Source organism: Drosophila takahashii, chromosome 2L (genome assembly GCF_030179915.1).
Source record: "Drosophila takahashii strain IR98-3 E-12201 chromosome 2L, DtakHiC1v2, whole genome shotgun sequence".
In the NCBI taxonomy this organism is placed as follows: Eukaryota; Metazoa; Arthropoda; class Insecta; order Diptera; family Drosophilidae; genus Drosophila; species Drosophila takahashii.
The window spans coordinates 37,956,231-38,028,145 of NC_091678.1; the positions used below are offsets into that span (position 1 = coordinate 37,956,231).

The 71,915-nt window shown below is 43.2% G+C and overlaps 4 protein-coding genes across 4 annotated transcripts; 2 read left to right on the forward strand and 2 right to left on the reverse strand.

Annotated features, from left to right (window-relative positions):
• Positions 1-2,124: 2,124 nt before the first annotated feature.
• On the reverse strand, positions 2,125-4,181 carry LOC138914925 (uncharacterized). The gene is made up of 3 exons (XM_070219631.1): positions 4,006-4,181; positions 2,430-2,853; positions 2,125-2,376 (listed from the first exon to the last, which is right to left on the reverse strand). Exons 1-3 carry the CDS (start codon positions 4,179-4,181, stop codon positions 2,125-2,127), a joined length of 852 nt encoding a protein of 283 aa, XP_070075732.1.
• A 156-nt stretch (positions 4,182-4,337) lies between these two features.
• LOC123002882 (uncharacterized) lies at positions 4,338-12,670 on the forward strand. Its single transcript, XM_070219176.1, has 2 exons — positions 4,338-4,497; positions 11,668-12,670. Exon 2 carries the CDS (start codon positions 11,678-11,680, stop codon positions 12,572-12,574), a length of 897 nt encoding a protein of 298 aa, XP_070075277.1. The 5' UTR covers positions 4,338-4,497; positions 11,668-11,677; the 3' UTR covers positions 12,575-12,670.
• LOC123002820 (uncharacterized) lies at positions 6,378-11,537 on the forward strand. The gene is made up of 4 exons (XM_070219632.1): positions 6,378-6,756; positions 6,928-7,323; positions 8,212-8,359; positions 8,444-11,537. The coding sequence occupies exons 1-4, from the start codon at positions 6,378-6,380 to the stop codon at positions 11,535-11,537; spliced, it is 4,017 nt and encodes a 1,338-aa protein (XP_070075733.1).
• A 3,678-nt stretch (positions 12,671-16,348) lies between the features above and the next one.
• Positions 16,349-17,308, reverse strand: LOC138914926 (uncharacterized). The gene has a single exon (XM_070219633.1). The coding sequence runs from the start codon at positions 17,306-17,308 to the stop codon at positions 16,349-16,351; it is 960 nt and encodes a 319-aa protein (XP_070075734.1).
• Positions 17,309-71,915: the final 54,607 nt, after the last annotated feature.

Sequence of the window (71,915 nt, forward strand, 5' to 3'; positions counted from 1 at the left end):
AAGGTTTCTCCTGGCTGTTGATATCTTGTACGGATTTCATCCTCCAATCGCTGAAAATATCGAGGTGGTAAAAAAAATCAAGGAAAGCTTTCTTAAAGGTAGCCCAAGATTCGCCGAGTAATTGGCTCGTCCTGAACCAATGTTCCGCTGTATCTGTCAAAAGTCCTGGTATCGCCTGTGGCATCGTTTCCACGTTGACTTCGTAGGCCTTGGCCCGCTCCTCGAGATGCTGAATAAAGGTGATGGGATCCGTTGTCCCGCCGAACGTTATTCCCCAGATACGTAATTTTTCGGCCAGAGTAGCGGCGGTCATCTCGGCTTTCCTAAGGGAAAACATCTCGTCTGGCTGAATTATTTTCCTTGTCACGTATTGCTTCTGGAGTACTAGTGGCTCCGATCGGTGGAACGTGTAGTTGTATGGGACCTGGTGATACCGTGCTCGGGGCTCGTTGCTTTTTTCTCACTCATCGCGGCGTTGATTTCGGCCTCACACTCCCGAAGTCTTGCGATAATTTCGAGCTCGTGGTCTTCGCGACTGTTGAACGCTGCTAAGCGGCTTCTCATTTCATCTACGCTTCCTGCCGCTTCCAGAGAAAACTCTTTAAGGATCGCCTTCAGCTCCCGCTTCCGGAGATATGAAATCCAACGTGTTCCCATAATTCCGAGCTACTTGGTGATCCACAAGAAAGTTTTCCAGCGAGTCGAGAGGGAATAACCACCAATTAATTGAGGTTTCGGCAAAAGCTGACAAAGTCGGGCTTTCGGCGAGTAAAGAAATTAAAGTTAAACAAACGTGGCAAGGACCCGCTGGTCAATCGACGGTAGCTAGTCGGGGTCACGAAAGAGGACACAAGAATTATAGAGAAATCGATCAAACTTGGACAAAACTGCGTTGGGACTCGGAGGACGATGATTTCCCGTAGATCAATGTACACTCGGCGGCGGCTAAAGTTAAATTGAAGCTGGTTCTTCCTGTCGAGGGTATTTTTGCTGATCTGGTCGGCTGTCAGCTTCGGGTGCCGGAGAGACGGTCGGCAATCTAAACAAAAGTGGCGGTTGCTGTGAGAGTACAAGTTAAATTCTCCCTGCCTCGTGTTCTTAAGTTTCCCGACTCGAATGGTGTACCGGTAGAGGGTTCGGCCCGCTCTCTCTCCCTACCATGCTATATATCTATGTACTCGTGCTACTATGTTTGTCTCGCTCTGGGGTTTTTTTTTCCCTCTTAGGTATACATGGACCACGTGTTCTCTGGTACCGTGTTCATACGTTTCTCGGGACTGTACTTGCTTAAACTTCTAGGTAATACTCGCTGTACTTGCTTGAAATTTGAGATTCGTAGTAGTATTAGTGGCCCTCCTCGATATGTAGGCCTCTTCTTTTGTATCGAAGTAAAACGAATTTTCTCTCCTTGTACCCAAAAATTTTTAAAGTCAAATGGGTCTTTAGGCCATATATTTGTCATCAAAATTCGTAAGCCCCAGGTCCCTGTGCGGGCGCCATCTGTAAAGTAGTTTCTTTGGCTGCCGTCAAGTAGTAACCCCGGATTCGAGCCTTATTCTGGGGTCAGTCTAAAAGGAGGTTATTTTCCGGTCGGCTTGGCCGACCCCGGGCAATAAAATAGACATGCAATAATTTATACTCCGTCTTCCAGCCAACAACTCAGGTTTTTATTTAAGAATTTTTCTTCATGTTCTTAGTTGAATCTCTCCGCTTATAATATTTTCCAGTTTTCTTTACATATTTACAAAGTCTCTATATCTAGCCCTTGAGCACCGAATACTAGGGAAGGGAGGCGTCTCTAACCTACCCAAACCGTGCAACACCGCATCGAGATCGGGAAAACCTTTGCAAACACGTTGAAAATTTAATATTATTTTGTATTACAACGCGAATACTTGTGATTGCAGGGAAATTTGATATTTTATTTTTGGCGACGACGAAAGGGAGTTTGCGCAATGAGATTCATATAACAACTGACTCTTTAATTTCAATATATAAACGCTTAAGCGAGCGAGCGCGATTAAAGCTTTATTGCGCTCCCGCTCCCGCCTTACACTATTCAACAAAGTTCATTATAAAAGCGCAAAGTGCGCAAACACCGCCCCCTCTGAAGGACCAACGTCTTCAGCACGCCACAGGCAGCACCGCCAGCCTATGGACCGCTCGCCGATACGTCGTATCCTTTGTTTTGACGTCCGCCACTCGGACCTTGCCGACGTGCACCGCCACGATCCGACCGATCATCCACTGCTGCGGAGGAAGATTGTCCTCGGCGACGACGACGAGAGCTCCCACGGCGACGTTTGGAACCTCCTGGTGCCACTTGTTTTTCGCCTGGAGGCTCGAGACGTACTCCAGGGCCATCGCTGCCAAAACCTGTGCCTGAGACACGAGACACTGCGCCATCGTCGCAAGCAGGTTGGGCTGACTTGGTCCGGGAGCGCTGCTGAGGGTGGAGCTAGTAGGGGCCCGCCGATCAGGAGATGGCATGGACTTAGTGCTTCGCCGCCGTTGGGATCCGTGCTGATCGCTCCAAGGGGCCTGGAGTTGAGAACGGCCTCCACGCTGGCGAGGAGAGTTCCGAGCTCCTCCGCGGTCAGGATGTCTTCGCCGACCGTCCGAAGGAACAGGTGCTTTGCAGACTTCACACCTGCCTCCCAAAGTCCGCCGAAGTGAGGCGCTCTGGGCGGTATGAACGCAAACTCGCATCCTCTTCTTGATGCGAATGTTGCGATACCGCCCCCCTGCTCCTCAAGACGGGCCCGGAACTCTCTCATGTGGCGATCGGCTCCGACGAAGTTCGTCGCGTTGTCGCACCACACCTTCTCCGGAATCCCGCGTCGACTCACGAACCTTTGGAATGCCAACAAAAACGCATCAGTGGTGAGGTCGGACACTAACTCTGAGTGTACCGCTTTGGACGCAAAACATACAAACAATGCCACGTATGATTTGTACGGCGGCTTACCACGGATACGTTACGTTGTGTTAAATGGGCCACAAAAATCAACACCACAGATATTAAAGGGGCGGAGAGCTCGAAGTCTGTCTAATGGCAAGTTCCCCATGATTTGCGTCAAAAGTTGAAGCTTGCACCGAAAGCAACGAATGCAAGACCGAACTGTTCTGCGGCAAACTTCCTGCGCATTAACCAACCATATCTTTTCTCGCAACAGACTTACAAGAGCTCGAGGGCCAGCATGACAATTTGTGACGTGCAGGTAGGACACGTAGACTTTAACAAACTGTGAGCCTTTCGACAACAACAACGGGAATTTGGCATCGTACGGGATAGGAGCATTCAATAACCGACCCCCAACTCGCAGCAATGTCGAGGAACACCAATCTAGTTTTTTCTCCTGGAGAAAAGGGCTTAGTTTTTGAATATTCGTTGCAACCGGTTTATTTTTCCGAATTTTGCCTATGTCGTCACTGAACTCGTGAGATTGAATCACTTCCACTATTTTCTCGAACGCAAAATTCAGTTCTCTTGGAGTAATACTTTTTTCAAAAGGCTGCGACACTTTTTTGCACCTTTGAACCCTTAGAAGCCTTATGTGCGACGAAAAGGATTCTATTTTCTGAAGCACACAATTAGGCTCAGGGATAACCACAAGCGCCAAAGCTGATTTGAGTAATTCCATCGACACGACATCAGCAGGTACTTCGAAGTGTCGATTCACAGGCCAATCTTTTTCTGCATCGAGCAAAAACGACGGCCCAGCGAACCAAATGGAAGCTGTGAGTTCCGAGTCGAGTAAACAGCTGATACTCCGGTTGTAGATTCTCATAAATCCTCTCCAATTCCTGGGTGGCGTCGTATCCTGCTCTATGCATCATCAGTCGGATCTGAACTAGATATTGTTTAAAGGTTTCTCCTGGCTGTTGATATCTTGTACGGATTTCATCCTCCAATCGCTGAAAATATCGAGGTGGTAAAAAAAATCAAGGAAAGCTTTCTTAAAGGTAGCCCAAGATTCGCCGAGTAATTGGCTCGTCCTGAACCAATGTTCCGCTGTATCTGTCAAAAGTCCTGGTATCGCCTGTGGCATCGTTTCCACGTTGACTTCGTAGGCCTTGGCCCGCTCCTCGAGATGCTGAATAAAGGTGATGGGATCCGTTGTCCCGCCGAACGTTATTCCCCAGATACGTAATTTTTCGGCCAGAGTAGCGGCGGTCATCTCGGCTTTCCGAGGGAAAACATCCCGTCTGGCTGAATTATTTTCCTTGTTGTTCATGTCGAACGAGGTTCGCATCGCTGGTTCGGCATCACTGGGAGCCGAACCGGTTAAAAACCATGTAGGCTAAGCTTGCGCCTTTGTAATTTAGTACCGAATAAAAAGTGAAACCGAACAGAAGTGAAGAAACCAACCCCCGTCTTTTTTTGGAATTCAGTTTTCTTTGGGAGACCACACATTTGGAGTTACCTTTGGCAAGGACCCGCCCCAACATTTGATCCATTCGAAGCCGGATATATTTTCATCGTTCTCCAGCTAAGTAATTCCAAAGGGTTTTTCCCATTATCATATATACATATATATATTTTCCGCACAACCCCGCTCCACCGCTAAGGTCTCGTTTCCGTGCGGAAATATTTATATTTATATATCTCCCTTGATCTCCACAACTCTTTGCACTTTCCGTGCAATTCCACAAAAATTAAAACACAAAAATTGAACAACATCACACATACCCATACACATACACACATATACATCCATCATCCATTTTTCACATTGGGTTTTTTAAACTAAAACACTTTGCCAGCGCCCACCCGCCAAAAATCCATCAATTATCAACTTTCTTTGTAAATTAAAACACACAAAACAATAACAAACCAAAAATTAAAAGACAAAAATTGAACAAAATCACACATATCCATGCACATACACACATATACATCCATCATCCATTTTTTACATTGGGCTTTAAACTGAAACACTTTGTCAGCACCCATCCGCCAAAAATCCATTACCTTTCAACTTTCTTTGTAAATTAAAACACACAAAACAATAACCAACCAAAAATTAAAACCCAAAAATTGAACAAAATCACACATATGTATCCATACACATAAACACACATATATCCATCCATTTTTGGTTCACATTGGGCTTTAGATTGAAACACTTTGCCAGCACCCATCCGCCAACAATCCATTGTTTTTCAGATTTCTTGTAAACATAACCAGCACACAAATAATAAAAAAAAGAACCCGGCATACGAACATTGCTGCAGAACCACCTGCTTGGCATACTTGTCGGACCGGCGAGTCTAAGGGTGGCGGCAACCGTTTTTTGAGTCTTTCTCCGCGGCATCCCGAGTGGAAAACAACCCAATAATCATTTAGCTGATATTTTATTAATTTTAATTATCGTTTGGTTGTTTTTTTTGTTTTGCACATTGGTGTGTGTGTGGCACACCGGGTGTCCCGGGCATTCCGTACCGCAACACATCGTACAGAGTTTATAACAGGCCGTTCACACTACAGTGCATCTGGGACGCAACAAGAAATTCGATAAACTTTTCAAACTTAGAAATAAAAATAAATATAAATAAAATAAAAAACAAAATAAAGAATAAAATAAATCCTTCAACAGCGATTCGATTCAGTTCAGTTCACATATTTTTACAAATATATTTATTTCACATTCCATCCAAGTTACATATCGTACCCACTTACATTTTTGGGATATATTGATTCGTGGTAAGGTTTTCTGACCAGCATCCAAATCGTTAAGCAGAAACACATTAAACAGCGACCGCGTCCACGTCTCCACTTAACTCGATTCACTTTCCAAACTTAGGAAGAAAAATACATAATTATGTTGAAGCGATTTGTCCAAAAATAAAATAAAGCCTCAAGCAGCGTTCCGTTTCCACGCGTTCCGCCTCAATTCCTTCTGGTGCAGTCATATATGCGCCAAGACATACATCCAGTTCACATTCCATCCAATTTATATATCGTACCCACTTACACTTTTGGGATATATTGATTCGTGGTAAGGTTTTTTGACCAGCATCCAAATCGTTAAGCCGAGACGCATTAAACAGCGACAGCATCCACGTCCCTGTTCCTTTTCCGTCAGTGTAAGTGCAGGCTCCTACTCGAGCCTACTATGCCGATTGGTGAAGGTGAGGAACATAAAGTTCAGTTAACCGTCCCATTAGCCAGAACGCCCAGCCGGGCCAGAGCCAAAAGCGAGTCGTCACTACCCACCAAAAAGACAGCCCCTAGTAAAAGCTTAACTCCATCCATATAGATCAACCGTCCGTCCAGGACAACAAGCGAAAAGTCCTTAACCCCTTCAAAACCAGTGAAAACAGCTGCGTCACAGCTAGTTTTGTCCTCGCAAGTTACTAGATCAACTGCGAAAATGGCGGAAGCTGAAGCTAAGGCTGCCTTGACCAAGTTTGTGGCTGTGACCGATAGGGTCAGTCAGTTCGAAGCTAGGGTCAATACCCCAACAGACCCACCTCCGTCTGTTCACACGAATAAGGTCAGGCTTCAGCAGATACAGGCTCTTTGGGACAAAGTAGAGAAAGAATACGAGACGTGCTCTGAGGTTATTTCCGTATTAAATTGTCCCGACACGATGGAAGTCATGCAAGCCAAGTATGACTACTGCTACTCTGTCTTTGAGCGATGCGCTGCAACACTAAACGAAACGATTGAAAGGGCTTGCGTTCAACCGATTCATGAACCGTCCACGCCGGTGTCTCAGCCTAGTGGATGCCGCGTACCTCCAATAGACTGTGAGATTTTCAGTGGCGACTATGTTCATTGGCCGACGTTCCGAGACCTTTTTTCCGCCATCTATGTTTAAAATCCGAGGCTTTCCGGCGTTGAAAAGTTGTTCCACCTCAACTCGAAAACGAGCGGAGAAGCAAAGTCTATTGTGGCGTTATCACCATTGACTAACGAAGGGTTTGAGTCCGCATGGGGAAATCTGCAGACTCATTTTGAAAACAAGCGACTGCTCGTCAACAGCCAGCTAAAGATCCTGTTTAATCTTCCCACTGTTTCCCAAGAGTGTGGCAATTCCCTAAAGCACCTGGAGAGCACTGTCCAAGGTTGCTTGACAGCCTTAAAAATAGCTAAAGTAGACACAACAAATTGGGACTGCCTTCTCGTCTACCTGTGCTCCTCAAAGCTGCCGAAGCTGACATTGGCTCTGTGGGAACAGTCCCTCCTCAACCCATCCGAGATTCCAGGGTGGGAAGAGTTCAAGAACTTCTTAAAAGGTCGTCATCGAACCCTGGAGGCAATTGAAGAATTTAAGCCTACCTTGAACACTCAATCCAGAGCTCCACGTTCTGAAGGTGGGCCCCGGATTATCCATAACTTTGAAAATAGGGTCACCGTAAATCCACAGTCGTGTAAACTTTGTCCAAGAGAGAACCATCCTATCCTTCTGTGTCCCCAGTTCCTAAATATGTCGGTTGCCGACAGGGAACAGTGTATTAAACAACAGAAACTTTGTCTGAACTGTTTTGCAAGAACCCACATGTTGAGAGACTGCACAAGTTCTCACAATTGCTATACGTGCAAAGGTCGCCACAATACTCTCCTCCATCGTAGCGGCCCTTCACAGCTCCAGTCCGCGTCAGTACCTGACCTCCAGCCAGAAATACAGTCCACTCCGTCGAACGTTCAAACGTACCTCGCCGTGAATACGCAAGGAGTCCTCCTGAGTACGGCGGTCATAGAGATCTGCCACTTGGGCATCAGGTACTCAGCTCGTGCCTTAATTGACTCCGGATCCGAGGCGACGTTTATTTCAGAACGGTTATTCAACCTAATTAAGCTCCCCTATGAATCCATACAAGCTCAAGTTTCGGGAGTAAATCAAACTGTTGCTGCTCAACCTCGTAAGCGCTGCCAATTCCATATAGGCTCCCCCATTAAGCCACAAATCCAAATCGAAACGTCTGCATATGTGCTACCACTTTTAGCCGGAAATCTTCCATCCTATACGATACCCGAAGGGTCGTTAAGGGACGTCCCTCCCGTACAGTTAGCAGACCCGAATTTCTACCAGAGTTCGCAAATTGACGTGCTTATAGGCGCCGATATCCTTCCGTCGATTATTTTGGGCGGCCTCCAGTCAAATGTTTGCGGAACACTCCTTGGCCAAGAGACCATATTCGGGTGGATTCTTTGCGGCCCAATCGCGAAGAATCCCACTAACCGAATATCTTCCTTCTCAGCACGGTTGTCTGTCACCGAATCTCAACTAGACGGCATCCTTACCAAGTTCTGGGAGGTGGAGGATGTTCCAGTGAAGCCGGGCAAGGAATCCAGCTCGGTGTGTGAAAATAACTTCCAGCAAACCACCACAAGGGATAAAGATGGGAGGTATGTTGTTTCTTTGCCCTTTAAAGAGCCTAACAAAATAAACCTGGGGCATGCACGGTCCATCGCACTGGCGCAATTCCTTAGGAACGAAGCACGGTTGAATAAAAACGTTTCTTTGAGAGAGCAGTATGACTCAGTTATTCAGGAATATTTAGATTTAGGTCATATGCACCTAGTCTCTCCAAAAGACGACTCCAGCAATTTTTACTTGCCGCACCACGCGGTTTTCAAGCCAGACAGCACCACCACAAAGGTTCACGTGGTGTTTAATGCCTCCAATAAATCGTCAAACGGGTACAGCCTAAATGATATCCTTCATACAAGTCCGGTACTGCAATCTGATTTGACAACCCAGATCCTCAAATGGCGTTTCTTTAGATACGTCTTCAATGCTGACATCACCAAGATGTATCGGCAGATTCTCGTCCATCCTGATCATACACGGTTCCAAAGAATCCTATGCCGCGATAAAGAGGGAAAACTGTGTGATTATGAGCTCAACACGGTCACTTTTGGCGTTAACTGTGCCCCCTTTCTGGCCATACGCGTGCTCCAACAACTGTCCCAGGATGTACGTGACCAATATCCTTTGGCAAGTGACATAATTTCGAACTTTATGTACGTCGATGATGTTTTAGCTGGCGCCCACACGCAGCAGTCCGCTGTTTCAGCCATCAAAGAGCTCTGCGGTGCCCTCGAGAGTGCGGGTTTTCCACTGCGCAAGTGGACCTCGAACGAGAAGAAACTTTTACAAGGTATTCCAAAGGAGGACTTGATCAGGGCCGACTTTCTGGAGCTGGAAGACGCCAGTATGGCAAAAACTCTGGGAATCCGTTGGCACGCGACATCGGATAGTTTCTTTTTTTTGCCGATGGATATTTCTCTCCAAACAACCTACACCAAACGAGAGGTTTTATCCCAGATAGCCAAACTGTTTGACCCAGCAGGTTGGTTATCGCCAGTTATTGTTCGGGCAAAAATTTTCATGCAAGAAATTTGGCTGCGGGAGTTAAGCTGGGACCAGCCTCTTCCGGTTGATCTTGTCACAAAGTGGCGTGACTTTCTTAAGGGATATCCAACATTAAAAGAAGTTCGCATTCCAAGATGGGTAAAATTTCATCCAGACGCAAAGCTGCAGTACCACGGGTTTTGCGATGCATCGCAGAGCGCCTATGGTGCTGCCATCTTCGTTCGCGTCGAAACGAGTGATGGCTGTTTTACCCAATTGCTTGTATCCAAAACCCGAGTAGCTCCAGTAAAGTCCCTTTCCATACCGCGATTAGAGCTGTGCGGTGCGGTGCTTCTCTCCGAACTCGCTGCAGCAGTTCTCTCCGAAATGCCTCCTACTCAGTATGAGACATATTATTGGACAGACTCCACGATAGTGCTTGCATGGCTAAGCAAGCCAGCATGCACTTGGACTACGTTCGTTGCCAACAGAGTCGCGAAAGTTCACCAGCTCACCAACAGAGAACAGTGGTTTCATGTGATATCGGAAGATAACCCAGCTGACCTGGCGAGCAGGGGCGTCTCAGTCCATGAGCTCAGGGACAGCAACCTCTGGTGGCACGGTCCTGAGTGGCTGCGTCACAACCGGGAGCAGTGGCCACTCAATTCGTCGGTTCCGCTTGAAACAGAGCTCGAACAACGCCCGATAAGATGTAACGTCGCCAAAGCGCCTCCGAAAACTGACCCTTTGGAGCGGTTTTCAGCATTCGAGAGGGCTTTACGCGTTCTCGCGTACGTATTCCGGTTTGCAAGACTGTGTCGCAAACAAGATGTCAACGTAAAGTCGGAACTCACAGCTGCAGAGCTGTCTAACGTCCAAGAGAGGCTGATTGTGCTCACCCAACGCAATGAGTATCCAACAGAATGCAAGGCATTAGGCAAAAAGCAGAATATTCCAGTCTCCAGCACGATCTCCAATTTAAACCCCTTTGTCGACAGCCATGGTGTCTTAAGAGCAAGCGGTCGTCTACGAGCATCTGAGATGCTAAGCTATGATGAGAAACATCCAATCATCATTCCGGCAAGGTGCACTTTTGCCAAACTTTTGGTCCTCTTTACCCATCGCATATCCTTGCATGGGGGTAATCAATTGATGATCCGACTTATTCGCTCCAAGTATTGGATACCCCAGCTGAGAAATCTGGTAAAAGTCACCATTCATGCCTGTCGGGTGTGCACCATTCACAAACAGAAGCTGCAAACTCAGCTGATGGGGGACTTGCCCTGCGCAAGATCTACATTTTCCAGAGCTTTTACCCACACGGGCGTTGACTTTGCGGGACCATTTGATATTAAAAACTATGTCGGTCGAGGGTGCAAGATAACAAAAGGGTATGTTTGCGTTTTTGTGTGTTTCAGTACCCGAGCCATCCACCTAGAAGCTACATCAGACTTGACGACTGAAAAGTTTCTGGCGGCCTTCTCGCGTTTCTCCGCACGACGTGGCTGTCCGCAACACATACATTCTGACAACGGGAAGACGTTTGTGGGAGCCTCCACGTCCCTATCCAAGGACTTCATTGAAGCCACGAGGTCTTTGATCTTATCCAATTACAGCCTTCAAAATGTGACCTGGCACTTTAACCCTCCTGCCGCCCCTCATATGGGAGGGCTATGGGAGGCCGGTGTCAAAAGCTTTAAGGCACACTTCTACAAGCATACGGCGGGCGGGAAGTACACATTTGAAGAGTTAGCCACCCTCCTATCGAAAATTGAGGCCTGTTTAAATTCGAGGCCTATTTCTCCAATGTCCGAAGACCCCACGGACCTCGTAGCTCTCAGCCCCGGACATTTCCTAGTCGGTGGGCCACTCCTTTCCGTGGCGGAACCCGAGATTAAGGAAAACCCCATTTCCATTTTAAACCGATGGCGGCGGCTAAAGGCCCTGCATCAGCAATTTTGCTTACGTTGGAAAGAAGAGTACCTAAAGGAGCTCCATAAAAGGACTAAATGGCAATTTCCAACGCGAAATATTCAGACAGGGGACATGGTTGTGCTAAAAGAGGAGAATTTACCGCCAAATGAATGGCGGCTTGGGCGTATCCAACTGGTGTGCCCAGGCGCGGATGGCAAGACCCGAGTGGCAGAGGTTCTAACCGCACGTGGCATTATCCGACGACCAATCGCAAAGATGATCCGCCTTCCGATGGAGGCCTCCAGCTCCGAGTGATTCTGCCGTTTTCCTTCCTTTTTTTGGGTTAGCGACTGACAGCCAATCATTCTGTATCGTCAGTCCTCATACATGTCACGATCATTCGCATCATACATCACCGCTAACTTTTGTTTACTCGTTTCCCCAGACTGTTCACGATGGCGCCAACCACGATCCAGCACGCTCGGCCACGCACAACCAACGGGTACAGGTGCCGCGTTTGCCGAGGGGTGCACGCACTGAGGAAGTGCCAACGGTTCCTCCGGCTCCCGGCGGTGAAGCGGCTCCGCGCGGTCCTGATCAACCAGTACTGTGCGAACTGCCTTGCTCACGAGCATTCCGGACAATCCTGCCGCAGTAAGGCCAAGTGCCACGTATGCAGTGGGAATCACCACACCCTCTTGCACTTCCAAGAGTCCACAACGCCACGCTCGTCACGACCCCAAGGCCGACAGCAGTCACGACCCCAAGGACAACAGCAGCAGAGAGCGGCGTCGACGACGTCGGTGCGCTCATCATCGCCGAAGGTGGTCTCCCCGACTCGAAGCCCTGCTACGGGCCCATCGTGCGCCGCTATCCTGCAGCGCACGAGTGTGAGCATCTTGCCAACTGCATCCATTTTGGTGGGGTCTGAGGAGAAACGGTTTGACGTCCGAGCTTTGGTGGATCCTTGCTGGCCCGTGAGTCGCATTCACGCATCTTTGGCAAAGGCTCTCAACCTTTCCGTCACCCGCGTAGGCGATGAGCGGGTGTGCACCACCGAAATCCGCTCAAAGTCGTCAAAAATGACCCGACAGCTGCTAATGCTCGTTGATGACCAGATGCAGACCCGAACTCCGGCCAAGCCCCTGGATCCGAAGGTCCGGGATGGCTTTCAAGACATCACTTTGGCTGACGACAGATGGTTCCACCCTTCCCTAGTGTCTGCTGTTTTGGGAGCCGACGTATACGCGGAGTTAATTCTGCCAGGTATCCGCCCGAGTCAAAATGGGCTGCCCATGGCGCAAAGTTCAGCCTTGGGCTGGCTCCTTTCGGGCACTTGCTCCCTGGCTTGATTCGCCACTCTCCCCATTGCGAGGGGGGGAGAATGTTCATGTCGAACGAGGTTCGCATCGCTGGTTCGGCATCACTGGGATGCTAAGGCTAAGCTTGCGCCTTTGTAATTTAGTACCGAATAAAAAGTGAAACCGAACAGAAGTGAAGAAACCAACCCCCGTCTTTTTTTGGAATTCAGTTTTCTTTGGGAGACCACACATTTGGAGTTACCTTTGGCAAGGACCCGCCCCAACACTTGTCACGTATTGCTTCTGGAGTACTAGTGGCTCCGATCGGTGGAACGTGTAGTTGTATGGGACCTGGTGATACCGGGCTCGGGGCTCGTTGCTTTTTTCTAACTCATCGCGGCGTTGATTTCGGCCTCACACTCCCGAAGTCTTGCGATAATTTCGAGCTCGTGGTCTTCGCGACTGTTGAACGCTGCTAAGCGGCTTCTCATTTCATCTACGCTTCCTGCCGCTTCCAGAGAAAACTCTTTAAGGATCGCCTTCAGCTCCCGCTTCCGGAGATATGAAATCCAACGTGTTCCCATAATTCCGAGCTACTTGGTGATCCACAAGAAAGTTTTCCAGCGAGTCGAGAGGGAATAACCACCAATTAATTGAGGTTTCGGCAAAAGCTGACAAAGTCGGGCTTTCGGCGAGTAAAGAAATTAAAGTTAAACAAACGTGGCAAGGACCCGCTGGTCAATCGACGGTAGCTAGTCGGGGTCACGAAAGAGGACACAAGAATTATAGAGAAATCGATCAAACTTGGACAAAACTGCGTTGGGACTCGGAGGACGATGATTTCCCGTAGATCGATGTACACTCGGCGGCGGCTAAAGTTAAATTGAAGCTGGTTCTTCCTGTCGAGGGTATTTTTGCTGATCTGGTCGGCTGTCAGCTTCGGGTGCCGGAGAGACGGTCGGCAATCTAAACAAAAGTGGCGGTTGCTGTGAGAGTACAAGTTAAATTCTCCCTGCCTCGTGTTCTTAAGTTTCCCGACTCGAATGGTGTACCGGTAGAGGGTTCGGCCCGCTCTCTCTCCCTACCATGCTATATATCTATGTACTCGTGCTACTATGTTTGTCTCGCTCTGGGGTTTTTTTTTTCCCTCTTAGGTATACATGGACCACGTGTTCTCTGGTACCGTGTTCATACGTTTCTCGGGACTGTACTTGCTTAAACTTCTAGGTAATACTCGCTGTACTTGCTTGAAATTTGAGATTCGTAGTAGTATTAGTGGCCCTCCTCGATATGTAGGCCTCTTCTTTTGTATCGAAGTAAAACGAATTTTCTCTCCTTGTACCCAAAAATTTTTAAAGTCAAATGGGTCTTTAGGCCATATATTTGTCATCAAAATTCGTAAGCCCCAGGTCCCTGTGCGGGCGCCATCTGTAAAGTAGTTTCTTTGGCTGGGATGCCGTCAAGTAGTAACCCCGGATTCGAGCCTTATTCTGGGGTCAGTCTAAAAGGAGGTTATTTTCCGGTCGGCTTGGCCGACCCCGGGCAATAAAATAGACATGCAATAATTTATACTCCGTCTTCCAGCCAACAACTCAGGTTTTTATTTAAGAATTTTTCTTCATGTTCTTAGTTGAATCTCTCCGCTTATAATATTTTCCAGTTTTCTTTACATATTTACAAAGTCTCTATATCTAGCCCTTGAGCACCGAATACTAGGGAAGGGAGGCGTCTCTAACCTACCCAAACCGTGCAACACCGCATCGAGATCGGGAAAACCTTTGCAAACACGTTGAAAATTTAATATTATTTTGTATTACAACGCGAATACTTGTGATTGCAGGGAAATTTGATATTTTATTTTTGGCGACGACGAAAGGGAGTTTGCGCAATGAGATTCATATAACAACTGACTCTTTAATTTCAATATATAAACGCTTAAGCGAGCGAGCGCGATTAAAGCTTTATTGCGCTCCCGCTCCCGCCTTACACTATTCAACAAAGTTCATTATAAAAGCGCAAAGTGCGCAAACACCGCCCCCTCTGAAGGACCAACGTCTTCAGCACGCCACAGGCAGCACCGCCAGCCTATGGACCGCTCGCCGATACGTCGTATCCTTTGTTTTGACGTCCGCCACTCGGACCTTGCCGACGTGCACCGCCACGATCCGACCGATCATCCACTGCTGCGGAGGAAGATTGTCCTCGGCGACGACGACGAGAGCTCCCACGGCGACGTTTGGAACCTCCTGGTGCCACTTGTTTTTCGCCTGGAGGCTCGAGACGTACTCCAGGGCCATCGCTGCCAAAACCTGTGCCTGAGACACGAGACACTGCGCCATCGTCGCAAGCAGGTTGGGCTGACTTGGTCCGGGAGCGCTGCTGAGGGTGGAGCTAGTAGGGGCCCGCCGATCAGGAGATGGCATGGGCTTAGTGCTTCGCCGCCGTTGGGATCCGTGCTGATCGCTCCAAGGGGCCTGGAGTTGAGAACGGCCTCCACGCTGGCGAGGAGAGTTCCGAGCTCCTCCGCGGTCAGGATGTCTTCGCCGACCGTCCGAAGGAACAGGTGCTTTGCAGACTTCACACCTGCCTCCCAAAGTCCGCCGAAGTGAGGCGCTCTGGGCGGTATGAACGCAAACTCGCATCCTCTTCTTGATGCGAATGTTGCGATACCGCCCCCCTGCTCCTCAAGACGGGCCCGGAACTCTCTCATGTGGCGATCGGCTCCGACGAAGTTCGTCGCGTTGTCGCACCACACCTTCTCCGGAATCCCGCGTCGACTCACGAACCTTTGGAATGCCAACAAAAACGCATCAGTGGTGAGGTCGGACACTAACTCTGAGTGTACCGCTTTGGACGCAAAACATACAAACAATGCCACGTATGATTTGTACGGCGGCTTACCACGGATACGTTACGTTGTGTTAAATGGGCCACAAAAATCAACACCACAGATATTAAAGGGGCGGAGAGCTCGAAGTCTGTCTAATGGCAAGTTCCCCATGATTTGCGTCAAAAGTTGAAGCTTGCACCGAAAGCAACGAATGCAAGACCGAACTGTTCTGCGGCAAACTTCCTGCGCATTAACCAACCATATCTTTTCTCGCAACAGACTTACAAGAGCTCGAGGGCCAGCATGACAATTTGTGACGTGCAGGTAGGACACGTAGACTTTAACAAACTGTGAGCCTTTCGACAACAACAACGGGAATTTGGCATCGTACGGGATAGGAGCATTCAATAACCGACCCCCAACTCGCAGCAATGTCGAGGAACACCAATCTAGTTTTTTCTCCTGGAGAAAAGGGCTTAGTTTTTGAATATTCGTTGCAACCGGTTTATTTTTCCGAATTTTGCCTATGTCGTCACTGAACTCGTGAGATTGAATCACTTCCACTATTTTCTCGAACGCAAAATTCAAATCTCTTGGAGTAATACTTTTTTCAAAAGGCTGCGACACTTTTTTGCACTTTGAACCCTTAGAAGCCTTATGTGCGACGAAAAGGATTCTATTTTCTGAAGCACACAATTAGGCTCAGGGATAAGCACAAGCGCCAAAGCTGATTTGAGTAATTCCATCGACACGACATCAGCAGGTACTTCGAAGTGTCGATTCACAGGCCAATCTTTTTCTGCATCGAGCAAAAACGACGGCCCAGCGAACCAAATGGAAGCTGTGAGTTCCTCAACGTCACATCCCCGTGACACGATGTCCGCTGGGTTTACTTTCGTGGGGACATGTCGCCAAATTGCTTTTTCCGACCACTCTTGGATCTCTGCAACTCGGTTTGAGACGAAAACCGACAACGACGACGGATGCGTTTTAATTCAATGCAGAGTGATCTCCGAGTCCGTCCATAGGAACACCTTTGTGATCGGAAAATTAAGCAATGGTCTTACACGATTGTAAAGATCCGCAAGAAGGTGAGCTGCGCACAACTCAAAGCGGGGCAAAGTTTTCGTCTTGAGGGGAGCTACTTTGGATTTTGCTGTCAATAAAGATACTTTTAAACCTTCAGCGGTACTAGTGCGAACGTAGATGCACGCTCCATGTGCTCGCATGGAAGCGTCAGCGAAACCATGTATTTCTGCCGGGACTTTGGCGTCTGTATGAACGAATCGCGATACCTCGATCTTGGGCAGTTGCAACAGCGTTCCCTTAAAAGCTTCCCAAGATGTCTGCAGTTGCATCGGTAGCGACTCGTCCCAGTCTAACTTTCGAAGCCACAGTTCCTGCAACAACATTTTTGCCCTAGTCACTAGAGGGCACAACAGGCCAAGCGGATCGAAAAGTCGGGCAGTCACCGACAGTATGTTTCGTTTTGTCGCACGAAGATCCAGAAAAGAGTCATCCAACCCAAATTGAAAGTAATCTTTACCCGGCAACCAAACCACGCCAAGGGTCTTAGTTACGTCTGAGTCTGCCGTTAGCGGCACGACAGCGCTTTCAGATGCGGATAACTCTGGGCAGTTAGAAAACCACTTTGCCAATTCAAATCCTGCCTCTTGCAATACCTGAGAAACTTCGTCTCGAAGGCTTAGCAGGTCCTCAACGCTTCTGGCGCCAGTCAACAAATCGTCAACATAAAAGTCATTCTGAATGACCTTGGCGGCTTTTGGACACGAATCCTGCGCGATCTCTCCAAGCCGGTTTAAACACCGAATCGCCAGATAGGGGGCTGGCGAAGTACCATAAGTCACGGTGTTCAGCTTGAAGATTTTTAGAGACTCAGATGGATCTCGTCTCCACACTATGAGCTGAAAGTTTCGGTCAGCTTCGTCAACCATTACTTGCTCTTTTTTACGTCTGCTGCAAGCGCAAACTTGTGCAGTCTGAACCGAAGCAGGGTCGAATACAGCTCCTCTTGAATGGTGCGGCCAACCATCAAGATGTCATTCAACGCGACCTGCGTCGATGTACGGCTCGAGGCGTCGAATACCACTCTCAACTCTACGTTTCGCAACTTCATTTGATGAACCAAGAGTTGCTGGGTCAGATTTGAACGGCAGACGAACCGAAAATCTCCCGGACGACAATCTTTGAGTGTTTTTCTCAAAGTGTTGCTCACAAAGTTGCAGCTCAGGAGTATGGACCTTGGCCTTGGGCGGCAAGTCCTCCACAGACCAAAATTTCTGCAGGGTTGTGTCGATTGACTCCAACACTTCTTCCTGGCAGCTGAGATGTACCAACTTTTCCGAATTTCTTATTTTTTCTGAGGCACATCTCCCTGACACTATCCAGCCGAGAACTGTTTTTTGCAAAATGGGAAACTCAGGCCCTTGCTTTATCTGGCCGACTGACAATAGTTCAAAGAACGAGTCTGCGCCTATAAGCATATCTATTTTTTGGGGCTTGAAGAAGAATGGATCTGCCAATTGAATATTTTCAGGCACCCTCCAGCCGCTGGTGTTCACCGTTTGATCCGGATGATAACCAGAAATATTTTTTAGTATGTAAAATTAGGACGACAATTGACTGCTACCCACTCGCGACTTAACTATCGTGTGAATTTTCTTGGTTGCTTGAGCATTAGTTCCACCAATGCCCCGCAAGCTCAAACACACGTCCTCTCTCTTAATCTGAAGTCTCTGAGCGAGCTCATCGGTCACAAAATTTACTTGTGAACCAGAATCGAGCAACGCTCGAGCCAAAACTAATTCGCCACTTTTTGTTTGGACGCTCACGATGGCTGTGGCAAGAATAACTTTATCCGATGCAGTCGCATGCATAACATGCGAAGTGGATGGAGTATTCTGCAAGAGCGTGGGCTGAGGAGGAGCTGGCAACGCGAGATTTGATGGCGAGTAAATGTGCAGCAATGTGTGGTGTGAGGACTTACACACCCTGCATCTTTTCGATTTGCACCTTTTTACCGTGTGGCCCTTTCGGAGGCAGTTAATTCATAAAGGAGCCTTTTTTGCAAAATCGAATCTTTGCTGAACTGTTAGGGCAGCAAAAGCAGTGCAACTTCCTACTTGATGTTCTGCTGAGTTGCAAAACACACATACTTCGGGGTCGTCTATGGCAGCAACAAACGAAAAACTCCTATTTCCATTCTTCTTAGGATAAGCCTGGCTCTGCTGAACAATTTTTGGCTTACACGCTTCTTCGGCAACCATATACTGATAGCGCTTGTTCAGGGCCGACTCACACTCGCTCCAAAGAGGAAGCGAAGTATAATCTAACTGTTCTTCCCATTTTCTTTTAGTTCCTGCATCGACTTTGCCCATTACTAGATGGATGAGGATGGCATTCGTAATACGTTTGTCATCCCCAAAGGACAAAAGAGAATCGTATAGCGCTGTAACTGTGTCGATCAGGTTTCTCAAGGCTGTAGCTGATGGCTGGGAAATCTTTGGCAGATTAAACAGTGTCGATATATTGTAAAAAAAAATTAAACAATCATTATCGTACACCCGCCTTAGGCTAGCCAGGGCTTTTGGGTAATTATTCGCTGTAACTTGGAATTCGCCTGACTGTTCCTAGCGCGTCTCCAGCCAAACACGATATTAGATGGTTAAATTTTTCGATATCGTGCAGCGTGTCATCTTTGTCAACAAAAGTTTCGAAAAGGCTTATAAAATTTTTAAATTCGGAATGTTTTCCGCTAAAGGTTGGAAGAGCGACGCTCGGCAAACGGCATTGGGGTGTGCGCGTTGCCGGCGGAGCGGAATTGTCAACGCTCTTAAGCTTTGTTTCCGCGATTAGGGAAATTAGCAACGATTTTGCTATTATCGCAGTCTCTTCTAACTCTTCGCGGTACTCATCATCTCCATCTTTCGCTTCAATTTTATTCTGTATAAGCGAAGCATTTTCAATGTGCGTATTTAGGATTTCTAATCGACATTGTAACTCAACCGTATTTAAGGAGTATCGACCCTCCTTTAAATATTTTTGCGTTCGCTCTATACTCTTCATATATCCATCTCGTTGGTTTTTCAACCCTTCGATGTCCTTGTTGTTACTTTCTGATTTTGGCACCATTTTTTTTTTTTTTGGTATCGAAGAGTTTATAATTTAATTTATATTAGTTTTTTTTTTTTTTAAATTCTATTTATGTAAATGTACACAAAAATTTGTTTTTAAATTTATTAAATTTAAAAATAATAACCAACGAGAGGAATAAGCTGAACGCAAGCAGTGTACGGGAGATATTTAAATGAATTGAGGAATTAATTTAAGGAATCCTAATTTATTATAATAATTCAATAATTATAATATGCCGAGAGCACGTCGTGTAGGGGAGCACACGCCAAGCTCAAACACCAAAAAACGAACAAGCGTTTAGGCAACGGCAACGCTTGCACCGTTTGTAACGATCCCTGATCGCCCCGAGTTTACTGAGCTAGCTCAGGGGATTGGATTGGATTCGGTCCACGAATTTATACACGTGGCAGTACCCCGAATAAGAACACAAGAAGATCCAATTCACGATAATGTCTTTATTTATGTTTATTTCTTGCCCGTGACACAACTTTCCGCTCCTCGCCGTTCCCGTCACTCCGCTCTTCCTCCAGGGGTCCACTCCGGTGTCGCCGTCCCCGTGCGTTCGCTCTGACCGGTCCGCTAGGACACCGTCCTAAGCTCCGATTGAGCTGCCTTGACCAACTCGATCGTCAGTGCCTCCGCTGGCTGGGACACTCGCCGGCCTTCGTCGGCGGATACGCTCGACTGGGCAGCTAGCGCGCACAGCTTGGTCACTGTCCGATCCCGCGGTTCGCCGGTTCCCCGACTCGGCTTGGGTGAGGCCTTCGGTGGCCGGACTGGGCTGACAGGGGTCCTCCGGGCAGGACCTGTTGGCTCCGTTGAATCACTCGTCTCCTGGGCTGTTCCGCCTACTCCGTGGACGCGTCTTCGACTACGCCGTACCGCACTTGATCTCCTTGCTGCCGCTGGGTTTCAGAACTCCTCGCCATGATGATTTCCACTTCACTTCACCGACCATACACTGACTCGCGCTTGCGCACTAAGAGACTCTCCCGCCGCCGCGGCCCTCCTTATATACCCGGCCCGCCGCCATCTTCTGCCGGGTAACTTTCCATCACGTGATCCTCCACCAATGGTATCGCTGCTGGTCCCGATTAACGGGTCGCAATCGTCTTTGGCTTTTTCATGACCAAATGAGGTAACAAACTTGGGTCCGCCGCGCTTGGGCCCTTTTCATGCCCTTATAAGGTTACAAATCTTGCTGATTCTCGACGCTGTTCGGCTCGACGCTACTCGGCTCTCCGCTCCTTCACCATTCCTCGTAGTCCGTCATCCCACTTGACTCTCCTTTTCCCCAGCGTCTTCTAACGGCCTTTCCCTCCATCCTCGGACTGGAACAATCAAGCGGTCCCCCGTCTAGAGGTACCGCCTCGTTCCCTTAGGTACTGTTCCCTGTATTTAGGTACCGTTCCCCGTATTTAGGTACTGTTCCCGGTCTTTATTCTTTTGCGGTATTCCAATACCTCACACTCCCCCCATTCTTTCCAGGGAAAATCCTATTAATTTTTCCTTTACCATTCCTGATCATTTAAACTTCGGCAACGCCGCCGTTTAAATATCGCGCCTTTCCGCTCGAGTGGCCAGATCACCACGGATGCTCCTCGATCTCAGTTCGTGTCTTCGCTCGATATTTTATGCGAGTTCTCCACCATTTGGTATTTTAGTATTGTGCCTGGTGTGACCCTCCTACGGTATCGTTCACCTATCGGCGTTTCTCCGAACTCCAGTTCCATCTTTAGCATTTTCCTGGCCTCGTGCTTCCCTGCTCCTGGTAAGTTTTGCTATCTTCCCCACTTTCCCAATCCGAAAAGTTTAAATTTTTGGTGTCTTTTCCTTCCAGCTTCCGTTGAACTTTATTACGCCTGCTCCTTCAGGAGCCGGACCCATTGGACGCGGTAGCGCTGCCCCGCTGCCCACACCAGCTGCGCCCACCGGCGCTTCGCCCTGCCCCGCTGGCGTTGGACCGCCGCGGCCAATCCTCCAGCTGCACCTCCGGTCGACTCGTCGCCGCTCGCTCCGCCGTCTGCGTCGCCATCTCCCGTGTCGTCCTCGTCCGACCACGGTCCCTTGGCCCACCCCGTGATGCACGACACCGGCCCCGGGCCGCCTGTCGGATCGTACGTTTTCGGGCAGCCTGCAGCCCAGTCGGAGAAATTGCTGCCGCTGTCGCCGCTATCCCACCCCACCGACGGACTATCCGGGTACATCCACCGTCGACTGTCGTCCGACTCGGGCCCAGTCCTGGTTGCTTGGGGTGAGACTAGCGGCGAAGCCAGCAGTTGCAGTACCGGGCTGCGGTGCCTGCGCGGTGGTGCCCTTCGGCGGGATATAGGAACGGCAGCCGCGTTCCTACACGTGGTCCTCGACCACGTGCTGCTCGCTGCCGTCTCCCGCTGGTTGTCGCTGCTTCTCGATGCCTGTTCAAATTCAAGTGAATGAGTTGGAAGCTCAGCGACGGCATTGAAGCTGTTGGTCGCCTCCTTCGTATGATCCCGTTACACGTAAGTTCGGCTTTTGTCTCATATTTTAACTTTGCGTACTTATCTTTGTTCTTTTCCCCACCCGCTCTCCCATGTAGGTTCGTTTACATGCAGGCTTCGTTCCCCTGCATCTGTGTGGTGGCCAGTGATGCTCGCTGCCAATCTGTTCCTGCTTCGGTACTATCCACTTCCTCCCAGTATTTCGACTCGGTACTAATTTTGACTTTGTTTTTCTTCCAGGATAGGCTCGATGTTTCTTTCGTTTTGGATCTGGCCCGGGTCCCCTTTCCCTTTTGGATATCATTGCTTATAATATTATACATGTATTCTCCGATGGTATTAATACATTCTGTATATGCCGGTGCTATGCGTCGTTCCTTGTGTTATTATTCTTTCCACTTTCCCTCCCGCAGGGCTATCCTTTTAGATCTCCTGCTTCCGTTTCCCGTTCCTCCGGCTAGGATTATGGATTCCTTCGACTGGTCCCGCTGGTCTGCGACAATTGATGCCCCCGCCTCTTCATTTCTTGTATTATTTTGGACCTTGCTGCTCATCTGCTCCTCGGAGCCTTCCCCTTCCTTGATGTTGTTGTTGTTTTGGGTTGGCTGTTCCTTGGTGATGGGCACCTGCTCCTCCGATCTTCCGATTGGCTGCTTTCCGGCGTTGGCCACCTGCTCCCCCGCTGGTTCCCTGTGGTATTCTTCCTGGTCATCTGCGTTCCACACTTTCATTTCGTTGATGTGGGCCCTTTTCTTTCGTTTGTTTCCTTCCTCTTGTAACTCGCAGATCACAGGGGATATGAACCCGGTGATTCTGTAGGGGCCCCCATACCGTGGTGCTAGTTTTGCCGCGAATCCCTCCACCGCTTTGGACAACTGGTGCTCTTTGATCAGAACCCAGTCTCCCACGTTAGGCTTCCATAGTCTTCTTCACAGGTTGTAATGTCTTGCTTGCTTCTGTGCGGCTTGCTCCATGTTTCTTCTTGCCAGTGTGTATATCTCCTTTAGTTTTGTCGCGTTTTCCGTTGGCGTTTCCACCTCTTGCTCTCAATGCTTTAGGTAGCGAGTACCCCGTGGATCCGGATGTGCTAGAGTTAATCGCAAGCATTACCTCCGGTAAGCACTCGTCCCATCTACGTTGGTCCTTTCCCGTGTATTGAGCGATCATGGTTTTCGCTGTGCGATTCACTCTTTCCGTTGGGTTTTCCTGTGGCGTATATGGTGCAGTTAGCTGATGTCGCACCCCTAATTCATCCAGAAATTTCTTGAATCCTTTGCTTGTAAATTGTGTACCATTATCCGTTATCATTATTTTCGGTACCCCGAACCTGGATAGTATCCTTTCTCTAACTGCCTTCTGTACAGCTGCCGTTGTTGCCGGTCGTAGAGCTATTAACTCTGTCCATTTTGAGAATCTGTCCATCATTACTAGTAGCATCGTGTTGCCATGGATTGATCATGGTAGTGGCCCGACAAAGTCTGCACAGACCGTTGCCCAGGGTTCCTCTGGGACTTGCGAGAGCATCTTGCCCGCTGCTTTTAGCTGACTCTGCTTATATTTCTGACAGGTTTCGCATTTCGAGACATAGAAATATCTCGCGGAGATTCGGGCTATCGTTCTCCGTGCTCCAGTGTGGCCCGCTGTCACTGCGTCATGGTTTTCCTGTAGCACCCTGCTTCTCAATGCCGTCGGTACGCACTTTCTCCATGCTATTTCATCTTCTTTTCCAGCTCGCTGGGGAATATGTCTGTAAATGTTTTCCGCATCTTCTAGAAAATCCGGATATTTTGTCGGGTTACCGTGGATCCGTTCCTTCAGGGATCGTATCCAAGGGCATGTCCTTGAGTCCTCTTCTCCATTCCGCTTGGTCTCTTTCACCAGTAAGCATGCTTCTTCCTGTACCGGTTGGCGCGAGAGGGCGTCTGCTACTATGTTCAACTGTCCCTTCCTGTATACGATATTAAAGTCGTATTGTTCCAGCTCGAGGGCCCATCTCGCAATTCTGCCTGTCGGACTCTCGATGGAGTTTAGCCATTTGAGTGCCATGTGGTCCGTTATGACCGTGAACTTGTATCCTTCTATGTACGGCCTCATTTTCCTGATTGCCCATACGATGGCTAAGCACTCCTTCTCCGTGGCGGAGTAGTTCTTCTCAGCTGCGTTCAATGTCCTGCTTGCATATGATATGACCCGTTCCCCTTTCTCGGCTGATTGTGTGAGGATCGCTCCTTTTCCCACATCGCTCGCATCTGTTTGAAGTACGAACTTTCGGTTAAAGTCTGGGCATGCTAGTACTGGATCGGATATTAGTTTTTCTTTGACTGTTTCAAATGCCTCCTGGTGTTCTTTGGACCACTCCCACTTTGCTCCTTTCTTTAGCAGGGTCGTTAAAGCGTGTACTGTTGTTGCGAATTCTGGCACGATCCGTCTGTACCATGAGGCCACCCCAAGATACTGCCTCAACTCTTTCGTGTTTGCTAGCGGTTTTAATTCGGCGATCGCTGCTACTTTTTCGGGGTCCGTCCGAATGCCCTGATCGGTTACCCTGTGCTACCCTAAATACTTCAGGTCTTTCTTAAAGAAATCGCATTTCTCTGGGTTTATTTTCAAATAAGCCTATCGTAGTCGCCGGAAAACTTCCTTCAAGTTCGCCATATGCTCCTCCAATGTTCTCCCTATTACGATTATATCGTCTAGGTATGCAAACGCGTGTGGCATCATTTCGGGTCCTATAACTTGATCCAATGCTCGTTGGAACGTTGCCGGCGCCGAATGTAACCCAAAAGGCATTACCCTCGACTGAAACAGCCCCCTTCCAGGTACCGTGAATGCCGTTAGTGGTCTACTTTCTGACTCCATCGGAATCTGCCAGTACCCGTCTTTCAGGTCAAGGCTGCTTATATATGTCGCCTCCCGTAGCTGTTCGAGAATGTGGTTCATTCTTGGTAGTGGGTAGGCGTCTTTTTCCGATCTGCTATTCAGCTGCCTAAAGACTACACATAGACGCCATTTTTCCGTCTTCTTTTTACTGAACGCTTCCAGTTCCTCGTTCAAGAACTGTTTTATTGCTGGGTCGTCTGTTAGTGGATTCTCGTGTATGACTGCCACCGATAGTCGTTCCTCCAACCACCTCTCATTCCTCGACCGTGGTACCATTTTTACTCCCAGACCTGCACATTCAAACCACAGTCCCATTGTTCTCAGAAAATCCCATCCCAACACCAAATCGTCGATTATTCCTGGTAGGATTAGCAGGTGATTTTTGTTTCGATTTGTTCCTGTATTTTTCCCGTCTGCCAGACGTACTTGCCGTTTTATTCCTTTCCTTTTTGCCACCGTGCCGATTAGTTTCGCCAGGCTCTCGCTTATAAAGCTCCCAGTTGCTCCCGTATCCACCGTTGCTTTATACGCTGTCCCACCGATTTCCACCGTAGCTGACAGGTGGGTGCCTTCGTCTTTCAAGCTTCCAATCAGTTTTGAGGGTGTTCTTGTTCCGACCGCCGCTGCTCCCTCAATGGACGGGGTCGGAATGCGTTTCCCCTCGCCTTGCAGCAACGCCATGTACTCACGTCGATTCTTCCGCACTGCCAGCTGTATTCTAGCCAAGCGTTTTGGCATTCGCGGGCGAAATGTCCGTCTTGCCCACAGCGTCGGCAAGCCATCATCGGGTTGTTTACGAATCCGTTACAGGCCCTCGGTGCCGGTTGTGGGCCTTGTGAGTAACTTTCTTGGAGCCGCCAGCACTCTTCTGGTGTTGGCTGGTATTGTACCTCCGCTGCCATGATTCTCGGGCGAGTCCTTGCTTCCTGCCGTATTTTCTCCCTCTCCCTTTAGAGCTCTTCGAATTCGTCAGCTAATTTCATTAGCTGTAATAGGTTATCGCATTGGTATGGCCTGGCATATGCCCTAAAATCCGGAAGGCTTTTCTCTAATATGGTCTTGAGCTGATCCTCTGTTGAATAACGAAGGGGTCGCATTAATGTCTGCATCTCCACCATATAAACTTTAAATCGTTCGCCCACTCTCTGCCTTCTTCGATTTACCTCCTCCCTGAGTTTTTGAAAATAGTCCCTCGGATGGAAATAAACTTGGAAGCTGTCTATAAACTCCGTCCATCGATCCCAGTGTTCATTATTTGCTACATACCATTTTAATGCCATCCCTGACAAAAGTTCTGGCATTGCTCGAGGGATTAGGTCTTTGTCCAGTCCATAAGTGTCCGCCGACCATTCTACCTGTTCTAGGAACTCGAGGGCCTTTCCTGTTCCGTCGAATTTGAATCCCCACTCCCTTACTTGTTTTGCTACTTTTGAGTAATCTCTGGGAGTTTCGGGCAGCCGATAGTTTGGTTTGGGTGGAACTTGTATAGTTAAGGGGTCTGTAGCTGCTGTCTCACCTTTTGGTTCTGCGTTTTTCCCTGGGGATGTTCGCTGGTGCAGTTTTGCTAGTTCGTTTAATCGTTCTATGTGTTTCGGATCTTTACTGTGTGTTTCCACCCACTCGCCGAACTGTTTCCTCATCTCGTCCACGAGTCCAGTTAGCTTGACTGTGAATTCTTCTCCGTATTTTTGGAGATCTTCCTTTCTTAGTCCCCAGACCCATCCTGGAGCCATTTTTGCGGGTTGACTTTATTGGTTTCTCTTGTTATTGGAACTATTCGGGTGTACTCTCCACGTTGGGCGCCAGTGTAACGATCCCTGATCGCCCCGAGTTGACTGAGCTAGCTCATGGGATTGGATTGGATTCTGTCCACGAATTTATACACGTGGCAGTACCCCGAATAAGAACACAAGAAGATCCAATTCACGATAATGTCTTTATTTCTGCTTATTTCTTGCCCGTGACACAACTTTCCGCTCCTCGCCGTTCCCGTCACTCCGCCTTTATGCCTTTATAAGGTTACAAATCTTGCTGATTCTCGACGCTGTTCGGCTCGACGCTACTCGGCTCTCCGCTCCTTCACCATTCCTCGTAGTCCGGTCTTTATTCTTGTGCGGTATTCCAATACCTCACACGTTCCTGCGATCGAAAACGAAAACGAAAACGACGAAAGAGAACTCGAAAGAACGGGCTGCGCTGTCTGTGCGTGTGTGTGTATGTGTACGGGTAGCGGTGCTCAACGCAATGCTAACGGAGAATGATGCACTGACCGATAACTAAGGGCAACGAATATATAAACCTGACGCCTAAAAGCGCGGGAAATGGCGAAAAGCGAGGGAAATTTGAGGAAAATGCGCGGCCGAAAATTTGCCGGGAATTTAATTCTCGAATTAGAAATTTTCACACTTCCCAACTTTTACCCTTTTAATTTTTGCAAAGCTATAATTGGTGTTCACTACGACGAGAAATGGGGCAATTTTATTCTTTGAACAACCAGGATGCCGACAAATATTTGTTTGATTTTGGTCCAAAGCGATTCACTTATGTATTTATAATTTGAAATATGTATATTTGTATGGAATTATCAGAATTATAATCGTTAGTGCATGCAAGTTTTATTTATTTCTTGGTTAGAATGCTCGCTATCTACCGAATTTTTCACACGAATGAAAAAAGTTGAAAGATGGGCCAAAAACACAATTTACAAAACACCACAGATTAACTTTCAACTTTTAGCACTCTATACCTGGTGGGACGATTCACATCCGTCGGTAACTTCCCTCTTCGAATCCATATGCCTTTCTTCCTGTGCGTAGGGGATTAAAGCGGTGAATTTGGCGATAACGGCGGTTGAGAACTGCAGCGGCCAAAATTTTCCAGCCGTAGCAAAGGCGTATTTCAGTAGGCAGCAACTGACGAATTTCAGCGGCAACAAAAATTTACTGGCCCAGAAATTAAATTGTCGGCAGCAACCACGAAGTAAATCGGCAGCAACAGGCGACAAGCAGCGACAACAACAACTACACAGGTCCAGCTAACGGCGATGGCAGCGGCAATGGAAATCGAAGAAACTGCAGCTTCCAAACTTCCAACAATTTTATTTGGCGGCAACAATTTTATTTGGCGGCAGCAACGACGAATTAAATCGGCAGCAACGACGAATTAAATCGGCAGCAACAAATCACTTTAATGTTTACAAAAGGGGCCGGCGCGATTTATTTGATTAATTTGTTTTGTTTCACTAAAAAAAATAACAACTCAAGTTCCACTGCTAATCACGTCGGGGTCACCATGAAAATTTAATACTATTTTGTATTACAACGCGAATACTTGTGATTGCAGGGAAATTTGATATTTTATTTTTGGCGACGACGAAAGGGAGTTTGCGCAATGAGATTCATATAACAACTGACTCTTTAATTTCAATATATAAACGCTTTAGCCTAACTTAACGAAAGGGGCGAGAGACGGGGCGAATTCGCGAGCGCGATTAAAGCTTTATTGCGCTCCCGCTCCCGCCTTACACTATTCAACATATTTCATTATAAAAGCGCAAAGTGCGCAAACACACGTGGCTGCTGGCCAGTTTGGGGTTTTCGTGGCCACTCGGTGCGGGTCTTGCGTCTCACTCACCCATCCTTTTACACACGCGCGTCGGGTGTGTGTGTGCGTATTTTTCCTGCGCAGGTCTCCTCGCCGCTGGTCCTGGGCCGGGAGATCTACGCCACGTCCTCGTCCTGCTGCTTCTGCCTCTTGCTGTCCAGCGTCAAACGACCGCTAGGGTTTTCTTCAGCTTCTTGGTTTTGCGACGTTTTCTTGAAAAACTTCCAAGATCCTATCTTCCTCTCGTTCGCACATAAGCGGGCCCTTGGCGCGTGCCAGAATTCGCTAGTGTGCGAATTCCAGTGTGTGTCGCGATCCTATTCTCCTCTCACTCACTCCTAGGGATAAAGTTGGCGCGTGCCAGTTTTCGTGGTGAGTTCTCGCGCTTTGTGTGTGTGGGTGAGGTGAGCTTTGGTTCGCTAGCGGGGAGCGTTCCGCTTGACTATCGTGTGTGGGGGTTCGTGCCTAATCTTAGCCTACGATTAATACTAGTCTTATCTACTAATACTTATCTAAATACTTAATTACTTATTTAAATTATTAAATTATTAAATTTATGGTTCCTTACATTCCCCTCTTACTTCGGGGGGCGTTGTGAAATGGTGATCTCGTCCCGCTTGTTGATGTGGATCCGGAATTCCTCTCCCCCGGCTCGGAAGAGAAATTTCCGGTCCCCACGGCGTCCGCTGCGTTCTTGCGGCATGATATGCTCCACCAGGGATCGCGGCAGGCGATTCCCTTCCATCCGAATGCGCCAATGTGGTGTGGTTTGTGCCTCGCTATGCGTGGGTACCTAGTGTCGGTCCACGATGGCCAGTTCTAGGGATCGTTGCTGCTGGTCAACCCAATCCATTTCTTCCGCCCAGCTCGCGAAAGCGGGAGGTTGGGCGCCTTCATCTTTCTCGTCCGGCTCTGTGGATGGAGTCTGGGCGTCAGGCTGCTCGAATGCCTCCAGGGCCGGCATCTCCTCGTCGGTGTCGCCTCCGGTGGGTAGGGGTAATGCCTCCAGCCAGTCTCGGGGGGCTCGGCGCAGTTTCCTATGGCTGACCCTCGGTGCTGATGGGTGTAGGGGTGTGTGTACCCACGGCTGCTTAACACTACCGTCTCTCTCGAGGGATGTAGGGCTCTCGCGATCGGGTTCCTCCAGGTCCTGGGTCTGAAGTGGGCTTTCAGTCCCGGTGCTGCTCGTGCCTGAGTCGACCGTGCTCTCTAGGGTGATGACCTCCCATTCACCCGCGCTCTCTCTCCGGAAGGGGATGGTGGCGGCGGGACGGCTATCTTCGTCGTCGGTGATGTCCACGACTTCTGGGGTCGGGCTGACCAATGCGCTAGGCGTGTTGGTTAGTGCGCTTGCCGCGTTGTTTGGGGCGGTGGTGTCCGTCTCCTCCTCGTTCTTTTCCCACGGGTACTCCAGCAAGACGCCATTCGGGCTCAGGGTTTCTGCTGCAACCGCCGTACCAGCCGTCTCCAGCCGCCATAGGTGGGGTTCGTCGGGCACACTTCGGTCTAGCGCGGCTTCCGTGGCCTCTGATCCGAGGCAGGGTCCGATGGCCTCCTCCACGCACTTGATCAGGTGCCACCAATCAGGGGAATTCCCCGTCCCTTTCGGATCTGTGAAGAGACAATGGATTAGTTCTGGGTTTTTCAAGGTGGCCTACCTAGCGTTTGTACGCAGTTAGACGGGTCGTGATGAACTAAGACGGGTCGATTAGTAGTTAGTTCTCCGGAGAGTAAGTAAGTGCGGCACTGGGAGCATGGAGTTTTTCCCCCGTAGGGGAGTGAGGACGTTGGGAAGGCGCACCTCCCATCAAGTGGCCCTCACTGACTTCGCGTTGGCTCCTTTCTCAGTGGCCTCCCTCGTAAATTGCTCATAGCTTACTCTACTGTATCCCCGGGATCTTCGTGGTGGTCAGGCTTCGGTGGTGCTAATTCCTGGGTTCCTCTGGGATAGGTCGCCTCTTTCAGGTCGGCCAGCGCTGCGGTTCTGCGTTGTCTTCCGTGTATTTGCTGAAGTCGTAAACTCGCGATAAACTTGACGACTTCGTACATGGGCGCGAGCTTTGCGGCGAAGTTGTCCGCTGCCTTGGACAAGTGATGTTGTCTGAGAAATACCAAAGATCCTCGCGTGGGTTTCCAGGCGCGGCGGCGGAGATCATAATGTCTCCTCTGTTCTTGAGAAGCTCTCTGCGTATTATCCCGTACTGCCTCAAACACTTCTCGAATCTTTTCTGCCTTGTCAAGGGGCAGTCGAGCGACGTTTGTGTCTCCTGGCGTGACTTCGTCGTACAGGGCTCCTGGGAGGCGTGGCTCCATGCCGTGAACGATGAAGGCTGGACTGAATCTAGTAGAGTCTGAGACGCTGCTGTTTATAGCCAGATTTAGTTCTGGCAAGAGCTCGTCCCAGGTTGTATGTTTCTCTTCGATGTATTGGGCGATCATAGTCTTAATGGTTCTATTTGCCCTCTCCGTCGGGTTCTGCTGCGGAGTGTAGGGCGCGGTATATTGGATCTCCATTCCAGCTTGTTTGCAGAACGCCTTGAAGGACTGGTAAATTGGGTCCCGTTGTCGCACACGAAAACGGGAGGAACCCCGAAGTGGTTCAAGATCCGCTCTAGAAAGGATTTCTTGAGGTGAGCTGAGGTGGCTTTTCTCAAAGGAACCAACTCTATCCACTTCGAAAACTCGTCGAAGAAAACCAATAGCATACTATTTCCACTCTTGGATCGCGGGAGGGGACCAATAAAATCTGCACAAACCGTGTCAAACGGCTCTTTTATCTGTCTGGTGCACATTTTACCGGCCGGCTTGTTCTGGCTTACCTTATAGCGCTGACACGTATCGCACTTACGGACGTATCTAGCCACATCACGGAAGAGCCCTGGCCAGTAGTAACGTTGGGCAACCCGTGTGGTTGTCTTTCTAATACCGAGATGTCCCGCCGTCGGCTGGTCATGGCACTCCAACAGCACCCGCGGTCGATGTTCTTTGGCCACACACAGCTTCAATGGCACGGATTCCTCATCATCGGGCCGTGATCCTATATGTCGATATAGCTGTTCGTTCTCATAAACATAGTCTGGGAAATCTTTTGGGTTCTCCTGTACTAGTTTTAGCATCCGCTGGTACCAAGTGTTTTCGGTGGCGTTTTCCTGAATCCTATGTATTACATCCAAAGGCTGGCGGGACAAAGCATCCGCGACTAGGTTTTGGTCTCCGCGTCTGTATTGGACATCGAACTGATACTGTTGCAGTTCTAGCGCCCAGCGCGCTATTCGGCCGGTGGGGTTATCGATTGAGTTAAGCCACTTCAGCGCGAGGTGGTCGGTGATTACCTCAAATCGATACCCTTCCAAGTAACAGCGTAATTTCCTGGTGGCCTGAGGCCGTCTGAGTTAGGACGGCCCCCAGACCTACGTCACTGGCATCGGTTTGAAGGAAAAATTTCTCGCTGAAATCCGGGCATGCCCACACGGGTGCCTCCGTGAGTTTCCTTTTAAGTTCCTCGAATGCATCTTTTTGCTCCTGCTGCCATTGCCACTTTCTTCCTTTCTTGAGGAGTCCGGACATAGGCTGTACTATGCTCGCGAAATTAGGTACAAATCGCCTATACCAAGAGGCTATTCCGAGACAGCAGCGCCATTTCTTACACGTAGTGGGTGGACTCAGTTGACGCACGGCCGCGATCTTCTCTGGATCCGTGTGGATTCCTTCCTCGCTAATGACATGTCCTAAATATATTAGGCTGCGCTTTAAGAAACTGCATTTCTTCGGGTTGAGACGAAGGTTCGCCTTACGTAGCCGTTGGAATACTTCCCGCAGGTGAAGAACATGCTCCTCGAGTGTCGCTCCTATGACAATAATGTCATCCAAGTACGCAAATGTATGGGGCTCCAATTCGGGCCCTATCACGCTGTCGAGTGCTCGCTGAAACGTGGCCGGTGCGGAATGTAGGCCGAACGGCATAACCTTCCAGTGATAAAGTCCTCTCCCTGGCACCGTAAAGGCTGTGCACTCGCGACTAGCCCTGGCCACCGGGATCTGCCAGTACCCACTCTTTAAATCAAGGCTGGATATGTACTTTGCGTGCCTTAGCCGTTCTAGTATGTGAGTTATCCTAGGTAATGGATTCGCGCCTGGTACTGAACGGGCATTTAGTTGCCGGAAATCGACGCATAATCTCATATCTCCTGATTTCTTGCCTACTAGTACAATTGGGGCGCTATGAGGACTCCGTGAGGGCTCTATGAAATCGTTGCGCAACAGTTCGTCAATCTGTTCATCTATTATCCTTTGCATCGCCGGGTTCTTAGGGAAATATCTCTGTTTGATTGGCTTGTCATCGCGCATTGTAATACTGTGCTCGGCGATATGTGACACACCGGTCAATCCTTCGAACTTAGCTAATTCGTCCTCTAGAAACTGGCTCACCCAGGGTTCTACGGCTTTCGTGGCCGGCTGTTCTGGTGTTTCTATACTGCTAGGGCTTCTCCGGCGTTAGCGGATACTCCCGTCTCCTTTGAGGAATCTAGGCCTCGAGAATCACAAAGTGTGAGTCGTGGCTCCAAAATTGGGTCGCGCCAATTATCGGGTACTCTGGTTGCACAGTGGCCGATTTGGCTGTTTTAGCTTAATAAACGGAATATCATAAAAAATAACGATAATTTTACCAAGTTTGAAATTTTTATGGAATGTCAACCCAAAAAGGTATAAAATTTGGCACTTAAAAAAAATTTTTTTTTTTTTATTTTTTATTTTTAAATAAAAATTTTTTATTTAGTTTTTTTTTTTTAAGTGAGTGTTTATTTTGTTTTTAAAGATGTTATTTAAACCTATTTCAATTTTCCGATTCTGAATCGGAATTTTCTTGTTGTATATTGTAGTCCAAAAGTAAATTTTGACCTTCAATATCAAAAGAAACTTGTTTGCTCGAGTTATTGGCCGAACTTTTGCTTAAACTTGTTATTACTGGATCCGACGTTACTAACAATAAGTGCAAAAGATCCTCCATTGTGTTAGACCGCGAGTTTTTGCGCGTATGTTTCAAGCGAAAATTTCTTAAATCTTTGTTTCGGGCTTCTAATGCTTCTTCTGACAACATCCCGATTGGAAGTGGTACATTTTTGATAATATCCGCTCCGTGAATCAAAATCTTGTGCACTGAGGATGGCATGTAAAACCACGGATATTCTTTAACAAAAATGCGTGCAGTTTCGAAAGCATATTCGCGAAATCTCGGAATGTTAATGGTGTATCCAGAAGCCATACAGCGCAAAATCAGTGAAAACCTTTTTATTAGCTCCTGGTTCACCCCGGTTATTTTTGCAGACAAAATGTAGTTTTCAAAAAATCGCCGAGCCGTATTCCCACTGTTAGTGTTTCCAGAACCTTGCATTGGAATATCAACCAATAATGCCATTTCAACCCTAAATCTTTCTTGAATGGCTGCTTTTCGTAGATTTTCTATGGTTTTATCTGAGCCCCTTACTTGCCACTTTTTAATGGGTAGCCGATAACCAATGTGTAGCATACATTCAAAGCAACGAATCCAACAGTGTAAAGTAGATAGTCCGAATTTGAGTAAATCATTTTGCATTGGCAATTGTTATTGGAGTCTAGGTCATTCATGATTTTAGGAGTAGCCTTACAAATGCCTCATGTTTGTGAAGATGAGTTAGCAATTACGCTAAACACTTTTCCGTCGATCATTGTCAGCTCCAATTTGTGGCTAACTTGAAACCGGCTCAATCTCGTAGGTACAATTCTAAAAATCTGCGCCTGTATGTTCTCTATTTCGGCTTGTACCAACTCAGTAGACTCTTTTGCGAACATTATTTTAAGCGGTCTACAGTAACGAGTCGATGATGGGCGAGGATTTTGCCAAATAATGTCATTACCCAATTTCAATTGTAAAGGCACAATACAAATGAAAAACACATGTTCATCTGCCATTTTAAGGTGTGGATCCAAGAAGCTTTGGCGGTAGGTCGCGTGTCCGGAACTTCCATCGCAACCCCATTTCGACAAGAACGTCAAATTTTCATATTTGTCATCAGTCAATGAAATTTTGCTAATTGCATCGGGATGGGCCTCCACAATCCGAGCTATGGTATGGTCTAACATATCTTGCAATGGAACTTCTGCACAACATTCGGCCGCTTTAATTACACTAGTTTACAGCAGAAATGCTCCCCAGCAATTGATGGCAAATTCTGTTAGTTTTAGACCCCTAGATCACGAAAATATAACTAATTTTTTTTTCGATGGCACAGTTTTTTTTTAAAGATTTTTTAAAGTTTGAAATGTTAAATTTCGGACTTTTTTCGAATTTCTTCTTATATCTCGCCAGATATCCATTCGATTGGGCCAGTTTTAGTTTTATTTTAAAGTCAATAGATCAGAGCTTAACTTTGCCATACAGATCAATATGATTGGATGAGTAGTGGCAGCGCAGAAGCTCGACAAAGATGAAAAATGTGTTTTTTGGTCGTCTGTAAGTCGACTGTATATATCGTAAAAACTCGAAATAAATCCGTTGAATAATATAAATGGGTACAAACTTAAAGTTTACATCATACCGAATAAAACAAGCCGGATATGGCCCAAATCCATGGAAAACTGGATTTATGGTGGATTTTTAAAGTTCGGATTTTTCCACTTTTTTCGGTTGACAGAGTCCAAATTTAAGATTTATCATAGGTGGCGACATGGAAACAAAAATGAGTGGTGACGGCAGCCGGGTCAAAAAATAGCTAAATTTTAAAGCTAGAAAATTATAAAATAAATTTAATTTCTGAAAATTCTTTTAAAAATATAAAATTGCTTGCGTTATGACTGTGAGTATTTTTAATTAAGTACTATCCATTTGGATAGTTCATTCTTATGAAAAAAGTAACCTTAATTTCAAAAATTAAATTCACTTTAATAATTTTCTAGCTTTTAAATAACTGATTTACCTATTTAGTGACCCGGCTTCCAACACCAATTATTTTTGTTTACATGTCGCCGCCTATGATAAATCTTAAATTTGGACTCTGTCAACCGAAAAAAGTGGAAAAATCCGAACTTTAAAAATCCACCATAAATCCAGTTTTCCATGGATTTGGGCCATATCCGGCTTGTTTTATTCGGTAGGATGTAAACTTTAAGTTTGTACCCATTTTGATTTTTCAACGGATTTATTTCGAGTTTTTAAGATATATACAGCCGACTTACAGACGACCAAAAAACACATTTATCATCTTTGTCGAGCTTCTGCGCTGCCACTACTCATCCAATCATATTGATCTGTATGGCAAAGTTAAGCTCTGATCTATTGACTTTAAAATAAAACTAAAACTGGCCCAATCGAGTGGATATCTGGCGAGATATAAGAAGAAATTCGAAAAAAGTCCGAAATTTAACATTACGAACTTTAAAAAATCTTTAAAAAAAAACTGTGCCATCGAAAAAAAAATAAGTGCTATTTCTGTGATCTAGGGGTCCAACACTAACAGAATTTGCCATCAATTGCTGGGGAGCACACCAAGAATATTATTTTGTAAACTAGTGTTATGTTTGGATAATACCTCTTCTTTGCAGAAATCAAAACATCATATGTTGGGAAAATATTAGCATTGCGCGCCTTGGCACCAGCTTGCAAAAGCTTATATGACTTTTTGGTGTAGTCGCCATCAATGAACAAGGCTAAAGCCTCATCTGGAGTATATTTTATAGGCATCTCTTTAGAAGCATCCAGACTTTTTTTTATTTTTTTAGACGAGTCTGGAACTGTGGCTACCATTGAAACTATATTGCATGCACTGCGCTTTCCAGATTTGTAAAGGCTTACACTAGCTGCTTTCACAAGCTCGGCAAAAGTGTTAGCTTCTACTAGATGCGAATCTTTTAACAATTGGTAATTTGGGTGGCAGTCAGTAAAATCCTTATTCTTTCGGGTGCAATCCAGAATAGCCAAATGTTCAGATAACCAACCCGCGTTCTTGTTCTCGAAACGCTTTATATCCCTATTCGAGTCTCTCCATCTTTTACATAGAATTTTACAAAAATTTTTAACGGTGCAATGTATAAAATTCAAATCCGTTTCAGAACATTTAGTTTTGGCTAGAAAATTCTCATAAATATGCTCAACTAGTGCAGTATTCTTCTTCGTGGCGTCTGTTTCCCCATGCCATACTGCAAAAAGTGCTTGTTTGCTGACCGACATGATTGCTGAAAATATCCCAAACTTTAGCAGGGGCACGTAAGGGCAGCTGATCTTGAATAATTTACACACTGGACGAACCATAGCTTACCACAGATATTCTCTTTTTGCGGGCCGGGGCGAGCTTCACAAAGTTTTAGTCTACAGAAGTTGAAGTTTTCTTTCAAAAAGCGGGCTACAAACATAGGTGGATTTGAACTAATACTACGAATACAACATCTACTCACAGGACACAAAACATTCATTTTATTTAACTACATACCTTGAACTTTAAGAAAATGGGGAACTTGTTTCAAAACAGTTGAAATCCAACAAAATGTCGCAATTATAAAAATAGGTGCATCAATCAAGCTATGCGCTTTGAGAAGTTAAGTGACACCATATGTTAACTTTGAGGGCTAACAGCTGATCTAGTTTATCGAATTTTTCAGAGTTACCATTTTTTTTTCGATATATAACTATTTTACTATCGGTAGAAAAAAAATTTTTTTTATTTTTAACACTTTGAAATTTCCTTTATCTTAAGCTAAAACAGCCAAATCGGCCACTGTGCGCCCTCTCGTCTCGGGGTGGAAGAATATTAATCGGCCCCCGGGCCCCGTGGTTCCCGCATTCCGGCTGCTCAGGCTGGTCTCGTGGTTCTGGTTCGCGGCTTCCGGTGACGGTAGCTGGCGACTGGCGAACTGCAGTCGATGAATGAGGGGATAGTACTAAATTGGCCGTGGTTGTGCCTAAGTTGAAGGGACTCAATTGCAAAGACACGCATCCACATTGCAGAGTGGCGGAAACGCCGCCGAGGATATCCATGCCTAATAGCACGTCTTCTGTGATCGAGGGTAATACTAACAATGGAAATTCAGCCCAACGCTGGTCTAGCTGGATTCTTGCTACGAATGACTTGGTGCTAATATCCTCGTGTGTTGATGGATGCCTCGATCCCTGGTTACCTCGTAGTTCACTGCTAAGACAGTCAGTTGCTCCAGTGTCGTGAATTCGTGCCGTCGAGTAAACAGCTGATACTCCGGTTGTAGATTCTCATAAATCCTCTCCAATTCCTGGGTGGCGTCGTATCCTGCTCTATGCATCGTCAGTCGGATTGTTTAAAGGTTTCTCCTGGCTGTTGATATCTCGTACGGATTTCATCCTCCAATCGCTGAAAATATCGAGGTGGTAAAAAAAATCAAGGAAAGCTTTCTTAAAGGTAGCCCAAGATTCGCCGAGTAATTGGCTCGTCCTGAACCAATGTTCCGCTGTATCTGTCAAAAGTCCTGGTATCGCCTGTGGCATCGTTTCCACGTTGACTTCGTAGGCCTTGGCCCGCTCCTCGAGATGCTGAATAAAGGTGATGGGATCCGTTGTCCTGCCGAACGTTATTCCCCAGATACGTAATTTTTCGGCCAGTGTAGCGGCGGCCATCTCGGCTTTCCGAGGGAAATCATCCCGTCTGGCTGAATTATTTTCCTTGTCACGTATTGCTTCTGGAGTACTAGTGGCTCCGATCGGTGGAACGTGTAGTTGTATGGGACCTTGTGATAACGGGCTCGTGGCTCGTTGCTTTTTTCTCACTCATCGCGGCGTTGATCTCGGCCTCACACTACCGAAGTCTTGCGATAAATTTGAGCTCGTGGTCTTCGCGACTGTTGAACGCTGCTAAGCGGCTTCTCATTTCATCTACGCTTCCTGCCGCTTCCACAGAAAACTCTTTAAGGATCGCCTCAAGCTCCCGCTTCCGGAGATATGAAATCCAACGTGTTCCCATAATTTTGAGCTACTTGGTGATCCACAAGAAAGTTTTCCAGCGAGTCGAGAGGGAATAACCACCAATTAATTGAGGTTTCGGCAAAAGCTGACAAAGTCGGGCTTTCGGCGAGTAAAAAAATTAAAGTTAAACAAACGTGGCAAGGACTCGCTGGTCAATCGACGGTAGCTAGTCGGGGTCACGAAAGAGGACACAAGAATTATAGAGAAATCGATCAAACTTGGACAAAACTGCGTTGGGACTCGGAGGACGATGATTTCCAGTAGATCGATGTACACTCGGCGGCGGCTAAAGTTAAATTGAAGCTGGTTCTTCCTGTCGAGGGTATTTTTGCTGATCTGGTCGGCTGTCAGCTTCGGGTGCCGGAGAGACGGTCGGCAATCTAAACAAAAGTGGCGGTTGCTGTGAGAGTACAAGTTAAATTCTCCCTGCCTCGTGTTCTTAAGTTTCCCGACTCGAATGGTGTACCGGTAGAGGGTTCGGCCCGCTCTCTCTCCCTACCATGCTATATATCTATGTACTCGTGCGACTATGTTTGTCTCGCTCTAGGGTTTTTTTTGTCCCTCTTAGGTATACATGGACCACGTGTTCTCTGGTACCTTGTTCGTACGTTTCTCGGGACTGTACTTGCTTAAACTTCTAGGTTATACTCGCTGTGCTTGCTTGAAATTTGAGATTCGTAGTAGTATTAGTGGCCCTCCTCGATATGTAGGCCTCTTCTTTTGTATCGAAGTAAAACGAATATTCTCTCCTTGTACCCAAAAATTTTCAAAGTCAAATGATCAAATGGGTCTTTAGGCCATATATTTGTCATCAAAATTCGTAAGCCCCAGGTCCCTGTTCGGGCGTCATCTGTAAAGTAGTTTCTTTGGCTGGGATGCGGCTCAGTCTGGCCAGGATCCCCTTTACAGAAAATTTATAAAGGATGGGACATGGATGGGAGATGACTGGTAGGCGGGCGCGTAATACAGACCCCGCGGATCACTCTTCGGATACGCCTATGGGGAAAACAAAAAGGAGTGCAACATATCTCTTTAGAGGGGGGCCCTCTTATATCGCACTAGTTCATTATTTGTGGGTCGCGGCCTGGATTACAGTCTAGCTGGCACGCCTGACTTCCCCAAACTTGTCGGAGTCCCACTGTACCGCCAGCAAGCGCTGGTAGGGCAGGGCGCCGTCAAGTAGTAACCCCGGATTCGAGCCTTATTCTGGGGTCAGTCTAAAAGGAGGTTATTTTCCGGTCGGCTTGTCCGACCCCGGGCAATAAAATAGACATGCAATAATTTATACTCCGTTTTCCAGCCAACAACTCAGGTTTTTATTTAAGAATTTTTCTTCATGTTCTTAGTTGAATCTCTCCGCTTATAATATTTTCCAGTTTTCTTTACATATTTACAAAGTCTCTATATCTAGCCCTTGAGCACCGAATACTAGGGAAGGAAGGCGTCTCTAACCTCTAACCGTGCAACACCGCATCGAGATCGGGAAAACCTTTGCAAACACGTGGCTGCTGGCCAGTTTGGGGTTTTCGTGGCCACTCGGTGCGGGTCTTGCGTCTCACTCACCCATCCTTTTACACACGCGCGTCGGGTGTGTGTGTGCGTATTTTTCCTGCGCAGGTCTCCTCGCCGCTGGTCCTGGGCCGGGAGATCTACGCCACGTCCTCGTCCTGCTGCTTCTGCCTCTTGCTGTCCAGCGTCAAACGACCGCTGGGGTTTTCTTCAGCTTCTTGGTTTTGCGTCGTTTTCTTGAAAAACTTCCAAGATCCTATCTTCCTGTCGTTCGCACTTAAGCGGGCCCTTGGCGCGTGCCAGAATTCGCTAGTGTGCGAATTCCAGTGTGTGTCGCGATCCTATTCTCCTCTCACTCACTCCTAGGGATAAAGTTGGCGCGTGCCAGTTTTCGTGGTGAGTTCTCGCGCTTTGTGTGTGTGGGTGAGGTGAGCTTTGGTTCGCTAGCGGGGAGCGTTCCGCTTGACTATCGTGTGTGGGGGTTCTTGCCTAATCTTAGCCTACGATTAATACTAGACTTTTCTACTAATACTTATCTAAATACTTAATTACTTATTTAAATTATTAAATTTGTAAGGAGCCGTATGGTTCCTTACACTTTTTACTTTTATACCTTTGCAGAGGATATTATCAATAGGTGAGTCGATACAGCCATGTCCCTCTGTCCGTCTGTTTCAATACCGTTTGCGAGCTCAGTTTAAAAGCTACGCAGATCAAGTTTGAAAATCGACGCGATTGGACGTCTATACTCTATAGGTCCCATAGGAACAATCGGATATAACTGGCAAAATTCAAGGTATTTCGCACAGTGTAAAAGCTATTGTTATGAATCTTTCCAAATCCTACTTTTTTTGTGCATACCTTGATCTGCGTAAAAGCGCGTGCCGATCGGACGTCTATCCTATAGCTGCCATAGGAATAATAGGGTAAAGTCGGTAAAAATTTGATGTTTTTGAGGAAATTTCACGCAGTGTAAAAGCTAATGACATGAATCTTTTCAAATCGTATTTTTTTGTGCATACCTTCATTAGGGTAAAAGCGCGTTCCGATCGAACTTCTATATCCTATAACCCTCATAGGAACAATAGGGTGGAAAATTTTAAAATTTAATTTTTTTAATTATGAAATATTTTGTTTATTTATTCATGTTGCTATTGTAGTCAAATTTTAATACGTGAAATCTGCAAGGGTATTGAAACTTCGGCTTGCGGAAGTTAGTTTCCGTCCTCGTTTTTATCTGAATTACAATTCAAAAATTAATAAAAAGAAAACAAGAAAGAACGCTATAGTCGAGTGCCTCGACTATTAGATACCCGTTACTCAGCTAAACAACTTAATAGAAATATGCCTTCTTATATGTTTTTCGCCGCTCGATTTTTTCCCAGGGATCCCTTTCTAGAAGAGGCTTTCTAGAACTTTCAATTCTGCCTAGCACATCTTCCGTCTCTCTCTAGCGCAGGTGAATGCACTTGTGAAAAACGTATACGAGCAAAAAGAGACAAAATGCGCGCCCCATTTCAAGTAATTTAAAATTTGCATTAACATAATGTGAATTAGAGTGACCACAGAAAAAAAGGCAGATTTTTTCCAACGCCATTTCCTATATGGCGCTAGTGTATAAATTATTGCGCCATCTACCGCCAGATATTGGTACTACTGGTCATGAAAGGCGTAAATGTAGGCGCTGGCCAGGTTTAAGCGTTTATTGGGTTTGTGGGCGTTAGAGTGGGCGTGGCAATTTTTTACTTGGCCAATCGATAGGTATTGACGAAGCGAATACATAGCAGTTACTATTTTCATAATAGCTTTAAAACTGTGGGCGTTAAAGGGGGATTGTGGGCGTTAGAGGGGGCGTGGCACCTTTTTGAAACAAACTTGCGCTGCGTAGGAGCTCCTAGAATCTGCATGCAAAATGCCAATCTTCTAGCTTTTATACTTTCTGAGCTCTCAGCGTTCATACGGACAGACAGACAGACAGACAGACAGACAGACAGACAGACAGACAGACAGACAGACAGACAGACAGACAGACAGACAGACAGACAGACAGACAGACAGACAGACAGACAGACAGACAGACAGACAGACAGACAGACAGACAGACAGACAGACAGACAGACAGACAGACAGACAGACAGACAGACAGACAGACAGACAGACAGACAGGCAGACAGACAGACAGACAGACAGACAGACAGACAGACAGACAGACAGACAGACAGACAGAGAGAGAGAGAGACAGACAGACAGACAGACAGACAGACAGACAGACAGACAGACAGACAGACAGACAGACAGACAGACAGACAGACAGACAGACAGACAGACAGACAGACAGACAGACAGACAGACAGACAGACAGACAGACAGACAGACAGACAGACAGACAGACAGACAGACAGACAGACAGACAGACAGACAGACAGACAGACAGACAGACAGACAGACAGACAGACAGACAGACAGACAGACAGACAGACAGACAGACAGACAGACAGACAGACAGACAGACAGACAGACAGACAGACAGACAGACAGACAGACAGACAGACAGACAGACAGACAGACAGACAGACAGACAGACAGACAGACAGACAGACAGACAGACAGACAGACAGACAGACAGACAGACAGACAGACAGACAGACAGACAGACAGACAGACAGACAGACAGACAGACAGACAGACAGACAGACAGACAGACAGACAGACAGACAGACAGACAGACAGACAGACAGACAGACAGACAGACAGACAGACAGACAGACAGAACAGACAGACAGACAGACAGACAGACAGACAGACAGACAGACAGACAGACAGACAGACAGACAGACAGACAGACAGACAGACAGACAGACAGACAGACAGACAGACAGACAGACAGACAGACAGACAGACAGACAGACAGACAGACAGACAGACAGACAGACAGACAGACAGACAGACAGACAGACAGACAGACAGACAGACAGACAGACAGACAGACAGACAGACAGACAGACAGACAGACAGACAGACAGACAGACAGACAGACAGACAGACAGACAGACAGACAGACAGACAGACAGACAGACAGACAGACAGACAGACAGACAGACAGACAGACAGACAGACAGACAGACAGACAGACAGACAGACAGACAGACAGACAGACAGACATGGCCAAATCGACTCGGCTAGTGATCCTGATCAAGAATATATATACTTTATGGGGTCGGAAACGCTTCCTTCTAGCTGTTACATACTTTTGCACGAATACAATATACCCTTTTACTCTACGAGTAACGGGTATAAAAATCGCGCTTCCCAAGGTCGGTTTTTTTAAATTCTTAAGCGAAATGTAAAAACAAAATGGAATCAAAGCTTTAAGTTTAGCTGCTTCTCAGCTATTTTTTGAAAAAGTTCTAAAAAAAAAAAGGGGCCCAAGACGTGAACCATTAATGGACGGTCTTGCAAAAAAAAATTTAAATTCAATCCTACAAAAACTTTAGAAGTTCGTCTAAAACAAGAGAGAACGCTATAGTCGGGTGCCCCGAGGAGATGGAGATATAAAACTTTGAACGGGCATTACTTTTAAACGAATGGTCCGATATAAAACAATTTGTTTTTTGCTGCATTAATTAATCATTTCAAAATAAAGCAGCTTTATTAAGTGCATTTGGCGAGCACTTAAATTTCCTGTAGGTTACAATATTTAGGTTAGGGTTTCTAACTTAGGTTCACAATGCTTACTTTTAGTCCGCTTACTTCCGCTTACTTCCAGGAATCTACACCTTTCCAATACATTATATCGATCTCCCCTATCGGCCTAATATCGATGGTATCCTAGCGTTAGAAATGTCCCGCCGAACTAGTTCTTATAATCTATCGCAACACTCCCCACCGGTATATTCCGACTGGATTCTAGACGTAGACAATGCCAACTGTTTCTAGCGGTTTGCTATCGTGACCATCACCACCACGCTTCCAAGACCACCCATGTGGGGCGACGCAGGATGGATGAACTTTTACTTCATCTCAGGGCCGGTCAACTCACGTTCTGGCTGATCCTTGACCAAGACGCTCAGTGCCCTCTGAATTTTAGTATAAACCCCTTGGAAGTTGGTGCCGTTGTCGCTCCACAGTTCCATGGGCCTGCTACGCCGAGCTGAAGCTGTGCACTGCTACACTGAAAAAAAAATTCAAGTCAAACGGGATTGAATCAATGCGAAACGGGATTGAAAACAGGGTAAGCCCGAATATGCTAAAATTGATCCAAAAAAGATTGAAGTAATCCCGTAGTTTTGCAAGCCAAAATAGATTGAATTTATCGTTATTGAGTAGGCCGGGATTAATTCAACCTCGAAAATCGAGATCGATTCTATCCCAAACGTACTAAATTTAATCCCGAACGGGATAGTTTCAATACCGAAAAACGGGATAATTTTTATCCCAAACGTACTTGAATTGAGCTCGGCCGAGATTATATAAATTCCAATAAATCCCCAAAAACCCAAAAACCGATACAAAATTAACAAAATTATGTTTTTATTTAATTTTTTTATTTTAATATTAAATATACTTGATTCCAATTATGTTTTTATTTAATTTTTATACCCTTGCAGAGGGTATTATAATTTCAGTCAGATGTTTGCAACGCAGTGAAGGAGACGTTTCCGACCACATAAAGTATATATATTCTTGATCAGCACCAATAGCCGAGTCTATCTAGCCATGTCCGTCTGTCCGTCTGTCCGTCTGTCCGTCTGTCCGTCTGTCCGTTTCTATGCGAACTAGTCTCTCAGTTTTAAAGCTATCGCGATGAAACTTTCCCGAAGGTCTTCTTTCTATTGCAGGTAGTACATACGTCGGAGCCAGCCGGATCGGACCACTATATCTTAAGGCTCCCAATCAAATATAAGAAAATTCATTGTAACTTTGTAGGAAGTAGGCGTTTTGATTCTTGACTACTTAAAAACAAAATAGAAATAAATCGAAACGCTGAATCTGGAATCCCTGGAACTGCACCGAGTGAGTATTCTTTTATCTACAAGGGTATATAAGCTTCGGCTGGCCGAAGGTAGCTTCCTTTCTTGTTTTATTTTAATATTAAATATACTTGATTCCAAACTACATATCATTTTGTGGATATAACCGTAAGGAAGGTGTTATTTGCCCTTGACTATCAGAAAAGGAATTGTTTTTGGATATAATCTCCTCTATACGGTCTTGATAGTTGAATATTGTTGTCAGCTGAAGAAATATTCTTTCCTCCGCGCCAGCAAGGGTCACTTTTTCACTCCTCTTTCCTTCCATTGTTTTTCGATTTGAATTGGGCTGAGAATGGTAAGCAGCAGTGGCGGATCCAGGATTGTTGTTGTTCTTAAAAAAAATTATTTTGGTCAATTATTTTCCATTCCATTATTTTTTCACAAGAGTGAGGCGTAATTTATCCCTTAGGGCCTTAACGTGGATTTGCGCATGTTAGTCAGCATATTCAAAATTAAATCTTGACAATATATTTATAAACGAAAATAAAAAATTAGAGTTAAACGAGGACGGAAGCTTACTTCGGCAAGCCGAAGTTTTAATACCCTTGCAGATTTCACGAATGAAAACTTGACAAACTTGACCGATTTCACCCTATTGTTCCTATGGGAGCTATATGATATAGACGTCCGATCGGCACGCGCTTTTACCCTGATCAAGGTACGCACAAAAAATTACGATTTGGAAAGTTTCATGGGAATAGCTTATATTTTGCGCGAAATATCCTGAAAAACGTAAAATTTTGACCGATTTCACCCTATTGTTCCTATGGGAGCTATAAGATATAGACGTCCGATCGGCACGCGCTTTTACCCTGATCAAGGTATGCGTAAAAGAATAAGATTCATGTCAAAAGCTCTTACACTGAGCGAAATATCTTCATTTTGTGAAAGCTATATCCGATTGTTCCTATGGGAGCTATAGCATATAGACGTCCGATCGGGTCGGCTTTCAAACTTGATCTGCGTACACATGTTTTAGGACGACTGTGAAAGTTTGAAGGCGCTAGCTTTAAAACTGAGCTCGCAAACGGTATTGAAACAGACATACAGACGGACAGACGGACGGACGGACAGACGGACAGACGGACAGACGGACATGGCTATATCGACTCCCCTATTGATCCTGATCAAGAATATATATACTTTATGGGGTCGGAAACGTCTCCTTCACTGCGTTACAAACTTCTGACCAAAATTATAATACCCTCTGCAAGGGTATAAAAATGGTTTTAATTTTACAAAACAACGCCTTTATATGTTGAACAGCTTTGCCCATGAAAATGTGTATACTTTACCTTCTTCTGCTAATAAAGCTATTATTGTTGTATCGTCTTCGCCTTTCAGTTCATCAAAACTTAGCTTGGTCTCACTATTATCGGATCACTTTCCACACAGTGAACTGACTCTCGGACACACTGAATTCAAATAGCACTAATTTATTAAACGTTTTGAATTATTGACGTATAAGTCAAAGCAGTCTACACGAGAAGTTACCAGTTTGGTTCGATTAGTGTTAATATGAGTTGGGGGTCTTTAATTATCGGAAAATTAAAGTTTTGGCTAAGGTTTTCCAATTTACACATTTTCACATTTAGATGGCGCTACCTTATTAGTTAGTTTTTATTACTGTACGATGCAGTGCCATCTGTTGGAAAAAAAACAACGTTACTCCTTTAGACTAAAAACATTAAACGTGGTAGTAGTGTTTGGTAAATCATTTGGTTTATAAAAAAACAGGTTTGTGAACAGTTTTGAATTCCTGTTGGGATCTTACAAAAATCTTTTTCAACCAACAAGTCGGATCGAATTTTATATGACAGCCCGGAATTTATTCCCGTTCGGATAAAAAAGTCCTAATTTAATCTTTTTAGGATGACATATATCTTTTCAGACTTAAAGTACAAATTTTTATTCCAGATTCGGATAAAAAAGTATTAATACAATCTTTTTTAGGATAACATAAATTTCTCGGGCTTAAAGTAATCCCAAAAATACAAAATTAAGCCTTTTTTATCAGGGACCGTAAATAATGATTATTTTCAATATTTTTAAATGAATAAATCATACACTTCCAATCAACATAGAACAAGCATGACTAGCACGTTTTTATCCTTTAAGGCTACACTATGAATATCCTTGATGATTTTAAATTTTTAATTGTTATATTTATTCTTCTATAGTTACACATTATTTTTGAGCAAAAAAAATAAAAATCACAAATAATCATTATTTTTGAGCAAAAAAAATAAAAATCACAAACAATCATTATTTTTGAGCAAAAAAAATAAAACTCAAAAATAATGATTATTCGTGATTTTTATTTTTTTCGCTCAAAATAAAACTCACCAAGCAAAAACTTTTAATCCTTTAAGGATATTGCCAATATTGTCCTATGTCCTTATAAAGGGACCCTAGAGCAACAATTGACAACAACAACAACAACAACAAAACGAATTTTACCTGTGTTTGTTGCAATTATTTAATATAAGGTCAACTGTTACATACAGAGCAGCAGCAGAAGATATACACAATTACTAAAACAATGCTTATAATGATAATGATAATGATAATCATCATATTGATCAACCAGTAGAACAATTAGGTACATTAATTTTCAATTTATTATGCATTTATGTATTTATATAATTTTTATTTAATTTTAGGAATAACAATTTTGACAGCGACTCGCTCGACAAGTTGCACCTTTGGTCGGTTAGCATTATTTTAAGCGCGGAAAAGGCACGCTCTACGCTAACTTGGGTAGCTGGAACCGCAAGCACCACCTTAGCAAGCTGATATAAATTCGGGTACTGAAATTGCTTCTCACTCCAGTACTGCATTATATCAGCGCCTAGGCTGATGGGCTTCGGGCTGTAATTATCAATTTCAGCATATCCTTTTAATAACTCCTGATGCCCATCATCGTCAGCTTCCTCTTCGGCATCGACCTCAATGCTACTTAAAAGCTCGGTTAAGAGCGAGCAAGATTGAGAATTTTGCGAAAGCAAATTGGTCTCTGTCAAGCTAGAGGTTGAGCAGGCTTCATCTGTATCAATCTGAAAATTAATTATTGCTTATTATTTATATAAAATGAATTTACTGACATTTTCCTTCAACTGCCATAGTTGGCGTAAGAGCTGTTTAAGCTCCGTTTTCGCGCGCATCACGTTTTCAGGGTGTTGCAGCAATATGGGACGTTAGCGTGGGTCCAGGAAGAGGCTGCAAATGACGACTTTATTTGCTAACAGGCTTTCTTCTCGCGCCTCAATAGCAAGCCTTAACGCTTTACTATAAGTTGTCTGCTTTGCCCCGACTGTGAGCTTGAGCTCCATCCAATGCTTGTAGAAGTCGCTCATAAATAATTGGCTGCTTTGAAATTGCAATGTTGCCAAGTAAGCTGGCTCCAAAGCTTCCACCAATTGTTTTAAATCCAACCACTCAGTCGGAGTCAGCTTCATTGAATTTTTGCAGTGGCGCTCGCAAAAGGTCTCAAAGCCCTGCAGTTTACTCAACATATAATATGTTGAGCTCCATCGAGTCGCAACATCAATTACAGGCTGCGGTAATGCTGCCTCAGTTATCAAATGCCTAAATATATAAAAAAATAGTTAATTTATAAAAGGTAATAAACAAAATGTTATGAAACAGACCTGTAGGTTGGCGTCCTTAACAGCTTCACAAGCTTTCGCGCTTTACAAATAAAATCAGCTGCTTCCAAGTCTTCCGGGAAGTCCTTCACAGCTAGCTGAAGGGTGTGTGCTGCACAACGTACGGAGGTGATGGAACCAATGCTAGTATTAAACATTAGCTCTTCCTCATCCTCGTCGTCCTCGTCCTCGTCAATATCAGCAGTCTCCGTATCATTAAGCAGCTCAACTGCTTTCACCATATTTCGGCCATTGTCCGTGGTTATGGTGTATATTTGCTGCTTCTGAATCGCGAATTGGCTCAGCAGTGACTCAATTTCAGAGCAAATGTTTCTGGACGTGTGCGACATCTTTAACTCAATAAGGCCCAAGGTCCTTATCGCAATACCAGTGTCGTGAATATATTGCACATTTACGCACAAGATCCCACGATTACACCGGGTGGCTGTGTCCATTTTTAAGCTAAGCATTTTGTCCTTGAGACTGGCCATTATGCTGTTTTTAATGTCATTATATTTTTCCTCCACCATGCCTATTATGTTTCTGGACGAAACAGCCGGCATATCCAGTGCAGAAAATATTTGGGACGTTAGCGTTTTGAAGCACTCCGAATCAAAAATAGCCAACGGAAGCTTTTCCAGCGTCACCAAATCGATGCACGCATCCTTCATTTCATTTTTGCCCATTGTTATTGCAAATTTAATTTTTTTCTCGGCAACTTCGTCTTCCTGAATGTTAGCTATCTCAGCTTCATACTCCGATTTATGCTTAGTTTGCATATGCCGCTTCATGTTGCACACGTACTCGCCAACTAACGTTAATTTGCAAATTTTGTACTCGGAAACATTATTTACCGCGTGGAAATTAAAAAATTTGCGGAGAACAAAATTTCGCTTGCGATCCATATCGAAACTCAATAGAAATGATCTACAATAAGTCATTCTTACTGATAAGTTTCAGTCTTAGACTAAGATAAGCGCTACACACAAAAAAAAAACTATGTAAAATCAACTATTTAATAGTGAAAACTGTTCCAACCCATAAAAAATAAAAATGCCCCAAAAAATAGTAGATTACCTATAAAATAGTAGATGACCTACTAAATAGTATTTAACCCGAAAAAAATTGTTGTTTTTTTTAATTTATGTTTTTAACTTTTTTTTAAATTAAATAAAAATTATATAAATACATAAATGCATAATAAATTGAAAATTAATGTACCTAATTGTTCTACTGGTTGATCAATATGATGATTATCATTATCATTATCATTATAAGCATTGTTTTAGTAATTGTGTATATCTTCTGCTGCTGCTCTGTATGTAACAGTTGACCTTATATTAAATAATTGCAACAAACACTGGTAAAATACGTTTTGTTGTTGTTGTTGTTGTTGTTGTCAATTGTTGCTCTAGGGTCCCTTTATAAGGACATAGGACAATATTGGCAATATCCTTAAAGGATTAAAAGTTTTTGCTTGGTGAGTTTTATTTTGAGCGAAAAAAATAAAAATCACGAATAATCATTATTTTTGAGTTTTATTTTTTTTGCTCAAAAATAATGATTGTTTGTGATTTTTATTTTTTTTGCTCAAAAATAATGATTATTTGTGATTTTTATTTTTTTTGCTCAAAAATAATTATTAGTTTGATTTAAAAAATTAAAAATCGATAAGTAATCATTACAAAGTAATTTTTAAAATATTACTTGTAATGATTACGGTCCCTGTTTTTTATCCAAAACGGGATTGAAATTTTTGATCTCGGAATAAATTAAAATCAAGAATAAAAAATTTGAATTTAGCACGCCGTTTTTTTTTTGAGTGTAGAATACAAGAGTTGGTTGTTAGGGAAAAGCTACCTCCAAGTGTATGGCTCTCGTAGAGAGGCAAGTGATCAACACTCCGTGTCTTTTTTCCGAGCTTCTGTCACCAGAAGCGGTTCAAAATAATTCACTCCTGTGTAACTGAATGGACAATGGAATGCAAATTCCTTATCCGTCCAAAATAATCCACTCCTGTGTAACTGAATGGACGATGGAATGCAGCCAGCCTTGGATATGGGAGATCTGCCATTCGAGTTGGCCTGGCTGCTGACTCCATATTCTTACACATTTTACCGGATCGACGTAATCATGCAACGGTTGGCCTCAACTTGGGGATCCAAAAACTCTGTCGTAGCTCGTTGATCAGGGTCTCGTGGTTGGCATGCAGAAGCTTTTTGTGTAGCTTAGCAATGATAAGCTGGGTGATGGGACTACTGCTAGGAAGGACCACTCTGTCCTTTCCGCTTCCTATCTTTGAGCATTCTTGAAGTCGTAACACACCGTTACTGTCGAGGTACGGCCCCAATTTATACAAAGAACTTTTCCTCGTCAGAGGTCGAGCCATGTGCCACAATGCCAGCTCGTCCTGGTAGTGCTAGGCCAGCGCATCTGACCGTATGATACTTTCTGCCTCTTCCTCTTGGTAGTCGAGTCTTCAACTTGTTTGGCTGTCAGAACTTCTAGCGCTTTCCAGAGTCGTAGGCTCCAGAGCACTTTCGCCATACTCCGCAGCAGTATGGTTCCTCGATATTGGGAACGTGATGAAGCCATCGCTGCCATTTGATCCATTCTGCTTCCAGTATGAATGAAGTTAACACACACGCCTTTTTGGACGACGGATTCTCTCTCACCCTGATTGATAAACACCATTTGGCGGCCTTAGGAGTAAAGGGACAACGACAGCCACTCTGTATGCAGTGAACCGCAGAGTTGCATCGCTATGAAGACAATTCCGTTATAGTGGATCTTTAAATCTCGGGTGCCAGCATGACCGAGGTATACAATTTGAGGGATCTTCACTCTGTCAAAGCACTTGGTCTCCCGACGCAAACATTGGATGTCGACCATCTGAAGAACAAGTACAAGAACCTAAGACTCTTACCACTGGAAGGCCTACGCCGGAGCCCAACCAAGACTGCTGATCGGCCCTAACAACTGCGTTCTTGGACGCGCCCTCCGCACAAGGGAAGGCAATCTGAAGGATCCCATCGGCGAGAAGACTTGGCTAGGCTGGACGGTTAAAGGCGGTGGAACAACGGCTTCTACAGATACGGAAACAAGAGAGAACGCTATAGTCGGGCTCGTGTCCCGACTATCTAATACCCGTCACTCGTCTAAAGGTAGTGCGAGGGAGATGGATATATAACCTTTTTTTGATTGCGCATAACTTTTTATTTAATGATCCGTTTTAAAAAATCTTCTGCACTTTAAAATCTTTTAAGGTATGGGCGCCAGACACATTTTAAAATCGTTAGTGGGCGATTGTGGGCGTTAGAGGGAGCGTGGCACTCGGCTAAAATAAACTTGCGCTGCGTAAGAAGCCCAAGAATATGTGTGGGAAATCTCAACCTTCTAGCTTTTGTAGTTTCCGAGGTCTCAGCGTTCATACGGACGGACAGACAGACGGACAGACAGACATGGCTAGATCGACTCGGCTAGTGATCCTGATCAAGAATATATATACTTTATAGGGTCGGAAACGCTTCCTTCTCCCTGTTACATACTTTTGCACGAATACAATATACCCTATTACTCTACGAGTAACGGGTATAATTAGAAGATATCATGTATTTCAGATATGTGCTTGTGAGAAGGACAACCATAATGAGATTCTGCGACTTCTCCGGCAACATATGTGGTCGAATCAGGAAGTGGGCTACGGAGCGGAGTATACAATGCGCGTCGAAGGACGGTTTGAGACCAGCCTGCTGTGGAGGCATAAGGATAGTAATATTTCCGGAAAAATTTACCAAGTCAGCAACATTAGTTTTTCGCGCAGCCAGCTGCTCTGCTGATATTTTGGCTGCTGGTCGGCCAGACACGGCTGCACTGTTACGCTCCCCGTCGGTACTCAACATTAATGGGTAAAGTGACGACTTCTTACTGTTGAGCCCTGGTACATCGAGTAAGGTGTTGTTCGACACTTGCCTCCGGCACATTTGCCGTCCAATTTCGGAATTTCAAAATAAATTCCATAAAAATCTGACGACTATATCATATAGCTGTCATAGGAACGATCGGAAAATTAATGAAAATATATAAAAGTAAATAAATTAGTGCTTCGTTGGCTTTTATTGTATTCTCTTCTACTCTGGGACATGACTCTGCTGATCAAGAAGGGTCTCCATCCTTGCGTTGCCAACTTCTGACTTAAATCATAATATCTCTTGCAAGGGTATAAAAATGTTACTTATTTTGTAAAGTTAACCCGCCCTCATCTTATTGCTTTTGTATATTCTTCTTTTTTTTAAACTTCTCAGATCCAATCTCAAACTACATTTTGATAAATGTGAATTTATAAAACGAGAAACGACATTTTTAGGTCACAATATTTCAACCGTAGGAATAAAAGCAAATCTAAATAAAATTGAAGCTTTTCAATATTTTCCAATTCTAAACTCTCCGAAACAAATAAAATCATTTTTAGGCTTTTGTGGATTTCGAAAATTTATAAATTATTGCAAAAATTGCAAAACCAATAACTCTTCGCTTAAAGAAAAAAACAAAAATAAGTGTGAGCGATCTTACTTAAGCGTTAAAAATTAAAAGCTTTCAATAAGAAACGATCCAATTCTCATTTATCTAGATTTTGAAAAGAAGTTCGCAGTCGACGTTTTGACTCCGAGGAGATAAGACTTATTTTTGGCAAACGCATCGCAAGTGATTGCAATACCCAAGTCGTATTTAAAAACAAATAACAAATCAAAACAAAACCAAAAAATTGCATAAACAATTTCTGCACAGAACCCGTTAGAATAGTATCAGACCACGGAGGGCTGCAGCCAGCCCGAGCTGCAATGAATCGGCCGCCGGACGTAAGCAACGGTGCACAGTGCAACCAGACAACAATTTACGAACCCAAATTTATAGTAATAACCAGATCCGATGAAAACACTTTTGAAAAAGTATCACCGTTCGTAATCAAAAAAGTGATAGATTTCACATGTGGAAGCGAGGTAATATCTTGCCAAAAAACCCGAAATGAAACATTGCTATTAAAAACTAAGGGACTATATCAAGCGATAAGATTATTGAACGTCAAAACATTCCACGATTTTCCAGTATCCGTATCAGAACATGGCAGTCTTAACTCCACAATAGGAGTAGTTTATTCAAACGACTTGCGAGGCATCGAGGAGGAGGAAATACTCCGAGAGCTTGCAGATGTTTAAAATTTCTTCAATTTTTGTTGAATTTGGGAGCGACTCAGTGGTACGCTCCCCAAGCTTTATTATTTTCAATCTGAATTCTTAATTCTATTACATGTTTGCATAAAGCTAAGATCGGCCGGCTATGTCGGCAGAGACGCCTGCAGAGCTGCGGTCGACGCTTATGTATAATTGTGCTTATATATGAGAGAGAGAGAGATACTATGTTCACTTGGCCGTCGGAGCGGTCGCACATATCAAATATGCTGACACTGCAGTTCCCACGCATTCGAGGGCGGTCATATAACCGGGCACTCGGGAACTGCTAGGATTATAAATGTATTTGTGTTTTGTTATTGTGGCCAAATGCAAAATGCCAAATAAGGTGTCTGTACTTAAATCGATGCGTAACACTGAGTACAGTGTGCATTCTATATGTGAACATACTACATCTCCCTCCTTTTGAAAAATAACGTAATTATATGGAGTTATTTTCTAGGTGTATATTTAATGAAAATATTTTTCATACCTATCCTTATGAACTGTTTGCTTCTTATTTTTGTTATTTGAAATTACTATATTTTCTCTTTCTTGTATACTTTCTACCTTATATGGTCCAGTGTATTTAAAGTCTGGCTTGTGCCCTGTTTCATTTTTTGCAAAACTTCGTCTCCGATTTTTAAATCAAAGTTCAAAATATTTCTGTCATAGTTAAGTTTTTGTTTCTGTTTATGGCATTCTAGCATTAATCTAGCTCTCTTAAATGCTTGTTCTAGTCTAAACTTAGATTCTTTAGCGTAATCATTTGTGCTATATAATGGTTTTATATTATCTATACTATTGAAGTGTTTGGCTAAATTAGATGTTTTACCAAAAACTAACTCGTATGAACAGTAGTCATGTGCCATAGAGGGTGTTGTGTTGAAACAGTATACGAAGTATTGCAACCATACATCCCAATCTGTTTTATCAACTGAGATGCATGAGCGGATGAACTCATTAAATGTTCTGTGGCTTCGCTCCACGGCCGTGGACGTGCACGGTTCCTACAGTCTGGTGATGATGTGCTGTTGAAGTTATGTTTTTGATATTTAAGTTTTTACATAGATCTTCAATTATCGAATTTTTGTATTCTGTTCCCATGTCCGTGATGAACGTCTTCATTTGACCGTACTTCAGAATAAAATCTTCGAATATAGCTTTTGCTACTGTTTTTGCACTTTTGTTCTGGATTGGTATTGCTACAAGGTACTTAGTTAAATCGCAAATTAGCGTTACTATGTATTCATTTCCTTGTTCAGATTTAGGTAGTGGACCGATCGTATCCACAATTACCCTGTCGAAAGCCGTTTGTGGCTTTTCGGTGATAGTTAATTGGGTCTTCGTATGTTTTGTTGTCTTTGCTTTTTGGCATTTAGGACATTTTCTTATATATTTTGTTATATCTTTGGTCATGTTTTTCCAATAATAATGCCTTTTTATTTTTGCTAATGTTCTAGCTATGCCTGTATGACCTCCTTGTATTGGATCATCATGGAATGTAAACAGTAATGCTTCTTTCTCTTTATCATTATTTGATAATTGGGTCACCGGCTTGAGTAGCGCTACTCGTAATGTTTGTAATTTTTTATTGCCCACAATTTTAAAAGATTCAATTGAAATGGTTTCAAAGATCTTTTCGCTCGGTGCCACTTTGAGTTGGCTGATATTAAGTATACCGGCTTCTTTTTCAAGCCTTTGAAAGAACTGACCTAAGTCGAGAATTTCATTGGTGTACAAATCGCTAACATCAATTCTTGCTATAACCTTTTTCCCATTCTTTAGTAAGCAAAGTGAATCAGTTATTCGCAAGGTCACTACTTTTCGTACCTCGTCATTAACAATGACTTCGTATACGTTGGGCTGAGAAGCTTTATTTAGAATATGCCTAGGCAAATCTATTTTTTCTTTTTCTGTTCCTGCGCAGGAATTTTTCTGTTTACTTTGATTTCTGGTAGTGACTTTCAGAATTTTATTATTTGTCTGGATATTTTTCAAATCCGTTATTGTTTTTCTTGATAGCGCGTCGGCTATATGGTAGTCTTTTCCCTTAAGATATTCCACAGTAAAATCATATTCTTCCAAGTCTAATCTCATTCGTGTTAATTTTGAACTTGGATTTGTCATTGAAAATAGATAGGTTAAAGGCCTATGGTCTGTTTTGACTGTGAAATGTTTTCCATAAATATATGGCCGAAAATGGTTTATTGCCCAGTGGATAGCTGCTAACTCTTGTTCTGTTGTATTTTTATTACTTTCTCCTTTCGTAAAAGATCTTGATGCATAGGCTACTGGTAGCTGAGTGTTATCGTAATCTTGAGTAAGAACAGCTCCACATGCTTGTTTGCTTGCATCTGTTGTTATGCAAAATTCTTTATTAAAATCGGGATATTGCAATAATGTGGGTTTCATCAATTGGGTTTTTAGGTATTCAAATGCGTATTGACATTTATCTGTCCAGTCAAATTTAACATTCTTTTTACATAATCTAGTTATGTGACGTGAATAATCGGAAAAGTTTTTAATAAAACGTCTGTAGTAATTGCAAAATGCAACGAATCTTCTAGCGCTGTCTGCGTCCTTTGGGACTGGGTATTTTTCTATTACTTCGTATTTTTTACTATCTGGTAAAATACCTTTGTCAGTACACTTGTGTCCAAGAAAGGTCACTTCGTGTCTGAAAAATGTGCACTTCTCTGGGTGCAGTTTAAGGTTGTTTTTTCTACATAGATCAAAGATGTTTGTAAGAGTTTTAATCATGTGTTTTTCTGAACAACCGATGACAATTAGGTCATCCATATACAAGAATGCCTGAGATGGTTCGATACCTGAAAATGCAATTGTCATCATTCTTTGGAAAGAATTTGGCGCGTTTTTTAAACCATAAGGTAATCGTGTAAAACGATAGGAGCCATTGCTCGTGGAAAAGGACGTTATATTTCTAGACGTATCTTCGAGTTCTATTTGATGAAATCCTGACATTAGATCTAGACATGAAAAGTATTTAGCTCTACCTAATTGGTCAAGAATATCGTCTATTCTTGGTAGTGGAAATTTATCTGATAAAATTTTTTTGTTAATTTGGCGGTAATCAATTACTAAACGCCATCTTTATACCCTTGCAGAGGGTATTATGATTTCAGTCAGAAGTTTGCAACGCAGTGAAGGAGACGTTTCCGACCCCATAAAGTATATATATTCTTGATCAGCATCACAAGACGAGTCGATCTAGCCATGTCCGTCTGTCCGTCCGTCTGTCCGTCTGTCCGTCTGACCGTCTGTCTGTTCTACGCAAACTAGTCTCTCAGTTTTTGAGCTATCGGGACGAAACTTTCGCAAAAGTCTTCTTTCTATTGCAGGTAGTATATATGTCGGAGCCGGATAACCGGATCGGACAACTATATCTTATAGCTCCCATAGGAAGGATCGGAAAAAAAACTTTAAAAAACTCTATCTTCGGTGTTTTTTGAAATATTACCTTCTACTTTTGGGGATGTTATTTTTTAAATATTTCTGAATTTCGAATAAATTATTTAAAAAATCGGACTACTATATCATATAGCTGCCATAGGAACGATCGGAAAATTAATGGAAAAGTAATAGGAAATAAATTCTAGCTTCTTTGGATTTTATTGTATTATCTTCTACTCTAGGATATGACTCTTTTTAAATATTTCCGAATTTCAATTTTAATTTGATCAAAATCGGACAACTATATCATATAGCTGCCATAGGAACGATCGGTAATTTAATGAGAAATATTAGAAAATTGAACATTTTTGCGATTTGTTAATTAATAGGAATGATCTGCAAGGGTATATAAGCTTCGGCTGGCCGAAGCTAGCTTCCTTTCTTGTTTTGTATTGCAATTTGGTAATGATTTTTTCGGGACTATTAATAATGGACTGTTGTATTCTGAAACTGATGGTTCTACTATTTTATCTTTAATTAGTTTTTCCACTTGTTTTTCTACTTCTTCTTTTTGACTGTGGGGGATTCTGTAATTCTTTATATATACTGGTTCATCATCTTTCATTCTTATTTTTTGTTTATAGAAATTGTTGGTTGATATTGGTTCGGTTTCTATCCCGAATATATCTGTGTATTTGGTGCATAATTCTTTAAGTATTTCTTTAAATTGACGCGGGAAATTTTTGTTAAGTTTTTCTAAAATTTCTTCGTTATTTGTATTTTTATTATCTTTAATTATATCGTAATTATCCAATGGTTCGACTTTAAGTGTATTTAATTGAAGAATTGCTGTTTTATTTGTTGTATTTAGAATTTGGACAAAGGTGTTTTTAGAATCTGCAATGGAATTTCCAATGAATATTCCATTTTGGATCTCTTGGTTTGGTATACCTGGTTCCTGAATTTATAGTTATTTTTCGGATGACTTGAGATCTTGCTGGTAAAATGGTCGAATTATTTTCTAGTGTATGATTTATTGGAATATTAATCGGATTACGGAGATTATCTGGTCTCAGTATAAGCCAATCATTTTCTGGTTTTAAATCTATTTGACAATCGTATTTTTTCATAAAATCTATTCCTATAATTCCATCACATGGAATAGGAAAGTTGGACGTTACTATATGGAAATTATGTGGTATAGCATAGTTGCCTGATAGAAGTTCTATTGCTGCTAAACCTTTTGAATTTGTTGTTCCCTCGCCAACGCCTGATATTTGCGTAATATTTTTATAGTCAACATTGTTAAATGAGTCTGATGATTCTTTGATTAATGAAATGTCTGCACCTGTATCAACTAGTAATGTATATAATTTATTTGTGTTTTCATTTTTAAGTGAAATAAAAAGATTGAAGTTAAGATTGATAGTGTGAACCGTATTTTTTACTGGGTTTTTTTTCTTAAGGGTCTTTATTGGTTTTCCGAAGTTGTTTGTACTTGTCGAACGTTGTTGTTGGTAGTTTGTCTGTTTGCGTTTGTATTGGTATTGTTATTACCGTTGATGTTGTTATTGGAGTTATATCCATTATTGTTTCCACCACGGTTGTTTCCTCTATAGTTACCACGACCTCTGTAGTTATTGTTGGTCTGGTTATTATAGTTTCGGTTATAACCGTTATTTTGGTTATAACCATTGTTTTGGTAAAATCCATTATTTTGATAATTACCTCTGTTATTACCCCTACCGCGATAATTATTATTACCACGATAGTTGTTTCCTTTTTGTATGTATAGGATCGAGTTGGCGTTGCCTGTCATCTCAGTACACTGTATGTAGGGGAGAGTGGGGGAATTTCGTCACAGGGGCATAATATATAATTTTTTTGTTTTAGTCCTTCAAGACGGCCAGACACAACCAATGCATTTGTTTTGCACAGAAGGCCAAGATAACACTGTGCAGCATTTTTAATGCTTTTTAAATTTACCTCGATGGGTGCTATATTTTTGGATTCGTTATGAATTCCGAAGTTAAACTGCGTTTCCCAAAAAGTTCCCCGACGCAAGGATTCTTAGCAAAAGGACCTCAAAGTTCGAAAAATGCTGAAATTGGTCCACTTTCTGGAACTCTCAGAGGCAAACGGATTCATGGTTTGTTTCGATGTTAAAGTTTTTGAAAAGATACACTATTTATCTTTAAAACCCCATACTTAGAATAATTTTAGGATTTTTATTAAGGTAGAAACAAATTTTAGAAAACATAGTCCAAAAAACATAAAAGCATACAGCTGCGGTCAAAATAGTAGTAGTATTGCCGCCCTGTGTTTTTAAGGGTTTGTTGTTGTAATTTTTCTTCTCCTGGTAATATTGTATTAATTATAATTGTTCTATTAGACTAATTGGATAAGAAAAGTGACAACAACAAACCTTTAAAAACACAGGGCGGCAATACTACTACTATTTTGACCGCAGCTGTAAGCTTTTATAATTTTTGACTATGTTTTCTAAAATTTATTTCTCCCTTAAGAAAAATCCTAAAATTATTCTAAGTATGGGGTTCGAAAGATAAAGAGTGTATCTTTTAAAAAATTTTAACATCGAATCAAACCATGAATCCGTTTGCCTCTGAGAGCTCCAGAAAGTGGACCAATTTCAGCATTTTTCGAACTTTGAGGTCCTTTTGCTAAGAATCCTTGCGTCGGGGAACTTTTTGGAAAACGCAGTTTAACTTGGGAATTCGCAAAGAATCCAAAAATATAGCATCCATCGAGGTAAATTTTTGATGCTGCATAGTGTAATTAAGCTATAATATTAAATGTGTTTTAACAGTTCAAAAGCTAAAATTAGGTCTCGACGAAATTTTTTCTGTGTGCCACAATTCAAAAGGAATAAGATACACGATTTTTTATATAATACACAGTGCTATAATGTGCATTTCTGCGTTAGAGATTTTTAACTTCGCGCCTAATTTCGGAAGAAAAATAATTATTTCTAAAAAAGTACTGTCTGGGGAAATTTCGCCACCCTATGCCTAGGGTAAATTCGCACCTATTTTAAATACATATTTTTTGATTTGACTAGCTGGCTAACGAACAGACTACCGGCAGCAGTAACAAATATAGGACGTCAACAAAAATGGTACGCTTGATTAGTGTAGCATACTCACAGGCGTAAAGTTCCCTACATTTTTCAGGTGACGAAATTTCCCCAGTTGTGTGGCGATTTTACCCCCCTATGTGGCGAGATTGCCCCAGTATATTGGTTTTACTTTTCAATTTTTTATAAATCACCAAGGTCATTAAAAAAATAGGGGAATGTCACATTTTAAAGCTTGGTGCTAACCGCATTCAACAATAAAAATAGAAATATGATAACGTGTCTCAAGATGGACAAAAAATAGCTTTGAAAAAATGCTGACGAAATTCCCCCACTCTCCCCTACTTCGTGACGGCTTCGTTCATTGTTGAAAAGTTGCCAGTCTTAAGTCGGCCATGCTCACAATTTTTGATTATTGTGGTTATAGCTTCCTTTGTGCTGAACTTGTCGGCATGTTCAGCCGGTAGTCCTTCGTGAAGCTTCAAGGAGCTTTCGTAGGTTATCTATTTCATTTGTAAATTTTTCAGCAGTTTTGCCTTTTTGGCTTGTTTTAGCCATTTTTGCTTTGACAACGTCAGATGTTTCTCCGACAATAGTGTCTTACAGTTTTTGGATTATTGCGTTTATCGTTAGTTCATTTTTAACCTTATATAGTGTAGATCCTACAATTTTTGATTTGACGACTTCTACAGCCAAATCTTCAAACGTTCCCTTTGTCAGGTCAACCAGCTTCAAAGCTGTTACAAATCTATGCAAGTGCAGTTTTTGTCCGTTAAATTCCGGAATGGCACTTAAAATTTCTTTAATATATGCCCGTTGGGCTGCTGAATCTGCCATTATGTTTTCTTTTGTTTCTACGATATTTGTATCTGAATCTATATTTTCCTCTTCTTCTGTTTCTGACTCTACTGCTTTAATAAATGCAGGGATTGAGAGATCGTGTAGATCTTTTTCATCTATTTCGATATCTTTGCTTATATCTGAATCTTCTTCTTCTGCTAGGGCTTTTTGTTGGTCTAATGTTAAAGGCGTATTTAAAATTGTCGGGATATATATTATATATATATATATATATATATGTAAGAGTCTACAAGAATTTTTGCATGTTTATCTACTGTTTCTTTTTGTGTTAGCCTTTTTTGGCTTACACATTTGTAGGACTTTTCAAATGTTTCTTTTAATTCTCGGATATGGAGTATTAACTGCTCCCATTCCATATTAAATTTTTAGTCATTTCTGTTTTTTAATTTTTACTTGTGCATAATTTTTAGCACGTTAATATGTCCTAAGACTGGGTGTAAGTCGATTTCGGAGAATACTTTACAGTTTCTCACGGTAGACAGTACTACGGCCTTTTGCGTTCTGCTGCAATGAATAATTGGAGAGAATTTAAGATCGTACCTATTCATGTATTCATACTCAAAATCTGCAATTAATAGAGGCTCTGCTCTGTTCCTAATTAAGGCTAATACCCTATTCTCAAAATTTGGCTCGTTAGCCAATATAACTCTAAGGCACTCTGTTGTATTCATTTTAATAATTTTTCTTTTTTTTGTTTTAATGATTTTTATTTCTTTTTAAACGGTAATTATAATTCTCGTACATATACAATACAATTATTGCTTCGAATTTAATTTTTTGTTTTAATTTAATTTCTTTTTTTTTTGTATTTTATTATTAATATTGTTTGGCGCTTGTTAAATTAGATTTTATCCAGATCATTGGCCTGGCTTCTGTTAATGGCTCTCTTTGATACACATTTGTTGTGGAACTTATAGGCCTTATATAATATATATGCGCTCATAAAGAAAACAATTATTGATAGTAAAATATTCGTCAATTTGAAATCAATATTTTGTGATTCAATTTTATTTATTACATTAGCAGTGGAATCCACTGACTTAACTTTTCTAATCCCATATTGGGTAATTTTTCTGTCTCGTCTGTAAGATCTGTTTTGGATATTGAATTGCTTTTAAATGAGACTTTCATATATATTAAATTTTTGAACATGTATATTCACAATTAGGGTTTTCGAAAAAACCTTTACAATCAGGAGGGCACTTAGGCTTCCTCGCTTCATTCATGTCCTGCTTATTTTTATAAGCTTGTAATTCCCTATATGTGTTTTCTAATTCTTTTTTAATTTGTATGTTCTCTTCCCATGGTACTGGGGTTGAGTTTGAATCATACAGTTGCCTATTTAATTCTTTAATCTTGAGGTTTAGGAAATTTTTCTGTCCTCCTCTTTTTTTTTTATTTGTTTTTCTTGATTTAGGCATTTATGTATATATATTTTTTTTTGTATTATGGATGTATATATATGGGCACTTCCAAAATGTCGCTCGGGACATTTGCACACCTTTAAAGTTGAAAAAAAATTTTAAAACAATGGATTTTAATTTCAATTATGGGCTTTTCTTTTCACTCTTCCCAAGCTCTATTTTTGGTAAAAATCTTTGTACCACTTTTAGTTTTTAAGATATCGGTAAAAAACCTCCGTATTCGCTCGGGACAAAAATAGAAGTGGATTTCGGGGAAGTTCATACAACAACAGAAATGAGCGAATTCTGATGGAATATTTGAATGCGATTTTTTTAGAATGTTGTTCAAATATGTCGCTGTGAAATACTTTTGGGTTTACTCAAAAATTCTTTGCCGTTTTTTTTTATGCAGTTTCAACCACATTCGCTCGGGACATGTCGCTCGGGACATTTTTTCCGACTGTTTTGTAAAGCGGATTTCTTTACCTCTATCCCTCAATTGCTTTATGTTTTGCTTTTAAATTAATATTTTAACATGTAAATGAAGCATTCAGTACAGAAAAATGTCACATATTAGCATTCCTATAGGATAAATTAACAACAGAAGACAGGTCCAAAAAATTAAAAAAAAATAGCCAAAAACTGATTTTTGCGTATATTGGTGGGATTTGTCATAAAAATAATCAAACTATACTCCAAATTTGTAGTTAAGCTCAGTATCCAACTAATTAGAAACTAATATCGGGGCAAAACCATGGGGAAATATGTTTTATTCAAGTTTCAAGGTATTTGGCTTGGTGGACTTTTTTTTGGAAGTGCCCATATGTGTTACAGGTGTCCCTACCTAGGTAAAAAAAAATGAAGACCCGCAGCTAGAAACTGCCTGGTCTGTACAATATTATTAATATTATTGGTTGCATCGCAGATGCTTAAATTTATATAAAGAAAGTAATGTTGGGCGCTCTTGGAAGCGCTGTCGGTTCACTTTTCCGTGGTCCGGCTTGGCGCGCCGAACGGGACCGGTGCTGGCTGCACAGGCTACTTCATCTATCGTTATCCCTTTGCTCAATAGGAGCAAGTGTCGCCCACGAAGGTGAAGAAGGCGGATTGCCTTCCGCACTTGTATATTTCCAGCGTTGGTGTAGAAGCATTTGCCATTCCTTCCACACTTGTTAACTTTTCGTTGTCCGGGCCTCTGGGCTCAGGCGGTACCGGTGCAGGTCCTCGCACAGGCCAAATTTTTTTTTTGTGTTGATTAATAATTTTTTATTGTTTCATTAAGATTTTTTTTTTTGTGTTCCCTTTCGGCCCTTTGGACTCAGGCGGCGCCGGTGCAGGTCCTCGCACAGGCTTATTTTTCAGAGAATATATTTTTATTCATCAGTTTTTTTTTTTTAATTATTCATTAACATTTATTGATTGAATTTGATAATGTTTTTCTGCAGCATCAATTCAATTTACATTGAATATGTGTTAAGGGGTTTCTTCGTGTTCATTCTTATTTTCCCTATCGCTTTCGTATCGATTTGTTTTGATTTGATATTAGCTGTTGCACAGACACACAATAATGTACTTAGGGTTAGTGTTTAATTTTCACTGTGTGATCTTTGCTGGTTGTCGTGTCCGTGATCTTTGAATTTAATGGTTTTTTGTTTTGTTATACCATTGTTTTTTGTTTTATTTTATTTTTTTTTTTGATTTTTTTTTGCTTGTTTTGTTTGGATTCGTAGAATGTATCTTCATGTTTAATGTTTGGTTATTTTTTTCACTTGTTTTATTTTATTTTATTTTATTTCTTTTTATTTTTATTTTTATTTTTATTTTATTTTTTTATAGTTGGATATATTCACTCACGATCACATTGTCATTTTATTTTATTTTATTTTATTTATTTTTATTTTATTTTTTATAGTTGGATATATTCACTCACGATCACATTGTCACGGTCGCCATGTTTAATATTTCTTCAATTTTTGTTGAATTTGGGAGCGACTCAGTGGTACGCTCCCTAAGCTTTATTATTTTCAATCTGAATTCATAATTCTATTACATGTTTGCATAAAGCTAAGATCGGCCGGCTATGTCGGCAGAGACGCCGGCAGAGCTGCGGTCGACGCTTATGTATAATTGTGCTTATATATGAGAGAGAGAGAGATACTATGTTCACTTGGCCGTCGGAGCGGTCGCACATATCAAATATGCTGACACTGCAGTTCCCACGCATTCGAGGGCGGTCATATAACCGGGCACTCGGGAACTGCTAGGATTATAAATGTATTTGTGTTTTGTTATTGTGGCCAAATGCAAAATGCCAAATAAGGTGTCTGTACTTAAATCGATGCGTAACACTGAGTACAGTGTGCATTCGATATGTGAACATACTACAATACCTATACACATTTACTGTTGGTAAAATATATCCACTTTATTAATTATTTGCCTGCACAATGAGTTGGTGTTTAGGAACACCTAAAGTTAATTTTCATGAATAAATACTTTGTTTTTGAGGTAATAATGCAACACTAAGCGTTATCAATTTGGGAGTCATGCATCGAAAGAAGGTAGAGGGAGAATAAAATAGTTTTTTTGTTGTTATTGGGATTACCAATGCATTTTAAGTGGAATTTGGTGATCATGGTTGGGTGGCTGCAGCTTTCACAACTGCTCAGCGCAAACACAACGAAACCCTAGAGCGTCGTCTCTCACAAGAGGGTTTAAGTAAAGATACTCTCCTTATATATCCTTAGTAGTTTACCCTCCTCTTGATTGAATTAAAGATCAGCACGTGATTTTTTTTAAGATTTAAAAGCTTGCGAGCAAGTTGTCCAAGGATTCTCTAGAACCCCACCTTCTACCGATAATACAGCCGGAACCAGCACGTGCGACTATCCTATGAACACAACCCCCATCAGCTCGGGTGGCAAAAACCTAGCAGATGTATTTGCAGGTTGTATGCTACAAGCTCAATCTACACAGCAGAAGTCGCAGCCATCTATGCTGCGTGTAAATATGCGGAAAATCAAAAGAAAAAATTCGTCATCTGTTCAGATTCGCTGTCATCTTTAAATTCAATAGCCAACACCAACAACCAATCCTTCTATACTTCCCGTATCCAAGACATCCTTAACCAACAACAGCCAAAAATCATCTTGCTGTGGATTCTAGGTCACACAAACATTCCTGGTAACAACACAGCGGACTTAGCAGCAAAAGAAGCCCACAAATTCCCACGCATAACCGAATGCAACTATAACTACACAGACACGCAATCCTTTTTAAAAATTATATACAAACAAGAAAGGAAGCTACCTTCGGCCAGCCGAAGCTTATATACCCTTGTAGATAAAGTAATGCTCACTCGGTGCAGTTCCAGGGATTCCAGATTCAGCGTTTCTATTTTAATTTTGTTTATACATAAGTAGTCAAGAATCAAAACGCCTACTTCCTACAAAGTTACAATGAATTTTCTTATATTTGTTTAAATATTCCTATGGATAGACGGACAGACGGACAGAGAGACAGACGGACTGACGGACATGGCTAGATAGACTCGGCTATTGGTGCTGACCAAGAATATATATACTTTATGTGGTCGGAAACGTCTCCTTCACTGCGTTGCAAACATCTGACTGAAATTATAATACCCTCTGCAAGGGTATAAAAACAGATCGAATCAATCTGGCAAAACACATCAGAACACTACAAATATGTCAACCCAAAAAAATCGTCTGTCAAAGACTACAGCATCGCACCACAAGACGACATAAACCGCAGAGATCTAATAACATTTTTAAGACTTCGCTTCGGACACATATTCTTAATAAGCAACCCCCAGGCCAGTGCGTACACTGCGGTCTAAGGAACAACGTTCGGCACTTCTTCTGAGAATGTTCAGCATACGGAACGACAAGAAACAACATCATACTCACAAATTCAATAGATTCCTTTTCCCCAAAGTCCCAAAGCATCATCTCATCTACGGAATTTACCAAGGCAATAAACCTATATAATAATATATAAATTAATTCATATCACCACAATTTAGATGTAAAAACAATGTAAATAGTCCCCAGTAGCTTAAAGCCTAGAAGCTATAGCTAAATTGGTTGGAGGCTATTTGTAATTGCCTCAGAACCAGAATATAAATAAATAAATATATAAAAAAAAAGTAGTTCGATTTATTTAAATTAAATGAAATAAATCACTATGGACGGCAGTCCATGTAGTGACGAAGCGCACCAGGAGAGTGTGCGAAGGCGACTACTATATATACACGAAGAAATGAAAATCTACTGTGATGGTCCGATCATAATGAATGATACACCTATCGAAAGGTATTGCAAAAACTAACAGGATTGCATACCAAGACTCTAAGAAAATCAATTGGCTTGGGAGAGAGAGCGGTGAAAGTGAAAAAGTGAAAATTTCGAAATTTGGAGCTGTTGGGGCCGGTGGGGATAAATGCCCCAAAGCTCGCAATGTTTTAGTTGTATTCCTTACGAAAATACCCGTCGAATGAGGGGTCATTTGTCAAAATCCGACGCCCCGTCCAAAAGTTATAGCCAAAATAAGATTTTCTTCGTCTTCCCAAAATGAAAATTTAATTCTGTTTGTCAGTTTGTCAGTTTGTCCAAAACATGTTTTTTAAGTTTTGAAAATTTGATATGACGTTCATCACATCGATATAAAAAACTTTTGTTCTACCACTTTTGGAAAAACTCGCTAGTTTAGCGGGAAAACAGCTATAAGTGGCTAAAATTCGGAAAGCTGTAACTTCTATACTACTAAAGCTACAGGCTTGTGCTGCATCTCGTTTGAAAGGGGTTTTTAAATGCTATAAGCGCCTTCTATATGCAATTTGTGTAAATGTAATAGTTAAAAAAATATGAACAAAAGACAATTTTTTAAAACTTTTTTTTTAGCTTTTTTTTAATTTTCTCAAAAACGGCTCTTTAAAACCTTAAACTGTATAGCCCTTGAGATTCCTTAAATTTTGGTATATAACACATTACTGTAAAAAGTCACGTTTAAAAGTTATTTTTATTCGAAAATAGCCACTTTTGCCAGCTCGAACAATTAACGCTCCCTGAGTATTGAATTTTGTGGGAGGGTATCCGAACTGTATTTTAGGGTCATGGAATCAGTAAATTTGCACTTAAGAGTTCCATATAGGAATCTTTTGTTCTACGACTTTTGGAAAAAGCCGCTACTTTAGCGGGAAAAAGCTAAAAATAGCTATATTTCGTTAGTTTGTAAGTTCTACACTACTAAAGGTACCGACATGTGCTATACATCGTTTAAAAGGTATTTTAAAATACTTAAAAGCCTTTTTAACTTAATTTGTTTAAATACAATGGCTTACAAATTATGATTGACCAATTTAAATTTAAATGTATGTGGCCCCGGTATTCCGTTTAATGACGAAGACTCCGGCGACGACGTTGTATTATTATAAAAGTTTATTATATTATTGATATTAAGGATTTTGATTACAAGTTCCGTTGTGTTTTCAACTTAAAGTTAAGAATGTATTTCGCGCTGCACAGCAATGATATTTCGGCAACTGGTGGGTACGAGATCTTGACACCGACTGACTTATTCGATAATCTGAACTCGCTTCTTTTGATCTCGATATATGTTTCTAGAAGCGCCGACCGCTTCTGGTTTCTCTTTCTAAATGCTCTTCTGGTTTTCCTACATTCGGCCCTCCTGACTGGGTGTTCGCCCCGAACTCCTTCATAAACTCGGCTACAGTGGATGTTTTCAAAGGACCCTCGCTGTCTCCCACTTTCTCAACATCATACCTGCCATGTTTGTGAACTTTTACTACCTTGTAGGGGCCAAGATACTTTCCTTTTAGCTTCCAGCCAACTCCGTACTGAGTACGCCTGATCGCGACTAGATCGTTAACTTTGTAGAGCTTTTCGTCCTTCCTCTTTGAATCAAAAGTACGCCTATTTTCTTCTTGCAGAGCTTGTATGTTCTCCCTGGCCTCCTTGCGTATCTGTTCACGCTCTTGGTCTAGTTCTTGTATCAAAGACTGCTGAATCTGTTCTTTCAGCTCTGAACTGTCGATTAAACGCATGTCGACGCCTGTTAACAACTTGAATGGGGTTACTTTTGTGCTCCTAGGCTCAATATTGTTAACCCATTGCTGGACTTTACCCACATGTTTGTACCAATTTCCTGGATTTTCTAGACTCATCTTCGACAACATGGGCACCACGATTTTATGCATTCTCTCTACCTGACCGTTACCACGAGGTACACCTGTAGCGATCAATAAGTGCTGAATCTTCTGTTTGTCACAGTATTCTTTAAACAAGTGAGAGGTGAAAGCTGCACCACGGTCTGACACGATCCTGAATGGATTACCAAAAATTATGGCCTGCCTGTCCAAACAATTAAGCACCTCCTCAACTCCAGTACTGCGTGTTGGATACAACCAAACGTACTTCGAAAATGCATCTACGACTACTAGGATGTGATTGTATCTTTTCTTGGTGATCTCCATCGGCCCTACGTGATCAATATGATAAGTAACTAATGGTTTGTCTCCCTTATCAATCGGATTTAGATAACCTTCCTGCTTTCCGGCCTTTGCATTTACTAAAATGCACTCTACACAATTTCCCACTACTTTCGAGACCTTGTCCCTTAACTTTGGAATGAAATAGGATTTCTCCACCAAATCCTGTGTCCGTTTTGCCGAAAAATGGCCTTGCTTATGAGCAATCTGAATTATCTCCGTTTCCATTTGAGATGGCACTACGATCAATTCTCGATCTGGGTCTTTGAACAAGACTTGATTGGCGATGTAATAATCCTCATGTCCCTGCACTTCCACTAGACTTCTAACTGCTCTGGTCCATTCATCTGCCATCTGAGCTTCCTTTAACTTGTGCATTACACTCTCTGTCAATACAAAACAAGCAACTCGGCTGAGCGCGTCTACGTGTCTCATCTTGGTACCTGATCGATGTTCTATCTCGTAATTGTAGTCTTGCAAAAACATTGCCCACCTAGCCACTCGTAACGGAATTTCCTTCTTTTTCATCGTCATGGCAAACGCGTTACAGTCCGTGATGATTTTAAACTTTGTTCCTAAGACATATACACGCCATTTCGTCAATGCTGCAATGACTGCCAGGACCTCCAGTTCGTATGAGTGATATTTTTGCTCACACGGTTTTGTTTTGCGACTCATGTACATGACGGGGTGCAACTGACTATCGGCTGGATCCTTTTGTAGAAGGACTGCACCGAAACCAAACTTTCACGCGTCCGTGTGAATTTCTGTAGTCAATTTCGGGTTATACAGTTTCAAAACTGGTTTACTAACCAAGGCTGCCTTTAACTGCTCGAATGAAACCTGCTGCAACTCTCTAAACTCAAATTTTACATCTTTCCTTAACAGATCTAACAAAGGTTTAGCTATGACTGCATATCCATCTACAAACTTCCTAAAGTACGATGTTAAACCAAGGAATCTTTGTATAGCCTTCCGATCAGACGGTACGGGAAAGTTTGCTACAGCTTGCGTTTTTTCATTGCTGGGTGTAATCGAACCATTTTCTATAATATAACCAAGAAAATCTTCCCTGCTCTGTAAGATTTGACATTTTGCCCAATTGATTCTCAGCCCATTCTGTTCAGCAACCTCAAGAACTCTCTTTAGTTTTTCTAAACCTTCTACGACATCTTTGCTGGGAATGATAATGTCGTCCATGTAGACAACTGCGTCACCGGTCTTAATGAGTTCTCTGAGAACTGCCATTATGAACCGTGTAAAAACTGCTGGCGAGTTTGAAATGCCGAAGGGCACATACAAGAACTCGTATTGTCCTTTCTGCGTAACAAATGAAGTATACTTTTGCGAGCCAACTTCTACTGGGACATGGAAATACCCGTTGGTTAGATCCAGTGTTGTGAAAATCGTCGCTCCCTGTAACTTCTCTATCACGCTGTCCATTTGTACCATTGGAAAATTGTCCCTCACAATTTTCTCATTCAACTTGCGATAGTCGCAGCACAACCGTTTTTGTCCATTCTTTTTCGCCACGAGTACGATTGGTGAAGCGTACTCTGAAGTACTGGGCTTGATTATATTTTGTTCTGGTCGTCTACTACCTTCTGCTCGGTATAAGCTATACGTCGAGCGTGCTGAAATACTGGTGATTCGTCGGTCAGTAAAATTTTCATCTCAACTGGGCAATGAACGTTTCTTTTAGGCTTATAGTCCTCTATCATGCGCTTAACAACACTTTGCTGCAAATATGGCAAATGCGACAACTCTACATCAAGCTTGCTTCCTGTCTGCTCTGAGGCTATCATGCACAAACTCTGAAACTCATTCAGCAATTCCTTGCATGAACTTTGGTCTTTCTTCCCTTTTTGAACCTTTGGATTTGACCCTGAAACAATCTGGTTGTCTGATCTGCGAACGAACTCGGTACCATCCTTTGTCACCTTCATGTCCACCATCTGTAAAATAGTCCTGCCTAAGATTGAGTCAAATGCCATGTCTTCGTCAGATATGACGTGGAATTCTACGTTGAGATTGATGCCATCTATTTGTACTGGGATAATCAGGCTTCCAAAAGTCACGATTTGACTTTCCCCGATTCCAGTCAAACATTTCTCACCTCCTGTCAAACTCTGTTCTCCGAGTTTCAAATAAACACTTCGGCGCAGCAAACAAAGATCTGCTCCGGTATCTACTATCCCTTTGAAAGTAACGTTTCCAAACAAAATGTACTTTAATTCCAATCCGGAAGACGTAAACGTGCTTGTTGGCTTTGTCTTGCCTTCCTCCTGTACAAGGTTTGTAGTTTTCTCCTGCTTGGGTACCATTTCGACTGGGCACTGGGCCGCTCTATGTCCTGGCTGGTTGCACCTGAAACATTTATTGTCTCTTTTTGGACAATCTTTCTTCATGTGAGACTCGTCTCCACAGTTGAAACATTTCCTCACCTTGTCAACTACTTTCACTGCCTCTTTCTCACCTTTGTTGAAGTGAGAATCATACCTAGCTTGCTTTGTTGATCCTCGCATCTTCTGATATGCTTCGATCTGAACTTTCAACTGCCTCATAGCCCTGGTTGGGTATAATAAAGCTTTGTTTACCTTGGAGTCTGGAATACCGTCGACAAAGTATTCAATTAGGCTTTCATCGTCAAAGTCTATTGGTTTTGCCAGTTCCAATAATGCATACAAATACTCGTGTAACGATTCATTCTTCTTTTGCTGACGCTTGGCTAGTCTACGATGAACCTCTGCCGATGACACCTTCAC

Excerpts from the sequence above, each read along its gene's own strand:
- LOC123002882 (XM_070219176.1), top strand. The coding sequence starts at position 11,678 with ATGGCGCCAACCACGATCCAGCACGCTCGGCCACGCACAACCAACGGG.
- LOC138914926 (XM_070219633.1), bottom strand. The coding sequence starts at position 17,308 with ATGGTTGACGAAGCTGACCGAAACTTTCAGCTCATAGTGTGGAGACGA.
- LOC138914925 (XM_070219631.1), bottom strand. The coding sequence starts at position 4,181 with ATGACCGCCGCTACTCTGGCCGAAAAATTACGTATCTGGGGAATAACG. Across the intron at positions 2,854-4,005 it reads ACAGATACAGCGGAACATTG|GTTCGTGAGTCGACGCGGGA; the intron begins GTTCAGGACGAG and ends GGCATTCCAAAG. Across the intron at positions 2,377-2,429 it reads CAGCAGCGCTCCCGGACCAA|GTTTTGGCAGCGATGGCCCT; the intron begins GTCAGCCCAACC and ends TCTCAGGCACAG.
- LOC123002820 (XM_070219632.1), top strand. The coding sequence starts at position 6,378 with ATGGCGGAAGCTGAAGCTAAGGCTGCCTTGACCAAGTTTGTGGCTGTG. Across the intron at positions 7,324-8,211 it reads CAGAGCTCCACGTTCTGAAG|CACGGTTGTCTGTCACCGAA; the intron begins GTGGGCCCCGGA and ends CTTCCTTCTCAG. Across the intron at positions 8,360-8,443 it reads ACAAGGGATAAAGATGGGAG|GAACGAAGCACGGTTGAATA; the intron begins GTATGTTGTTTC and ends GCAATTCCTTAG.